The 72,089-nt window shown below is 35.1% G+C and overlaps 2 protein-coding genes and 1 long non-coding RNA gene across 10 annotated transcripts; 2 read left to right on the top strand and 1 right to left on the bottom strand.

The window, feature by feature from the left end:
• Positions 1 to 23,423: 23,423 nt before the first annotated feature.
• On the top strand, positions 23,424 to 24,952 carry LOC138337346 (uncharacterized). The gene is made up of 2 exons (XM_069287255.1): positions 23,424 to 23,539; positions 24,550 to 24,952. Exons 1-2 carry the CDS (start codon positions 23,424 to 23,426, stop codon positions 24,950 to 24,952), a joined length of 519 nt encoding a protein of 172 aa, XP_069143356.1.
• Positions 24,953 to 41,215: 16,263 nt separating this feature from the next.
• On the bottom strand, positions 41,216 to 42,743 carry LOC138337582 (uncharacterized). The gene is made up of 2 exons (XR_011210877.1): positions 42,009 to 42,743; positions 41,216 to 41,612 (listed from the first exon to the last, which is right to left on the bottom strand). It is a non-coding gene; the product is annotated as an uncharacterized lncRNA (long non-coding RNA).
• Positions 42,744 to 46,020: 3,277 nt separating this feature from the next.
• LOC101257187 (CST complex subunit CTC1-like) lies at positions 46,021 to 64,882 on the top strand. 8 transcript variants are annotated; one of them, XR_011210637.1, is made up of 16 exons: positions 46,021 to 47,049; positions 47,150 to 47,268; positions 47,358 to 47,432; positions 47,522 to 47,600; positions 48,070 to 48,132; positions 48,213 to 48,290; positions 48,432 to 48,632; positions 49,574 to 49,678; positions 49,826 to 50,101; positions 50,177 to 50,635; positions 50,737 to 51,300; positions 51,407 to 51,498; positions 61,123 to 61,404; positions 63,222 to 63,342; positions 63,756 to 64,078; positions 64,420 to 64,882. XR_011210637.1 is itself a non-coding variant. In XM_069286756.1 (16 exons), exons 1-16 carry the CDS (start codon positions 46,075 to 46,077, stop codon positions 64,588 to 64,590), a joined length of 3,903 nt encoding a protein of 1,300 aa, XP_069142857.1. In that variant the 5' UTR covers positions 46,021 to 46,074; the 3' UTR covers positions 64,591 to 64,882. The 8 variants fall into 8 exon arrangements, 4 of the variants coding, with proteins under 4 accessions (XP_069142857.1, XP_069142855.1, XP_069142856.1 ...); XR_011210638.1 differs by having other exon boundaries at positions 64,390 to 64,882; XM_069286756.1 differs by having other exon boundaries at positions 50,183 to 50,635; positions 61,123 to 61,330.
• The last annotated feature ends 7,207 nt before the right edge of the window (positions 64,883 to 72,089 follow it).

Genomic DNA, 72,089 nt, shown 5'->3' with positions numbered 1-72,089 from the left:
AAAAACCTCATTTTTGGGGATAGACTTTTGGATATTTTTGAGTTTTATTGATTTTGGGGATTTGATATTACTTTTTCAAAATCAATTATTGGTGTTTGGTGATTTATTCAAGTAAATTTCTGGATTTTGTTCATTATCATCAAAGTGCATGAGTTCATATATTATCAATATGAATTGTGTGATTATAGCATGGGTAACTAAACTCTATATCTAGGGTTGTGGGAACCATGGGTAAATAACAAGGTAAAATCTAGCTAAAATAACAATTCTAGAATAGTGTCTTGTATGCATTGCTAATTCTTTCATTTAGGAGTCTTTTTAACGGATGACCAACGTTAGAACTCACCTTATTGCTACATGTCGGACCAAGGAGGTAGATAATAGGAAAAGAATTATCAACATAGATTTAGTGTACACTATCTAATAGGCTAGTGTCGGTTGGTACAAAGTTACAACTTAGTCAAATATCGAATATGATGCTTAATATGAGGTAAAGATAAGGTTTAGTAAAGCAACAGACGTATTCGGACCAAGGTGTGGAGTGAGATTATCTAGATGCCGGACCGAGGATTTCGAGATACCTAACTTATCACTTTACATGCAAGATACTATGAAAGGATTGTTATAGCTAGAATTACTGAGTTAGGAGCCTGTGAGGAACACTTACGCCCTAGTTTCTCTCATTACTTGATTAAACTCCAATACTTGAACCTGTCACTTGTTTACTTTTATTTAGATAATTTCTTTTAATAATCAAAACCCCTTTTAGTTATTTGTTTTCGGGAAATAATTGAATAAATAGAAGTAACAATAGAATAAAGTTAAGTCTGAACCATTTTCCTTGTGGGAACGATTCCAACCTCACTGATTGGGTTCTTTACATGATGCGAACTCGTTTACTTCTTTTCGAGAAGTAAATTTGAGCATATCAAATTTTGGCGCCACTGCTGGAGAAACGCTTTTAGATTAACTTTAAGCTTATTACCGAAGTTTAGTGAACAATTTCCTAATTTTACTTTTTGTTTTTATTTTTGTCTCCTGTAGGCCTAACTTCCTTACATGCCAAACAAATGGAGTAGAGCAATACCTGTTATTGAACCTGATTCCGAAGTAGAGCTTTCTTCAAGAAGAATGAATCAGAATTTCGGCATCCAAGGTGATGAGGTCGACCCGTAAATGACACCATTGGTCAATGCTCGTGACCCTATATTACCTGATATTCGTGGGGAAGGTGAAATACGGAGACAACCTCACCTTCCACTCCCTCAAGAGTAATATAGGGGCGATGAAAAAATCATAGACTCTGATGGGTCACTCGTCTTGCGCCCTTTAACACACGGCCACACTTTTGTGGTAACTAGTAGTATGATGCAAATGCTCACTGCCAGAGGTTTGTTTTCAGGGCTACCTTCTGAGGATCCACATGCCCACATCGCTAAGGTAAGGGTAGTGTGCAAAAATTGTGTAGGGAGGCCCGATTTGAGTATGGATGTAATCGGGCTAAGAGTTTTTCCTCTCTCACTAATGGGAGAGGCTGCTATCTGGTTTACTGAGCTCCCCTACAACTCAATCTTCACTTAGAATCAACTGAGGGGTGCTTTTTTAGCACGCTACTACCCGGTGTCTAAGAAACTAAACCACAAATATAGAGCAAAAAACTTTGTGGCACTACCGGGAGAGTCAGTTAGAAGTTCTTGCGATAGGTTCAGTTCATTTTTGCGAAGTGTTCCAAATTACAGCATATATAATGAGTCTCTGAAAAAGTATTTCTATCGGGGACAAGATGATAATAACAAACTGGTGTTGGATACAATAGCGGATGGTTCTTATGGGGAGTGTCCTTATGCGGAGGTTGCTAAAAAGTTAGAGAAAATCTCCCAAAACAATAAAGTTTGGAGTAGTAGGAAGTCATATACTGGGAGAAACACCTTCGCAGTCCAATCCTCACACAACTCAGTCGCGGATGATCTTTGTGAGGATATGGCTCAAATGAGAACTGAGCTTAGGTTGGTGCTGAAACATTTTGTTGGGGGTGCGGAAAAGGTAAATGCGGTGAACTACTTGTCTAAACCACCACCACTAAATGATGAATATTACTATGAGGAGGACTTCTATGCAGTGAATGATCAGACGGGGGGTTTCCGACTGAATGACCAAGGCTCCAATCAGGAGAATTGGCACCAAGGTAAAGGAAACCAAGGTCAAAACTATGGTAATTATAACCGTGAGTTCATTATGCCCGAGATGGGAATCACAACCGTGACAACAACTTCAACCAGGGTAACTATGGTAACAGAAATTGTTTAAGGGATAATTGGAGAAATATGGGGTTCTCCATAATATAGCCACTCCTTACCATCCTCAAACTAGTGGGAAAGTTGAGGTGTCAAATAGACAGATTAAGCAGATTTTGTCGAAAACGGTGAAAGCTAGTAGAACGTATTGATCAAGGAGACTTGATCATGCTCTTTGAGCCTACCGGACAGCATACAAGACTCCCATAGGTATGTCTCCATACCAACTTGTATATGGGAAGGCTTTTCACTTACAGGTCGAATTAGAGCATAAAGCCATGTGGGCAATGAAGAAGTTGAAAATGGATTAAAATGAGGCTGCAGAACAGAGGTTAAATGCGTTGAATGAGCTCAATGAATTTCTCCTAAAAGCTTATGAAAGCTCAGCCCTCTACAAAGAAAAGATGAATAAGTACCATGACCAAAAGATTGAGAAACGCAATTTTATGGTTGGGGATTTGGTGCTTTTATTCAATTCTAGGTTGCGCTTGTTTCCGGTCAAACTCAAGTACAAATGGAATGGCCCTTACTTGATCACCCAACTATTCCTCACGAAGCGGTTGAGTTGGAAAACAAGGAGGGTGAGCGGTTTAAGGTGAATGGACAACGAATCAAAATCTATCTGTGCATTGCTGAAACAACGATTGAAGTTATCGAGGCATACAATCTTAATGAAGTCTGAGTAATCAAGTTTCCTCCGTCGTGCTGCGACATTAAATCAAGCGCTGATTGGGAGGCAAACCAATATGTATTCTCTAAGCCAACTATAGATTTTTTATGACTTTCTAGTAATAGTTGCATTTTCGTTGCTTTTTCTCTTTTTTTGTTAGAAGTGTTGGCTAGAGCGTAGTTTAGGGTCCGTGTTCATAAAAAGTGTCCAAAAAATACAAAAATAAAGCTTCATGGGTGTTAAATTTGGAGGTAGCACATCACTAGAAAATTGGACTGCAGAACTCATAGACGGACCCATCGAAGGACCGTCACGCTTGCGACAAAACATCACGCTTGCGACGGACCATCGCAAGCATCCGTTGTTCCTAGGTAAGTTTTTCCATTTTTTCTAAATTAGGGCACCCATGACGGACCCCATGACAAATCTTCACACCTGTGACAAACCATCGATGGGGACTCATCACATCAATACCCGTAAACCCAACCCGACCCGACCAACGAATATTAAATGTTTTTAAACCTTAAATTCCCACCTCTTCATTCTAACTGTTTCTTTTCCTCACTTCCCCCATTTACAACTCTTCTACTCCCTAAGACTCTCTTCCTCTCCCCAAAACATCAGCTTCCCCATCCCTTCCCAAATTCCCCTAATCTTCCCTCTTCCAATCTACCAGCTTCTTCAAGTAATCTGCCGGCCGAAGTCAACTTTTCTTCTGCTGATTACAAGAGTTGTGTGCCTTACATTATTTTCATCTTCAGGCATGTGCTTCTGATCTCTAAATCATCTACATTTCTTTCTTGTTTTCCCATTATAAATGCTTGATTCTGAATGTTAGATCTTCAAAATTTGACCCTTATTGCATGCTACAAACTCACCCCGTTAATCCTACATGCCTTAAGACCCTTCACATAGTAAAAAGAATGGGGGTTTTGTGTTAACTAAATCAAATGGGGGTGTATGTTTCTGATAATTGTTTCTAACCTAGGTTGATGGTCCTCTAAATTAGAATGCTAAAACTCGAGAAATTATAGCCTTAGGATTGGTAGTATGTTGGGTTCTTGGGTTAGAAATTATGGGTTGATATGTATTCTTTCGATTAGAATTTTAGGGGACGATTGAGGCATCCCCATTTTTGTCACTAAAGGACAGAACGAAACCCCCTCGACGGACCATCGTGGAGTCCATCCCACCGATTCCCATTTAATTTCTTTAAGTGTCCAATGACAGACCTCTACGGCAGACTTCCATTCCCTCGATGGTCCATCTTGCATAACTGTCATGGTTGTAAAAGACCCTAGTCCTAAGGGTGTCAAAATCTTTTCTAAGTGTCCAACGATGGACCTCTACGATGGACCGTCGTGCTCTCGACTGTCTGTCCTGCAAAACTTTCATGGTTGTCAGAGATCCAATTCCTAAGGGTCTCAAAATCTATTCTAAGTGTCCAACGATATACCTCTATGACGGACCATCGTGCTCTCGACTGTCCATCCTGCACACCCGTCATAATTATTAGAGACCTCTCCTGATGTGGTGACCGATATGTTGAAAGTTCTCTCTATTGATGTATATGATTTACTTGATCCCGATGCTACCTTGTCATTCGTTACTCCTTTAGTAGCTAAAAATTTTGATGTTTTCCTGATATTTTGAATAAACCTTTTATGGTGTCTACCCTTGTGGGTGAGTCGGTTGTCGCTAAGAGAGTATATTGAAATTGTCCTATAATGATGCCCAAAAAAGTTACTCATGTTGAATTAGTAGAACTTGGATATGGTTGATTTTTATGTCATTTTGAGGATGGATTGGTTTCATGCTTGTATTTCTTCCATAGAATGTTGAACAAGGGTGGTGAAGTTTAACTTTCGTGATAAACTTGTCTTAGAACGAAAGGGGGGAAATTCTATTCCTAGAGGTCATATCATCTCTTGTCTAAAGGCATGTTAAATGATCTCTAAAGGGTGTTTATACCATATACTAAGACACAAAGATTTAAACTCTGAAATTCCTCCCATTGAGTCGGTCCCCGTAGTAAGGGAATTTCTAGAGGTCTTCCCTAATGATTTTCTCGGTATTCCTCCCAAACAGGAAATTGATTTTGGTATGGACTTATTACCGGATATAGATCCCTTTAATTCATCCTTATTGGATGGATCCAGCTTAATTGAAAGAGTTGAAGGCTTAACTCAAAGATTTAGTAGACAAGGGTTTCATTTGGCCTAGTATTTGTCCATGGGGTGCTTCGTTATTGTTTATGAACAAGAAGGATGGGTCTCTTAGATAGTTTATTGATTACGTCAACTCAACAAAGTCACAGTCAAAAACAAGTATCGTCTCCCTCAAATTCATGATTTATTTGATCAACTCAAAGGTGCGAGTCACTTTTCAAAGATCGACTTGAGATTGGGATATCACCAACTTAGGGTGAGAGGTGAAGATATTTCCAAGATGGATTTTCACACTAGGTATGGTCATTATAAGTTCCTAGTCATGTCATTTGGATTCATTAATGCCCTAGAGGCGTTTATGGATTTCATTGATAGGGTGTTCCGAAATTATCTCGATGCATTCATGATTGTCTTTATTGATGATATATTGGTGTATTCGAAGAGTGAGCGTGATCATATGAGGCATTTGAGGGTTGTTTTGCAAATTCTTAAGGAGCATCAACTCTTGGTCAAATATAGCAAGTGTGAGTTTTGTTTGATGTCGGTAGCGTCTCTTGGTCAAATTATCTCTAGTGAGGGTGTAGAGGTTGATCCAAGGAAGATCAAAGCGGTGAAAAATTCTCCTACACCTTTGGCTCCTACAGATATTAGAAGTTTCTTAGGCCTAGCCAGTTATTATAGAAGGTTTATCAACATATTTGCATCCATTGATTCCCCTTTGACAACCTTAACTCAAAAGAAGGTGAAATTTGAGTGGTCGGAAGCATGTGAGAGAAGCTTCCAAGTGTTGAAGGATACGCTTACCTCTGCTTCGGTTTTGATTTTACTGAGGGTACTAAGGGATTCGTTGTTTATTACGATGTATCTCGAGTTTGGTTGGGGTGTGTTCGTATGCAATATGACAAAGTTATAGCCTATGCTTCTAGGCAACTCAAGACTCATGAGAAGAATTATCCGACTCATGACCTTGAGTAGCAGCCGTGGTATTTTCCTTGAAAATATGGAGGCACTATATCTATAGGGTTCATCTTGATGTTTATATAGACCATAAAAGTCTTTAATACATATTCACTCAAAATGAGTTGAATCTCCAAAAAAGGAGATGGTTAGAGTTGTTCAAAGACTACGACATGAGTGTTCTCTATCACCCCGACAAGGCTAATGTGGTAGTGGACGCTCTAAGTTACTTTTTCATGGGAATTTTGTCCCATGTGGAAGAAGCCAAGAAAAATCTAGTGAGGGATGTTCATAGGTTGGCTCGTTTAGGGGTTCGAATAGAAGATTCTCCTAATCGTGGTGTTGTGGTACATCATAACTCTAAGGAACACCTTGATCCATTATTGATGGATTTATTTGAAAGAACTGTACAAGATGAATGAGTCATTCCCCCATGCGGGGGATGGTGTTCTTAGGTACCAAGGGAAATTGTGTGTGCCCAATGTCGATAATTTGAGAAATTAGATTCTTGAGGAATCTTATGGAGCCCGTTACTCAATTCATTTGGGTTATACTAAGATGTATCATGATCTTAGAGAATTTTTTTGGTGGGATGGCTTAAAAAGGGACATTGCGGAATTCATTGCAAAGTGTCCATTTGCCAACAAGTGAAAAACGAGCACCAAAAGTTGGGTGGATTACTACAGGAAATCCAAGTTCTTACTTTGAAGTGGGAAGATGTTAAAATGGATTTCATAGTTGGATTTCCTCGAACTAGAAGGAAATATAATTCTATATGGGTGGTCATATATAGATTGATGAAGTCCGCTCATTTTATTCCCGTTAAGTCCACTTATTTGCCAGAAGATTATGCCAGAATCTATATTGACAAGATAGTGAGTCATCACGGGGTTCCTTTGTCCATCATATTGGATAGAGGTCCTCAATTCAAATCTAGGTTTTGGAGGTCATTTCAAATAGGTTTGGGTACTCAAGTGAAGTTAAGCACCGCTTTTCATCCCCAAACAGATGGTCAAGCGGAGCGTACAATTCAAACTATTGAAGATATGCTTAAAGTTTGTATTATTGCACTTGACTTTGGTGGAGTTCTCATATAATAATAGTTACCATTCAACTATATATATTGCTCATTTTGAAGCCTTGTATGGTAGGAGGTGTAGATCTCAAATTGGATGGTTTGAAGTGGGCGAGTCATCGCTTTTTGGTCCCAACTTGATCTATAAGACCCTAGAGAAAGATCCTAACATAAGGAACCATTTGGAAACAACGTATAGTCGGCAAAAGTCTTATACCGATCATAGGAGAAGAGACCTTGAATTTTGAATATGGTGATAAGGTGTATTTGAAACTTTCACTCATTAAAGGAGTGGTGATATTTGGAAAGAAGGGGAATTTAAGACCTCTTTATGTGGGTTCTTATGAAATTTTGTAAAGGGTTGGCAAAATTGCATAAGAGTTGAAACTCCCTAGTGAACTATCTTCGGTTCAAACAGTTTTCCATGTATCCATGCTTAAGAAGTGCATTGGTAACCCTGAGCCCACCCTTCCTATTGAAGGTATTAGAGTGAAAGAACCTCTTCTATGAGGAGGATACGGTGGAAATCCTTGATCGCCAAGTGAAAAGGTTGAAGATCAAAGAGGTGGCCTCTGTAAAAGTGTTATGGAGAAACCACCTAGTTGAGGAAGAAACATGGGAGGCCGAGGCCAACATGAAGTCCCGTTATCCTCTTCTCTTTGCTAATTAAGGTTAGTTATTCCTATTAGTAATCAAAATAATGAATAAATTGAATTTTTTCTTGTTTTTGAGTACGTGCATATTTTGGTAAAGTTAAGTGTCAAACTGTGTTATCATAAAAGAGGTTTTTTGTGTTAATTTGCACTTAAGTGAAATATATGTTTTGTCTTCTTGAGATTTTTGGTCTTTTGATGTTGTCTTGATAGGAATAGCATGGTGAATATTTAACGTCATTTTGAGCTCATGTTGATGTTGAGAAGGTAATTCCTCATAATGTATTATGTAAAGTTGAGCTTTTATGTGTGGTGACTTGAGTTGCTATGTGTAATGTTGTTGATATGTGTTGACTGGAGTTGTCAATTACTCCTATGACATATTACTCACAATATGCATGTTTTTGGTTGGGCTGCTAGTCTTGAGTCTATCCCTTTCTTCCAAAAGATTTTAGTGACATTCGGGGATGAATAATCCTAAGGGGGGGATAATGTAACACTGAAAGTCTATGACCTTAACTAGAGAATCACATGTTGATATAAGGTTATTAACACTGTCAAAAGGCCTAAAATAATGTTAATAAACCATTTAGGAAGTTTTGGAGTCAAGACATCAAGAAACGTTCATGACGTCCGGAAGCTAGTCTAATTTAACTAGTGAAATGTCCTTAGGTCTTGGGAAGGTTTAGAGGTGATGTATAAGGTCTAAAACTTGTAAAATGACTTTAAATAGGTAAAACCTAGTATATATAGTGAAACCTTCCAGGTATGACCCCCCAAGGGTCGCCCTAGGGGTCCACGAAAGGACCCCAAACTTGGCTTGGCAAGCTTCCAAGGCAGTGCAAAATTACACATAGGAGAGACAAGTCCGCGACGCGGACTTGGATGGACCTTGTCCAAATTTTAAGCGTGCACCGCGGTCAAGTCATGGACTCCATTTTCTCAAAAATAATTTAGAAAATCTTGCGGGAGCAGCACCTCTTCGCGGGCTTATTCCCCGACGAAAATCTGAAAAATGGAATTCAAGTTTGACTTCATTAAAGGGTCAACTTAAGTGCGGGTTCTTTAGGGTATTTCATGGGAGGTCTATATATTGATTTTAAATCAGTTTTCCTCACATTTTACTCACTCAAATAAAATCCCCGAATCAAAAGCCAAAAGCTCTCACCTCTCTCTATTTCTCTCTCTGCTCAACCTCCATCAAAGGAAGAACAAAGCTTGAAGAAGAGAACCAATTTCTCTAGGATTTCACTTGAATTTTGTGGATTAATATTCGTAAGGTATGGTTTTTAACTCTTGGGATTCCTTTCCCAAGAGTTCCTTTGAAAGTTAATTTCTAAATCACCCAATTCCATGGGGTTTTTCATTTCTAATGAGTTTCCTTCTAAACTACAAATTAATGATAAATTGTGATTTCCTATGACTAATTAAGTATAGAATATTGTTGAACTAATGTTAATTGATGCAATTTCAGGTAGATCATGTCATATTCCCCAAATCATGGATCTTGATTGTAAATTAATGGGAATTGAAGTATGAATTGATCATTAGACTTGTTTTATCTATTCTAATTCTTGTATGGATTGACTAGGGTAAGATATGATTGGGATTGGATCAAATTCTTTATAAATTCATGATGAAACCTATTTCCCCCAACCCTAGGTTATCAGTTGATGTTAATTGGATAGTGATGATGCAATTGACCTAGTTTTTGTGTTAATTACTATTGATTGATGTTACTACACCTATTGTTGGATGTAATTGGTTGGTTGATGGTAATACCATGATGATTTTTATTGAAGGAGATTGAGTAAGCCTTTATGATCCTAACCTTTACTTCAATTATGATGGCTTGTGATTGATGATGTAGTTCAATTGAAGCATAAATTGATTAGCCTAAGTAGGTGTTGGTATGATATTACATTTAAATGTCTCGAATATGTAATTTAGATATTATTTTTAATATGAAATGATATAATGTTGGTTATGAAGTACATATGTGCCTTACTATGACATGATGATGATGTTATGCTAATCTCACATTTGAGGGTTGCCATGAAAAGATATTCTCATGCAATTCCTAATGAGATAATGACAATAACTATACAAGGGATTAGACCCTATGAACTAAATTAAGCTATGATGATTAATAAATGCTTAAGGATATTTCAAAACGGACTCTAGCTTAGCACCGAGTGAACTTGTAGGTGAGGGGTGGCGCCTTTCCAAGGAGGGAAGGTAGGGTTCACCATGGTTCTCATGGGGTGGATAACCTCATAGTCAAAAAAGTTCATAGAGTGAAGTTTCCATAACATCCCCCAAGCTCCATAAACTATGTTTCCACCATAGGAATACTAGCTAGTAGATCCACCTTGATGCAATGTTCATGTTTGGTACTACTTTGGTCGGTAGACCACCTTCCATCGGTATAAGGTTTTACAACACTGGATTCCACACTTAGATCTTGTGGTCTATGTCGGTAAAGGAAAGTGTTCACAAAAGTAAAATGAACTAATGAAATAAACACTAACTAGGGTGACTTAAGAGATTTGACTTAGCCTAGGTAGGGGTATGGGACTCTACCTATGCCTTGCACTAGCTTGCCTTGAGGGAAGCCTTAGGAAGTTGTTCTTATGTTTTTATGCTCTTATAAAGTGACTACTATGTCTATGTTGACTTTTCATGTTGTTGATTCTATGTGATGTTAGTTTCACTTATGATGATGGTGTTTGTATATATTGCTAAAGCATGAGGATAGTTACTCTTGATTCTATGGTATGTGAAGTTAGGCATTGCTTCTAGTCCTTTGCTTGGTTTACTTGATTGAATAGTGTTATGGGCCTTTACTTGGTCATCTCACTTGTAGGCTAAATGATGGGTTATGGGTAAAGGTCTTGATTATATTATGATGTTATGATTTATTATATATGTTGACTTGACTATACTTGATGATGTTGGCCTTGTGTTGTCTATGCCCTTGACTTAAGAGTTATGTGTTCATTGATTTATATGGGTTCTTGTATGTACATGAGGCTTTTCAAAGTAAATTATCATGCTTGAAAAAGTGTCCTCTTTAGCATGATTTCAATTGTTTTATGTGCATATACTCATACTTTGTACAAGTGTGTACTAGCCCATGTTTTATGTTCACTACAAAATGTTCACTACAAAATGTAGGGTCCGGCCGTTGAGCTTATAGAAGGCCTTGAAGAATACTTGGATATTCCCAAGTGTTCGGTAGGTCCTCACATTCCGAGGATGATGAAACTATCAAACTATTGATGTTGTTCTAGTTAGAAGACTTCTAGTTCTTTCCTTTTCATTTGGAGACGACTGATATATAAGCCTATATGAGTCTGTTTGTTGTAATAAAGTATGGGTTAAGCCCAAATTGTTGTATTTGTTTTAGATAGTTCTAATATGAGACATATTATAGACTTCCTATGAGACTATGTTCCTATACTATGTATGTGAAATAAAAGTAGAAGCCTATGTAGTGCTTCGTATTGCGAGGACTCTAAGTAAACTCCCTAAATATATATTGTGTGTATGCGAGAGGTATATGTAAACCTCAATGTAAAAGTGAATAAAAAGTTCTAAGTTTTCCTCATTTTTAACCTATGAATGTAATAATGTAAGCTACAAGGCTAGTCTTAGTCCTTGATGAGGACGACGACGCTGATAACGTCTAGGGAGTGCTCCTCGGATGTGAAAAATCCCACTTTGGAAAGATCTTCAAAAGAGGGAAGTGAATTGGGCACCTCTATCTGAAATAATCGACAAGGGTCCCCATGTGACCTCACGATCTCTTTAACATACAATTTAGCATACTCCTCCGCCGAGTAAGAATCTTTTACGGGAAGGAAGTGTGCTGACTTGGCAAACCTATCCATTATGACCCAAATGGATTCATCTTGTCGACGTTTGGGATGCAAATCTACCACAAAATCCATGTTGACATCTTCCCACTTCCAAGTGGGGATGTCAATATCTTGGGTTAGACCTCCCGGCCCTTGATGCTGAACTTTGACTTGTTGGCAATTTGAGCACCTAGCAACAAAATTAGCTATTGCTCTTTTCATTCCATTCCACGAAGAAATATCACGCAAGTCATGATACATCTTGGTGGCTCCCGGATTGATGGAGTATCAGGAGCCATGATTCTCTCCCTTCAACCATCCACATCCGGTACATATAACCTTCCTTCATACCTAAGTACCCAATCCTCCCCTTCGGAGAAAGATTCATTATTTTTCTTAAGGAACGATTCTTTCAATTCCATCAATAGAGGATCAAGATGTTGCTTCGACTTCATATCAACCACTAGAGATGACACAGAGTTATGACGGACCATGAAACCACACTTTGAAGATTCTTCTAGTCGGACACTCAACTGGGCCAACCTATGAACCTCATTCACTAATTCTTTCTTCTCATCAACCACATGAGCCACACTATCCATGGACACTCAGCTTAGTATATTCGCAACCACATTAGCTTTTCGGGGATGGTAAAGGACACTCATGTCATAATTATTCAAAAGTTCTAACTATCTTTTTGGCATAGATTCACGTCTTTTTAAGTGAATACATATTGTTGGATAATTTTTCTCATGTGTCTTGAGTTTCCTAGAGGCATACGTTATCACTTTGCCATGTTGCATGTGCACATATCCTAGTCCCACTCGTCACGCATCACAATAAATCACAAAACCTTATTGTACCTTTCAGCAAGTCAATAACGAAGCGTAGGTGAGTCTATCTTTCAATGATTGAAAGCTCTTTTCACAAGATTCCGACCATTCAAACTTGGACTTCTTTTGGTTAACGCCATCAATAGAGATGTGATAGATGAAAATCCCTCAACAAACCTCCTATAGTAGCCGACTAACCCTAGAAAACTTTGGATTTTGGTAGGACTCAAAGGTCTTAGACAACCTTTGACCACTTTCGTCTTCCTTGGATCAACCTCTACCCCTTCACTAGAGACAATGTGACCAAGGAATGCAACTCATCTCAACCAAAATTCACACTTACTAAACTTAGAAAAAAATTGGGTATCCTTGAGAACTTGCAAAACTATCCTCAAATGGCTCATATGATCATTCTCACTCCTAGAGTATATCAAAATATCATCGATGAAGACAATCACAAACAAATCAAGATACTTTTTAAAAACTCGATTCATAAGGTCCATGAAAGTCTTTGGGGCATTGGTCAGACCAAAGGGCATAATTAGGAATTCAAAGTGATCATATATTGTTCGGAATGCCATTTTCAGACTATCAACCTCCCTCAATCTAAGTTGGTGACAATCCGAACTCAAGTCAATCTTTGAAAAGTAACTCACTCCTTGGAGTTAATCAAATCAATCATCAATCCTAAGGAGTGGAAACTTTTTCTTTAAGCTGATTTTGTTCAATTGAGAATAGTTGATACACATTCTCAAAGACCCATCCTTCTTCTTCAAAAATAATGCCAGGGTAACCCATGGAGATATGCTTGTTTAAATAAAATCCTTATCTATAAAATCCTTATGTTTTGTTAAATAAAAAAAATAGAGGCAAAGCAAGCATGCAACCAAACCATTCCCAATATGACATAAAAATCTAGCATATCAAGTTCTATCAAGTCAACTAATGTAACTCTATTGGGCAAGGAAATAGAACAACCTTTTTAGACTCTTTTAGCCACCACGAAATCACCCATCAGGGTAGAAACCGAAATGGGTTCATCTAACATATCGAGTAGCCTATCAAAGTTCATGGCTACAAAAGTGGTCAAAAAAAAGAACATAGCACCGGGATCGAACAATGCATATACATTAAAGGAAATTGATTGTAACGTACAGGTAACCACATTCAGAGAGCTCTATTGATCACCTCGAGATTGGACAGCAGAAAAGTGATTTCTTTTAGGGGAATCCGAATTTGGGCACTAGCTTGTGCTTGAGAACTTTCCTTCCTTGAGCCTTCATCATAGGGCAATCTCTCTTCATGTGACCACACTTGCCACAACAATAGCAAATACCCATGCCAATTAGGATCTTACCATCATGTTTTCTACCACATTTTGAACAAAGAGGCTTCTCAATATGAGAAACACCACCTTTCCTCTCTTGGGGCTTGGGAGTATACACCTTACTCTTGTTGACCCTTGGAGCATTAGAAGGGCCTTGATTGGAAAATATTTTCTAGAAAATTGGTTTCTCTTGAACCTCAAATCTAGTCTTAGAAGAATTCCCACCTTTGGTTCTTACCTTTCTCAACTCCCTACAAACTTGCTTAAGCTTTTGCTCCTCAAATTGTTCAGCATGAACCATGAAACAAAAGATGTCCATGCTAGGAATCAACATAGCTGACCTAACGTGACGAAACCCATGTGAGAGGCTAGACTTACTAAAAGTGAGACCTCCATCTCACTTACATGCCTTTTCGGTACTAAGCATCTATTCCCTTTAGCAATCATCTTATTTCATAATACAAGCTCACATTGGTCCCTTATAGACCCCTATGTAAACATCTTATCATATTAGCTCATAGGTCATCACAAGTGAGAACAATCTTTTCACTTTAGACACCATTTCACAAGTGAGTAAACCTTTCACTTAACACTTTATTATAGTAATGACAAACTACTATCAATCATATAATAATCGTATCATAACATGCATACATAAATCACGTCTAATTCAATGTCTTAGGGTTAAAGATGAGGAATACTAAGCATCAATATCATTGTTGACACCCAATTTTAACCCTCCCCAATATAAACTAATATAAACTAATTGTCAAGCTTCCTAATTCCAAAACGATTTAAAATAATCAGTCTTTATAATGTTCATAATATTTTGCAAAATTATTTTAAAAAAATTTTACTTTTATATAATTGTTTAGTAATATATATATATATATATATATATATATATATGTATATATATATATATATATATTATTTCTATTGTTATTTGTGTGATTAGCTTGTCTTGATTATTTGAAATCGTTCTCAAAAATTTTTATTTCATTCTTAAAAATATTTTTACTATTTATTTTAATTATATAGTAGTGTACCATTTTGGATTAGTCGTTTTACAGTTAACTCATTTATTTTATCTCGTTAAAATTAAGAAGCTTGCTAGTCAATTATATATATTTGTCTTTATCGTTTTGTCCAACTCGTCATTTGAAGTCCATTGGGTCAATAAATCGATAAGATTTTATTTCTCATTTGGGTTTTCCCAGCCTTTTCCAATCATTCCAGCTCACTCCAAAAAAGACCCAATTACCACAACACCCATTTACCTTCAACAATGTAAAATTAGCCCATCCAATCCCAAATATACAGCCCAACGGTTTTTGTTATTTTTCACAAAAAATTGAAGTCCTAGCCTACCCATAAAATACAACCCAATTCATATCCCCAAACCCAACCCAAAATCCCTCTGCCTTCATCCTCCCAGCGCGCAGGAGGAGAATCCCAAAAGAATTAATGGAAGTAGCGTGTGATCGATACGAGGAGGCAAGAGCAAGTATAACGGAAAGAAATGAGAGGCAGGCTGGTACACTACATCTTTTGTTTTTTCCCAACGTCGCTCTCAACTCTCATTAGCAGACAGCACGCATTTAGTCCTTGGTGTCGTGAGATCGAGACATGTCGACTCCAAGGAGGATGGGGATTCATCCAGCCGTTTGTTCCCCTTTCCCTTTTTGGAACAATCTGAAAGCTTCAGATAGAGGTGTTCTTCTAAAATGGTGAAAGTTGGGAGGATTTCAAATTGAAGATCGTCCTTTTGTTCACCCTTGTTTTTCTCTCCTAAAAAGTTTTACGGAATTTGGAGAAGACAAAGAAGAACGCTACATTTATAGACTAGAAATAAGTTCTCAAAGTCATAAATAGGAGGAAGAAAACTTCGGGTTTCGTTTGATTTTCACTTTGTTCGTCCGCCTTCTCGAAGTCGCATTGTAGTAGAAGTGAAGTCGCTGCCCTCCTCTTGTCGTTCCAGGTTCATTGCACGGAAAGAGGTAAATTCTTTCTTGGTTTTATTTATTCCCGTTTTCTAGTGTGATGTTCCATCTATGTCGCATCACATCTTATCATGTTTACGTTGCATTTTAGTTGCACCTGTGTTCTCCTGATGTGTTAACTCTGCTCAGATTTTCCATAGGCTAGAACTTGGTTGACATTCCATTTAGAAAACAATATTTTGCCATTCTATATGAATAATGTGTATATAAGTTCTGTTTGGAGCTATTTGCGAGCATGTCCTGTCTTTTCTAGTTTAGTCATGATTTGCTTCTCTTGTGTTGTATCTTCTTGTCTTTATCGTTTATCAAGGGTAAGAAAGTTTCTTTTTTAGTCACTCGTCGCACATATCTCTTGCCTACGATATTTTGTCGAGTTTGAACAAGATAATCATCCTAATGGCTCAGTTTCTATTTGTTGGAAAGATTAAGATTATGTTCGTATATTTTGTGTTATAATTTGCTCCATCTCGCCTTTTATGAACAGGTGGTTTTCGTTTTAGCTCCCCTGTAGCTTTTATATTCTCAAAGATTTCTTTCCTATTATGTATGAATTTTTAGTTTGATTATCAGTATTCAATTATTAGAGAGAACATTTTACCATTCTTTCTCACATGTTGTCTAAATAGAAAGATTAAGGCATGGAATAGGCTGCTGTCTGGAATGTTGAGCAATCAAATTATAGTTATTTTTACTTGAATCTCGAAATGCGATGTGTTTTAGCATAGATGGTGCGTTTAGTTTGTCAAACATAAAAATATTACCTCTTAAAATGACTTGGTTGTTTGCTGTCTTTAAAGTTAGGCCCTTTGGCATAATGTTGTTATTACCATTAAATTCCATTTACATAGTTGGTTCGATAATTGTATGTATTTGACAACAGTTAAGCATTTCCTTTCCCACCTTTTGGGTTTCCATTGTTTAATGTTGTCTGTTGGTCATATTTCCCTATGATATGATTTACTTTTGTTGCCCTGTTAATTTGCTCTTATTTGTTTGTTCAAGCATCCATGCATGTCACTCTTTGGTAGGAAAAATAGTGATTGTTATCTATTACTATTCGTTAAGCTCGCTTGTTTTTGTCTACCTTAAGAATTACTAGTCATTTAGTCTTAATAGTTAAAGTTGACTGCATCTTGCTTTCAAGTTTTTCTGAAATAGTTCTTGTATGCGTTAAAATATGCCTCACTCCCTCTATTTGATGCGGATACTAATTCTCTCCCTTTGTCATTTTGTTGTATGAACCCTTTCGTGTTCATAATAAATTCTTTTTGTTGCATTCCCACATTCGAGCCATAAAGGCTCGAGTCTCTTTCGTATTTAAGTCAGCCGGACTGCTGATGTACGTACAGAAGGACCACAACAGGGGCTGTAAAATTTATTTTACATATTTTGAGGAGACTCTATACTAGTTGTATATACACTATATACCCTAATATACATTCAAAGTATGATACGTAGGTCCAAAAATAAATACAGATGCTTGAGAGGATGAATCGGGGTGTATGAGTCGAATACGCAGTCCTATATACAAGAAAAGGACCAAATACAGTCCCATATACAGGGTGTATACACAGATATATATTTGATGTATATTTTGCCATTTGAAAATGAAAAGAGGCCCAAAGGCTTAAAGGGACGGCCCAGGATCAGAATATGGATTAAACAGCCCCAAATTCAGGTCTTGGGCAATTTTTAGAACAGGTCTATGAATTTGGGTCATAGGCCCAAATTTGATATCTCTTTCCGTGCCTTTTTTTATATTTATTGTAGTGACTAACAAGTTATCTCTTTCGCTTAGCTTTTTATCTTATTAGTCCTATTAATCACTTTAAGTCACCCTTTTAAAAAATATCGTTCTTTTCACTAAAGTGATTAATTATAAAAATAATTTTTAAGTAAACAAATAATAAATAAACTTTATTTGTTAAAAGTTGGAAAAGTCAAGTCAAAGTTAGTCAAATCGCTGGTCAACCGTGAGTTAGCGGGCATTCCGAGGGCCTAATACCTTCTCAAAATGTACATTTGAACTTTGAACCCTTTTCAACTGATTTTTATCTGTTTTAAATCTTTTGAAAAATAATTTTAAGTTTTCTTAATCAAGTGGCGACTCTATTAATTTGGAAAATTGACTTCTCTTGAATCATAAGATTAATTGATTTTTTGATAGTTAGTCATGTTTTTTACTATTATATAATTTCGTAAAACAGAAATGACGACTCCGCTGGGGATTAATTGAGTTCTAACCAAAATGATGTGACTATTTGGACTAATTGTTATTATTGAATTGTTTATATGTGATTAATTTATTTAATGTATAAACTGGCATTGCGTATCATGGCATATTTCTGATATATATTGTATAGTACATTGAAGGATTTTTGCCGAACCGCATCCAGACTTTTTTATAATCACCTTTTTTAGGAATTAGCGACAATTTATTGGTTCGTTATGCGTCCAATGGTTATCGCGAGTTCCAACGGTCTTTTCAAAATCCAATCCTAGTCAACTATCATAGATCCGAGCAAAAATCTCAAATTTAGGAGCATTTGAACTAGGACGACCCAACACCCAAGGTGTGTGGGACCATTAGAAGTCCACCTTTTGTCTACTTGGCCCAAATTGCCAAAAATAGACAATCATGCTTATGTGATAATTGAAGGATGTTTATGTGCTTTTAAATTGATTTGTTGTCTACCGGGGTGGGGGTTACCTAATCTTTGTCGGCTATTTTTATAGGATGAATTCGACACACGAGCCTTTGAAAACACAAATGGTTACTGTCCCCAATCCTTTCCTCAAAGTATGGTGGTGGTTCATGAACAATGACGATAAAATAATCATTCAGAAACACATAGGTTACCTCACGTCACTGCTAGAGATGAATGATTCGCCTTGCCTAATTGGAACAATGGTGATATTCTCCTTGCCTAATTGCAACAAAAGGAAACGACATATAGATTCAGATATCCTAAATCCTATAATATGGGATTTCGCTAAGATTAGAGAAAACTGTCATTGGTTATAACCGAGTGGATGGACAAGATCCCCAGCCCAAATATACCTTTCAGAAAACTATATTGTCAGTTCGGGCATGCAAGGTCTTATGAGAAATATAAGGACGAGTTCATTTGAAAATCAAAATGGAAAGAGACGCGTCCCCTCGCATTTGCAATATGTTTACTCGGAACGATGGTTTTCCCACAAGGGACAAAATACATTATTCATCCTAACGTGTTTATGGTCACTCACACCATCTTCTATGAAGTGGATTATAAATCATCAAAAGTACTACACTTTGGCGCCTATGATTTTGACCGACATCATAGGGATTTAGACAAATGTCAGAGAGGAGAACGCTTCTTTCAAGGGTATTATCTTATAATACAATGGTGGATGTTGTGACATTTGATCAAGACTCATAATCCAAAAGAACCAGATCCCCTAAAGTGGTCAGATGAGCTACATGGTCATGATTGTTGGTTGTACCACAATCGTTGCAATAAGATTGGAGGAGAAAATTTTTGGTATCCGAGGCTTCGAGGGCTGAGAGAAGAAGATGTACAGTGGTCAATAGGCAGTTTGGTGGTAACTAAAAATATGGTGGTTCGAACAGAAAAGTCCCTTACTTGGTATTTGCTGGGTTAAGAGGGACTAGACCATATGCTCCCGGTCGAGTCCTAAGGCAACTATGAGGAAAAACAAGAGCTGCCCTAGATGGCAGATATGAAGAAAATTGAAACTGACCACGAGAATGGACGAGTTGCATTTGCTGAAGACTTACGTAGGATGTGGAGATCTCAAAGTGTTGGGTGAACCTGTACCAAATAGGTTTCATCGAGAATGTTCTAAGGAGTACAAAGAATGGTTGAAAAATAATCTCCCTGTAACTATTGAGCCTGGTCCAAACGTTCCCCACATTATTGCAGATGTTGGAGCCAAACATCGTCTGACTTAACCGACTTCAAGAGAAGTTTGATAAGAATGAATTAGAGAATCAACGTCGCCACTCAGAAGACGCCAAAGTCATAGATCAGTTGAAACAAGGACTACGAAGAGTCAGATAGTGCATGACAAAGTTAGATGATAGCATGGAACAACAGATTCAGTCGATAGAGGGGTTCAGACATCCAGAATTGTCCAGAAGATATATACAAACAAGTCCCTGTTACAAAATGTCCGACCAAAATTTCCAAGCCTCAAGTTTCTCACTCAAAAGTCATCTCCTATACCACAAATCCTAAAACATTCATCTACCATCTCAAGAAAGGCAAAAATCACTGCTATGGACAGAGGTAAGAACATCCAGATGGAACTCGCTGGAGAAGAACTATAAAAAAGATCGAACAGATCACTCAGGAAATTCAAGAAATTCTAGAGAAGAATGCAGCCGAAAGACTATTCTATTGTCAAGAATTCGATAAAAACTCCTGCCTAGATTTCTATATGGGCCCTGCTGATGAGTTCTAAATTGCACAGGTAGGCGTTGATGAAGGATCTCGATGATACGTATGTACCCGCTGGCACAAGCATCGATAACGTGGCCGCTATGATCTACCAGGTTATTCGAGGGCATCGAATCATCTTTTGTGACAATAAGCTGCTTTTTGAAGGAAAGTCCAGCAACAAGGCACTGTATATCACTGTCGTCTGTCGCGAAAAGGTTATCATTCACGTCTTAGTAGATGATGGGTCTGGTCTGAACATCTGCCCGTTGTCGATGCAAAGGCAATTGAAGTTTGACTTGGGAAAACTTGAGCAGAATCAAGTCATTGTGAGAGCCTTCGATGGGGTTCAGAGATATACCTTGGGAGACGTAAATCTGGTTATCCAATTGGGCCCTGCTGAGTTTAACGTACAGTTTAAAGTCCTAGATATTGACAACAATATAACCTTCTTCTGAGAAGGCCTTTTATTCACATTGCTGGAGTTGTGCCCTCTACTCTTCATCATATGATTAAACTCCTTTGGAAGAACGAAGAGCTAGTCATTCATGGCGAAGTTAGTCATTCTTGCAGACAGGCTTCGATTATCGATGAAGTGTCTCGAGGTACTGATTTCTACATGATGAAGCTGGTAAATGCCACCGGTGAAGACTTGGGCCCACAACCTTTCATGCATTTTATGTATAAGATGATTGCTACTGTAATGTTGCAAAATGGATTTGAACCAGGTTTCGGATTGGGGAGGGATTCACAAGGAATTGTTGAGCCCATTCAATTTCATGTCAAAGGATCAAGGTATGGATAAGGGTACGTCCCCACAGATGATGATGAGAATACAAAGAAGAAGAAGGATCAAGCATTGTCCAATCTAATCCCTCATCTATATCAATCCTTTCTAGGCCGTGAGTATGTCGAGCAGGAGGACCTGGGGGAAGGAATCTGTGGCCTTTTTGAAAAGATTGATGCTATCATCGAAGAAGAAGTCAAACTAACAGTGTTCCGCGACGTTGAGCCAGGAGAGATATTGCAGAACTAGACCTTCACGCCCATCCTGATCCCCCAAACTCCTTGGTAGAAGGGCATCATTTTATAACTATTTAAATTGGTGGTAGTCTGGAAGAGGCCCGGGACCCATGACGAAAGTTTGCATCATTTTTCCAATTTGAATGAAATCATCTTTTATTTAAAAATTTGTTTTTTTAATCATCTATTTTACTTTACTTTCCTAACATTGTCTATTTATGGTTTCAATAATATAAGTTCAACCTGCCAATGTCATGTCATGTCATGTCACGAGCTGAACGAACAAAATGAGGAAGGTGATGACGAGGTCAATGAATACGAAGAGAGAATTGAGGCAATAGAATATGTTGCTGAAGAATTTCTACAGTTTGAAAACCAGCATTGGCCGAATTTAAAGGAAATTGAAGTTGTAAATCTGGGAGACCAAGAGTGATTCAAAGAAGTCAAGATTAGCGTTCACTTGAATGAAACTCAAAGAAAAGGCCTAATTCATTTACTTACCGAGTACATTGACGTGTTCGTCTAGAAAGTCAGTGACATGCTAGGGTTGAGTACCAATGTGGTGTCTGACAAATTGCCGATTAATCCAGGGTTTAGTCCGGAAAACCAAAAAAATTGGAAATTCAAGCCTAAGTTGAGTTTAAAGATTAAAGAAGAGATCACCAAGCAGATAGAGTCTCCATTGGTGGAAGTGACGCAATGCAATACCCGACTTGGTTGGCCAATGTTGTTCTGGTCGCCAAAAAAGACGGGAAGATCAGGATTTGTGTCGACTACAGAGATCTCACAAAGCTATCCCTAAGGATAATTTTCCATTGCCAAATATTCATATTCTGATTGATAACAGTGCTAAAACTGAAATGCAGTCATTTGTGGATTGTTATGCAAGTTATCATCAGATTCTGATGGACGAAGAAGACACAAAAAATAAAGCTTTTATTACACCTTGGGGTGTATATCAATACAGAGTGATTCCATTTGGCCTCAAGAATGCTAGTGCTACCTATATGAGGGCTATGACGTCCATATTTCATGACATGATTCATAAGGAGATTGAGGTGTATGTGGATAATGTCATAATCAAGTCCTGCGAGAGTTCAGACCACTTGACACATTTGAAGAAGTTCTTTGATTGTCTGCGTCGATATAACTTGAAGTTGAATCCCGCTAAATGTGCTTTTGGAGTACCAGCCAGTAAGTTGCTGGAATTTATAGTCAGCAAAAGAGGTATTGAGCTTGATCCTTCCAAGATTAAGGCGATCCAAGAGTGACCTATGCCGAAGACTAAGAAGGAGGTGATGAGTTTCTTGGAAAGGTTGAACTACATCAGTCGATTCATAGCTCAATCAATTGTGGTGTGTGAGCCTAAATTCAAGTTGTTGAAGAAAGACGCTACGACAAAGTGGACTAAAGAGTGTCAGACTGCTTTTGATGCTATTAAGAACTATTTGTCCAGCCCACCTGTGTTGGTTCCTACACGAGAAGGGAGTCCTTTGTTGCTGTATTTGTCCGTCTCAGATAGTGCATTTGGATGCGTACTCGATCAACACGACGAGACAGAAAAGAAGGAAAGAGTTATCTATTACATAAACAAAAAGTTTACTCCACACGAGTCTCGTTATACTCTGTTGGAGAGAATGTGTTGTGCTTTGACTTGGCTTGCCCAGAAGTTGAGGCATTATTTGTCTTCTTATACTACATACCTCATTTCTAGAATGGCCTTGTTGAAGTATATTTTCCAGAAGGCGATGCCAACCGGAAAGTTAGCTAAATGCCCAATGTTGTTGAGCAAATTTAATATTGTGTATGTGAATCAGAAGGGGATAAAGGCACAGGCCTTGGCTGATCATCTTGCTGAAAATTCCGTAGACGAAGAATATGAGCCGCTCAAGACTTAGATTCACGATGAAGAAGTGTCATTTGTGGGTGAAGATATTTCTGAAGCATATGCATCTTGGAGACTATTCTTTGATAGAGCGGCAAATTATCAAGATAAAGGTATTGGAGCAAGCAGTCTTAGTGTCAGAATCTAGTCAGCACTATCCCATGGCGGCTAAGATCTGATTTAATTGTACGAACAACCTTGCTAAATACGAAGCTTGTATTCTTGGTTTGAAAATGTCCATCAACATGAATGTCTACAAGTTGTTTGTTATTGGAGATTCAGATCTTTTGATTCATCAAGTTCAAGGAGAATGGGCTGTGAAGAACCCAAAGATTATACCTTACATACAGTATGTGTAGAAGTTGTGCAAAAGATTTCATAAGATCGAGTTCAGACATACTCCTAGAATATAGAATAAATTATTTGATGCTCTTGCCACCATCCCTTTGATGATTAAACATCCGGATATAGATTATATTGATCTGCTGGATATAGAGTTGAAAGAACATCTAGTACATTCTTCCCATGTTGAAGCAGAACCAGACGGTTTGCCTTAGTATTTTGATATAAAGAAGTATTTGGAGTCTAGAACTTATCACGAAGATTCTACGTCGTATGCCTCTCAATTTCTATCTAAGTGGAGAAGTGCTTTATAGGAGTACTTCATATTTGGGTCTTCTAAGATGTGTTGATGCTGCGAAGATCATTGAAAAGATACATGTTGGAGTTTGCGGCACGCATATGAATGGGCTCACTATGGAAAGAAAGATCTTTCGAGCCGGTTATTTCTGGATGACTATGGAGAATGGTTGTTGCAAGTTTGTGCAAAAATGTCATAAATGTCAAGTGCGCGGTGATTTGATTCGAGTGCCGCCTCATGAGCATATGAACTTAATGCTATGAGTTCACCTTGGACATTTGTAACTTGGGGTATGGATGTCATCGATCTGATAGATCCCAGCCGCTTCTAATTTGGTTGCCATTGATTATTTCACCAAGTGGGTGGAAGTAGCTTCTTACAAGTCAGTAACCAAGAAAGTTGTAGCTGATTTTGTTCGCAACAATTTGATATGTAGATTCGGAGTACTAGAATCGATCATTATTGATAATGGTGCAAATTTTAATAGACACTTGATGAGAGATATAGTAAGCAATTTAAGATCACACACCAGAACTCAACCGCTAATCGCCCTTAAATGAACGGAGCTGTAGAAGCCGCCAATAAGAATATGAATAAGATTCTGAGAAAAATGATTAAAATCATCGAGGTTGGCATGAGATCTTGCCATATGCTTTATTGGATTATCGGACGACTGTTAGAATGTCGATTGGAGCTACTCCATGATTGCTAGTGTATAGGAAAGAAGAAGCCATACCTGCTGAAGTCGAAATATCGTCATTGAGAATCATCCAAGAAGCTGAGTTAAGTGATGTTGAATGGGTCAGCAAGCAGATTAATCAACTTGCGTTGATTGATGAGAAGAGAATGGTTGCAATTTTTCATGGTCAGTTGTATCGACAGAGAATGATTTGCGCTTTCCACAAGAGAGTACGAGCTAGAACTTTTGAAATCAGTCAATTAGTAGTTAAGCGCATTTGTCCTCATCAAGATGAGTACAAAGGAAAATTTTCACCAAACTGGAAAGGACCTTACATGGTTTGTAAAGTATTATCTGGAGGTGATTTGGTGCTGTCAGAGATGGATGGCGTCGCGTGGCTGAAACCAATCAACTCAGATGCTGTCAAGAGATATTATGTGTAATGTTTTAGTTTGTGTTCCTGTCATTTACTTGCAATTGTTCTATTTTGCTTGTATTGTTTGGTTTAAATCTTATCACTCTGTAATGAACTACGTCTGACCTGAATTCTCAAGAATGTATACATAGGCGCGGCGTATGTCGGCCTCGATCAACCCATATATCCCTTTTAATATTTTTTTGTATTTGAACTACGCTCGACCTGAATTCGCAAGAATGAGATACGTAGGCGCCTATGTTGGCCTCGGTCGGTTTCTTTTTACATTTTTTATTGTTGTTAACCTTGAAGGGAACTACGTTTGACCTGATTCCTATCTCAACGGGATACGTAGGTGCCACAAGGGTTTGGTCATATCTCCCCTAAGATTTCTATTCCTCTTCAAAATAGAGACTAGAACAGAATTTTTGAGAGGGACTCGAAAATTCTCGAGAAGAAGATTCTTCCTCAGCAAGTCAAGACTGAAGATATTTTAAGATTTGCAACAGGGACAGAATTTTTGAGAAAATCTCAAATTTCTGCGATCTACTCAGTTACAGTGGAAAGATAAGCAAGACAATAACTAGGACAGTTATTTTGAGGACGGCCTCAAAATTTAAGCATGGGTTTATCTACAGGTCTGGGGTGACTCTGAAAACTCCCCAACGAATAACCAGATAGTACTCCAAGCATTAGACTCAAAGAAGTTTTTTAATCTTAATATGACATGACTTGGTAGTGACTTTTTTCAGATACTATATCTCAAAAATTTATTTCTCTTAAATTTTCCCTTTCATGTATCATTTGTTTTGGCATCAAAAATTTTGTCTTATCTATCTAGAGTCGAGAGACCGAGAAATCAACCAGAGATAGCATGACAAGGAGCAGGCAACTAAAGAAATCGACACAGATTAGTTTCTTTTAGAACTAACTATATTTCTATTGACGTAAGTTTATAGCTTTGCTTTGATATCGGCAAATTCCTCCGTTCGATAAATATGGAGAAGTCAAGGGAGGAGAAAGCTCTCCCCAAAATTTAACCATGTTCCTATAAATGCAGGAATTATTTTATATTGCTTACACCGGAGACTTGGGAATATGAATGGTTTATTTCAGTCAATTCCAACAACATGAAGTCTATAGAGAACGTCAAGTAAGATTTGAAGGGGAATCAAGCGAAGATCTCAACATAGAACTTACGATTTCCATAAAGGAAGTCATCTGCATCATAATGTCAGATATGATGTTACTACTACCCGGAGGGATCATTTATTTTATTGTCGATCAAGGCAATACATTACCTAGAGGGGTCATTTATTTTATTGTCGATCAAGACAATACATTACTCGGAGGGCTCATTTATTTTATTGTTGATCTAGACAATGCACTACCCGGAGGGGTCATTTATTTTATTGTTGATCAAAAAGATACATTAGTTGGAAAATAGTTTAATCGTTATTTTAATTTGAGATGATATGATCATAAAGAAGGCACCCAGAAGATCACTATGTTGCTTGATTGAAGCACTATCTTCATTTGGTACCAAGGATGACATCAAGAGTTAATATTCATGTATCGCGAGTAAATATTCATGTATTGCAAAAGATCATGCATCGCGAGTCAATATTCATGCATCGCGGAAGATCATGCATCACGAGTCAATCTTCATGCATTGTGGAAGATCATGCATCGTAAGTCAATATTCAAGCATCGCGAAAGACCATGCATCGCGAGTCAATATTTATCCTTCTCGAATCAATATTTATGCATCACGAGAAGATATTAATGCCTCGCCGAGAGCTATGCATCACAGGAATATTTCATGCCTCGCAGAAAGTTATGCATCACGAGAAGATTTCATACATCGCAAAAATTATGCATCGCGAGAAGATTTCATACCTCACAGAAATTATGCATCGCTAGAAGATATTCATGCCTCGCAGAAATTTATGCATCGTGGGAAGATATTCACACCCCACAAGAAATCATGCACTGCCAGAGAAGGAATCGTGCATCTCCAAGGAAATATTTACCCCTCAACATCAACTGCATCATTATTTGGCAAGAGTAAATGCCAAGAGAATCATCGAAAGCAACTAAGAAAATATCGGTATTGCATCAGCTTTATTTATTTTGACATCCAATGAAAAGTACATTGAAGATTATATGGCAAACACAAGACATAAGCTTTATTTGCTTTACATCAAACCAATCAAGTTGACGTCAAATGTCGAGGAGAACAATTAAGTGTCGACATGGTAAAAGACATTGTCTCTCATCTTAATTGCATTTTTATGCTGACGAGTTTTACCTCAGTCTTTGTCGAGAGCATTCGAAAGGATGAATTCTACGAAACATACCACAGGTGCAGACGACATCAAAAAGGATGCATCACAACGTGGAACTTTTTCTTAGCAGCGAACTGGGACATAGTCCACAGGAGTGTCAAACTCTTAGGAGGCTAGAAGAAGAGTGACTTCCACCACAATCAAACCACACCCCTATCAGAAGGCATGTTGATTTTTCTTTAGGTCTGTCAGTTTCAGCCTCGCATCCGGAAATTTTGGTATATGTCAGAAGCAAGTAGTCAATCTGAGTAACAATGCACCAAGAGCTTTAGAAATTATGTCCGTGTAAATTATTATCTATGGATGTGAAGAGCTCCACCTTCATGGCTAAGAGGTTGCACGCCTTTTTTTCATACTTGATTTAATTTGTCACTCGTCCAGAGACAAAGGTTATCTAGCATAATAGATTTTCTTTTCAACCGATTGAGTCGAACTACAGGCAACCTGATTCTTAAGATTATAGGCATGTAGGCGGGTTCAATGTTGAAAACTCGACTGTATTCTAAAATTCTCTCTCGAATCTTATTCTTGAGCATTTTGGCACCTTCATAATTTGGTATTGAGATGGCTTTTGATTTCTTTTAAAATCCTGCATTAAATCAAGCGTATCGAACTACAAGTGTCTTGAATTCTCATATAGCCCGAGATATGTAGGAAACCCATTTTTCGAGGTTCAGCCATAATTCCTAAAGTTTGTACCAAATTTTGTTGGAAAGATGAATTTGTGGTCGGTCAAAGTTTGATTGGTCAATTTCATTTTCCTCGAATTTCTTGCATCAATCCAAGTAAAATGAGGGACAGTTGTTGACACCCAATTTTAACCCTCCCCAATATGAACTAATTGACGAGCTTCTTAATTCCAAAATGATTTAAAATAATCAGTCTTTACAGGTTCATAATATTTTGCAAAATTATTTTAAACAATTTTACTTTTATATATTTTATTAGTAATATATATATATATATATATATATATATATATATATATATATATATATATATATACACACACACACACTATTACTATTGCTATGTGTGTGATTAGCCTATCTTGATTACTAGAAATCATTCTCAAAAGATTTTATTTCATTCTTAAAAATATTTTTACTATTTATTTTAATTATATAGTAGTTTACCATTTTGGATTAGTCGTTTTACAGTTAACTCGTTTATTTCATCCCTTTTAAAATTAAGAAGCTTGCTAGTCAATTATATATATTCGTCTTTATCATTTTGTTCAACTCGTCATTTGAAGTCCATTGGGTCCATATATCAGTAAAATTTTATTTCTCATTTGGGTTTTCCCAGCCTTTTCCAATCATTCCAACTCACCAATGACTTGTTAAAAGATCCAAGTCTTCCTTGCAAGTTGGCCAAGAACTCTTCAAAGACCTGCAACTAAAATATTTGGAGAAAAGGAATGAAATATGGATTAGTACGTCACACGTACTAAGTATAGCTTCTATGCACAAAAATCATCAATGCATGAGAAAAGGACATTTTAATCAAAATCATGTTATCTATAAATTTAACTCAACATGCACATATAGTAAGCATAGTAGTCCACTTAACATAATATCAAGCCAACATGTATATCACCTAAGCAGTACTTGTGCAATGCCAAAGATAGAATCTCATAACGCTATCCAAAGCTAAGTATCACATTAAGCAACCTTCTTCAAACTTACAACATATTCTCATAATTTATCATGACATGCTTAATACATCATTACTACTCATAGCTTATCAACTAGTCATAATCATAATCATAATAATAATCATAAAAGGATACTACTAGAACCATTCCTTAGGATCCCACATGTGCAATGTGTAAGAGAAGTCTCATACCCTCCCTCACACTATATAGTAGCTTTTAAGACAACCCTAATCACAGTTCACATACTTACTTTTTCATTTACTTTTTACAATAGGGAAAGAATTTCAATAACCGACATGAGACCATGTGAGCTACATGGAATCCAATTATCTACTCCACACCAAAAAGATTAGGTTAACATTGACCTAAGGTATAACCTTTTGTAAGTAGCTATCTAGGTGGATCCACTAAGCTATAGTCTTATGTGGGCACATAGTTAAGGGTCAAGGATATTGTTACTAGGAACCCTAACTTACAAACGTGGGAGTTGTTATCTCATTATAAACACATAACTTGGGAATACGGATTACTAACGTGAGGAAACCCATGTGGGAGTCCAAATTTACTAAAAGTGAGACCTCCATCTCATTTACATGCCTTTTCGGTGCTAAGCATCTATTCCCTTTAGCACTCATCTTATTTCATAATACAAGTTCACATTGGTCCCTTCTAGACCCCTATGTAAATATTTTATCATATTAGGTAATAGGTCATCACAAGTGAGAACAATCCTTTCACTTTAGAGACCATTTCACAAGTGAGTAAACCTTTCACTTAACACTTTATTATAGTAATAAGAAATTACTTTCAAGCATATAATAATCGTATCATAACATGCATACATAAATCATGACTAATTCAATGTCTTAGGGTTAAGGATGAGGAATATTGAGCATCAACATCACTGTTGGCACCCAATTTTAACCCTCCCCAATATAAACTAATTGACGAGCTTCTTAGTTCCAAAATGATTTAAACTAATCTGTCTTTGTAAGGTTCTTAGTATTTTGCCAAATTATTTTAAAACAATTTTATTTTATATAATTGTTTAGTAATATATATATGTGTGTGTGTATATATATATATACACACACACACACACACATAGTATTACTATTTTTATCTGTGTGATTAGATTATCTTGATTATTCGAAATCGTTCTCAAAAGATTTTATTTTATTCTTAAAAATATTTTTACTATTTATTTAAATTATATAGTAGTTTACCATTTTGGATTAGTCGTTTTACAGTTAACTCATTTATTTTATCCTGTTAAAATTAAGAAGCTTGCTAGTCAATTATATATATTCATCTTTATCATTTTTTCCAACTCGTCATTTGAAGTCCATTGGGTCAATAAATCGGTAAGATTTTATTTCTCATTTGGGTTTTCCCAGCCTTTTCCAATCATTGCAGATCACTCCAAAAGACCCAATTAGCTCAACACCCTTTTACCTTCATCAATGTAAAATCAGCCCATCCAATGCCAAATATACAACCTAAACTTTTTTGTTATTTTTCAGAAAAAAAACAAAGTCCTGGCCTACCCATAAAATCCAACCCAATTCTTATCCCCAGACCCGACCAAAAATCCTTGTGCCTTCATGCTCCCCACGCGCAGGAGGAGAAACCCAGAAGCAACAATCTCCAACGAGCAACGAAGAATTAATGCAAGTAGCGCGTGATTGATACCACGCGGCGAGAGCAAGCGTAACGGAAAGAAATGAGAGGTAGGCTCGTAGACTACATCTTTTGTTTTTTGCCAATGTCTCTCTCAACTCACATTAGCAGACAGCACGCGATTTCATCCTTGTTGTCGTGAGATTGAGACGTTGATGCCAAGGAGGATGGGGATTCATCCAGCCGTTTGTTCCCTTCGAAACAATCTGAAAGCTTCAGATAAAGGTGTTCTTCCAAAATGGTGAAAGTTGGGAGGATTTCAAATTGAAGATCGTCCTTTTGTTCACCCTTCTTTTTCCCCCAAAAAATCAACCCTAATCTCCTCTATAAAGCTTGTCTTTTTATTTCCTTAAGGTAGGAGATTTTTTAGGAAAAAAAATGATTTTGAAAGAAAAACATTGAAAAGTTAGACGGAATTTGAAGAAAACACAGCAGAACGCTACATTCATAGACTAGAAACAAGTCTTCAAAGTCATAAACAGGAGGAAGAAAACTTCGGGTCTCGTTGATTTTCACTTTGTTCGTCCACCTTGTCAAAGCTCATTGTAGTGGAAGTGAAGTCGCTACCCTCCTCTCGTCGTTCCTCGTTCGTTGCATGGAAAGACGTAAATCCTCTCCTGGTTTTATTTATTCCTGTTTTCTAGTATGATGTTCCGTCTATGTCGCATCACATGTTATCATGTTTACGTTGCATTTTGGTTGCACCTGTGTTCTCCTGATGTGTTAACTCTACTCGGATTTTCCATAGGCTAGAACTTGGTTGACGTTCCTTTTAGAAATCAATATTTCGCCATTCTATATGAATAATGTGTATATAAGTTCTGTTTGGATCTATTTGCGAGCATGTCCGGTCTTGTCTAGTTTAGTCATGATTTGCTTCTCTTGTGTTGTATCTTCTTGTCTTTATCATTTATCAAGGGTAAGAAAGTTTCTTTTTAAGTCATTCTTCATCGTACATATCTCTTGCCTACGATATTTTGCAAGTTTGGACAATATAATAATCCTAATGGATAAGTTTCTATTTGTCGGAAAGATTGAGATTATGTTCATATATTTTGTGTTATTATTTGCTCCATCTCGCCTTTTAAGAACTGGTGGTTTTCGTTTTAGCTCCCCTGTAGCTTTTATATTCTCAAAGATTTCTTTCCTGTTATGTATGAATTTGTAGTTTGATTATCAGTATTCACTATAAGAGAGCACATTTTACCATTCTTTCTCATATATTTTCTAAATAGGGAGATTAAGGCATGTAATAGGCTGCTGTTCGGAATGTTGAGCAATCCAATTATAGTTTTTTTTACTTGAATCTCGAAATGCGATGTGTTTTAGCATAGCTGGTGCGTTTAGTTTGTCGAACATGAAAATATTACCTGTTTAAATGACTTGGTTGTTTGTTGTCTTTTAAAGTTAGGCCCTTTGGCATAATGTTAATACCATTAAATTCCATTTACATAGTTGGTTCGATCGTTGTATGTATTTGACAACAGTTAAGCATTTTCTTTCCCACCTTTTGAGTTTCCATTGTTTAATGTTGTCCGTTGGTCATATTTCCCTAGGATATGATTTACTTTTGTTGCCCTGTTAATTTGCTCTTATTTGTCTGTTCAAGCATCCATGCATGTCACTCTTTGGTAGGAAAAATAGTGATTGTTAACTATTACTATTCGTTAAGCTCGCTTGTTTTTGTCTACCTTAAGAATTACTCGTCATTTAGTTTCAATAGTTAAAGTTAACTGCATCTTGCTTTCAAGTTTTTCTCAAATAGTTCTTGTATGCGTTAAAATATGCCTCACTCTCTCTATTTGATGTGGATACTAATTCTCTCCCTTTGTCGTTTTGTTGTATGAACCCTTTCGAGTCCATAATGGATTCTTTTCGTTGCATTTCCACATTCGAGCCATAATGTCTCGAGTCTCATTCGTATTTAAGTCAGCCGAACAGCTGGTATGCGGAGCAGAAGGACCACAACAAGGGCTGTAAAATTTATTTTACAAATTTTGAGGAGGTTGTATACCAGTTGTATACACACTATATACACTGATATACATTCCAAAGTATGATACGAAGGTCCCATATACAGGGTGTATACATAGATATACATTTGATGTATATTTTGCCATTTGAAAATGAAAAGAGGCCCAAAGGCTTAAAGAAACGGCCCAATATTAGAAAATCGATTAAATGTGCCCAAATTCAGGTCTTGGGCAATTTTTAGAACAGGTATATGAATTTGGGTCATAGGCCCAAATTTGATATCTCTTTCCCTACCTTTTTTTTACATTTATTGTAGTTACTAACATGTTATTTGGCTTTGATTGATTTGATTAATTCCCATGATTGCCATTTCTCTTTACATATATACATATATTTATATTTTAAATATCTATTTAATACCAGTCGCTTAGCTTTTTATCTTATTAGTCCCATAAATCATTTTAAGTCGCCCTTTTAAAAAATCTCTTTCTTTTCACTAAATTAATTAATTAGAAAAATAATTTTTAAGTAAAAAAACGATAAAAATAAACTTTATTTGTTAAAAGTTGGAAAATTCAAGTCAAAGTCATTTTAGTCAAATCGTTGGTCAACCGCGAGTTAGCGGGCATTTCGAGGGCCTAATACCTTCTTGGAATGTACATTTGAACTTCGAACCCTTTCAACTGATTTTTATCTGTTTTAAATCTTTTGAAAAATAATTTTAAGTTTTCTTGATTTTTACAAAAATCAAGTGGTGACTTTGTTAATTCAGAAAAAATGATTTCTCTTGAATCATAAGATTAATTAATTTTTTGGTACTTAGTCATGTTTTTTACTAATATATAATTTCGTAAAACAATCACAACCACACATTAGACATAGAAGCATTACTATCTAAGTAACTCATAATTCACAATTGAATCCAAGAAGAACCAATCAACATACCTTTTTGTCCTTTTCAACAATATTCATACTTCCATTACCAAGAATACATAACCAATTGTATAAACAAGGTGAATTCAAGAAGCAATTACATAATTAACAACAATGTAGTCAATCTACATGTTCATAATTTTCACAACTCACCATATCAATTCAAGGTTTTCATCAACTTGGGGAAAAGACATGGGTCTAGGGAAAACTCATCATAAATCTGATTAACCATCAATACTTACTTAGACATCAATAAATCATCATAATTCTACCCAATTGATTCACAATTTAGTTTTTCAAAGAAGACCCATGTGAGAAGAAAACCCCTAGTTTCGGGGGATTTAGAAATCATCTTTTGGAGGGACCTCTTGGAGAAAAGAATCTCAAGAGTGAAAGAAATAATACCTTAAAGATGAATAGCCACGAAATTTAAGAAGAGCCTTGGAGGATTTGGTCTTCTTCTTCAACCTTCAAAGTTTCTTCAATAGAGGTTGGGTACAGAGAGAATGTAGAGAAATGGGAGAGCTTTTGGATTTTGATTTGGGAATTTGGTTTGAGTGGGGAAATTGTGAGGAAAAACTAAATGAAAATCAACATATAACCCTCCCATAAAATACCCAAAAGACCCCTCAATTAAGTTGACCTTTTAATGAAGTCAAACTCGAATTCAAATTTCATATATTTCATTGAAAAACAAGTCCACGTCAGGGAGCTGTTCCTGCTTAATTTCCAAATTGATTTTTGAACCAAATGATTCCGCGACGATTCCGCATTGCAGACCAAATTTTTAGCCTTGGGTGTGCCAAATCCGCGACGCGGACTGTCCCTTCACGAGCAAATATTTCTGCCTTTTGGCAGCTTCGGCCAAACGTGGGGTCTATTGGTGGACCCCTAAGGTGATTCTAAGGGGTTCATACCTAGACGTTTCAACCCTATATATCTCATTTTACCTATTTAAAGTATTTTTACAAGTTTTAGACTTCATATGACACTCCCAAACCTTCACAAGACCTATGGACGTCTACTAGTTCAACTTGCACTAGTATCCGGACGTCAAGGTCGTTTCTTAGTGTTTGGTTCTAGTGCATCCTAATTAGGTTTAACACTGTTATTTTAGGTCTAAAACATAATTATTCAACATATGTGTCTCTAGTATAGGTCATGGAAATTAGGGGGTGTTACAATAACTCACTCAAGTGAACCTTAGAATCACCGTTAGTAGGAGGATCTCATGTTTGTGTGTTTTGATCTGTTCTTGATGCTATCTTCTGAAATTTTATTTATATGTGAAGTTGGTTTGATATGTGGTTCTCTATATTATGATTTGAAGTTTTACTCAGAAGAGCATATTTGATACAAATGTTTGTTTATCATGATTTTATGTATTATGTCAAACTTAGTACATGCAATGTACTAAATCCATAAATTTTGTTTATATGCAAAGTTGTAGGTGGAAGGTGAGAGGAATCTTGAAGCAAAGTTTGGAAACTAGGACTCTTTCAAGAAAAGATGGGGTATGTCCTCACTTGATTTCAGGACATTACTATATTTAGATTTCTTTTATTAAAAGTATTTTAATATACTAAGTTTTCTATATTTGATGTATGGGCCATGTCCAAAGAATTCTTGAGTCTAAGATTGGCGTATGCTGAAACTTAGTATTTCTATCAATTTATATGAAAGATGTTTTAACATATTATTCGTGTGAAAATTTTTAATTACGCATTACTTTTCATACATGTATGCAATGAATGAGTTCTAAGGGCTTGTACAAGACCTCTGAGAGGTCAAGTACGCTGTGTGACGATTCGAGATTGACCTAACTTCTAGGGTGTACTCACGGTCGTGACGAACTTGGTATTAGAGCATAATGTTATGAAGTAGTCTTATGAATCAAAGAGTCTCAAAAAGCCATGTATAGTAGAGTCTTGTTCATTGGTGTGAGTCGCGGCACATCAATGAACGAGAGGCTATAGAACGATATAGTTTCCCTTCTTTCTACTCTTGTGTCGTGCCATAAATCTTAACTCTATATGATCTATATCTTATTTTCCCTTGTCCGGTGGTGTTCTAGAGGGATTACTTGGGAGGGATGATGTTAGTCTTTTGGAATTGAATTTCGTTGATTCCTTGAATTGTTCATTTCATGAAGTTATGATTATGTTGTAAAATGAGTTTATATGGTTTTGTATTGCATATTTACATGCATCCCTCATAAATTGCTTAAGAGTTGCATTTTTGAAAATTTGAGCATGTTTCACTGTAAGGCTTAGCATTTCACTATGAAGTTTTTGCAAAAATGACTAAGTTGTTCTTTTATTGAAAATGGTTTTAATGTGTATAGTATTGATGTATAGTATCAACGTAATGTGTGGAGAAGGAGTTCCTCCTATATTAAATGAAGAATGTGAGTCTTATTGCATAATGACTTGTAGATTAGTTTCTATATTATTGTTGTGTTTTGAGTTTCTTAAATATGTGAAATTGGTGTTCCTCCTAAATGGTATATTGTATATTGTGTGGTACCATGTGCTGCTAGTCTTGAGTTTCTTCTCTCTTGAAAGTGCCTAAAATGAAGCAAGTGACATTCGAGGATGAATGTTGTCCAAGTGGGGGAAAATGTAACACCTCTAAAATGAACTAGGTGAAACTGGAGCCTAACACGTGTCTCATGAGGTTCTAAAGTCCTTAAATGGTTTATAATGATTTTATAGGCAGTGTCTAAAGTTTGGTGATGTTTGGAAGTCAAACGTACATGAAGTTTGAAACTTTCGCGTTGAAATGTGTTTGTGTTCCTTAGTATGTTTCGTCATGTTTTACGTGTTCATTTTGGATAAAATTAATGTGAGAGGTCCTTAACAAGTGTACGAGCATATTTTTCATGGAAACATCTAGGAAAAACTCCCCAAGGACCAACCAAAGGGTCCTTGAGGAAGACCCAACTTGGGAGAAAAATTATCATAAACAATCTCACCTACGGAAGGTAATCAAACGCCCAGTAGGTCAGTCGACACCCGTAGGTGGAGGGCGTAAGTGGGGACTTAGTCTAGGTAGCTTAAGCTCCCACTTTTGAGTCTCTGACCCAATCGATGGTTGACAGGACAGCCCGTCGATGGGTCGACGCCTCATAGGTGTGGTCGTCGTTTCGAGACCAGCAGTTTTCTGCAAGGTCTCGTCCAACCCAATAGTGATTTAGGAATTTTACCTAGCTATCCTAAAATTAGTTGGACGGTTTATTAAGGGTGTTTTGGGTATTTTAATTAGTTTTATAAGTCTAGAACCCCTAATTCAAGTCATTATTCAAATATCAAAACCCTAAAACCCAAGAAAGAACTCTTTAGAACTTCATTGAAGCTAGAAGGGAGATTGGAGCTTGAAGCTTGGTTTATCCATCAAATCTTCTAAATTTTGTAGTTTAGAATCAATTAAGGTATGGTTTTCATGTTTAATCTTCTTTCTTCAAGAAGCCAAACTTCAAAATGGCTTTTCTAGGCTTTCTAAAAAAATGAACTTCTAACTTGAATTCTAGCCATGGGTTCTGCATAAAACATTTTGGATCAATGTATTATGATTGAATTAATCATAGGTTGATGATTCTAAGTTAAAAAAACTCTATGAACCCATGCAAATCATGAACTCCTTATTTTGACTATACTATGGGTGATTTGACCATGACTCTATGCTATTGAATTCTTGTATAGTTTACTTTGGGATATTGAATTATGAAAAAATCATGTTAAAATTATGTGCAGGCTGTCCTAAATTGATGAATTCATATTGTATTATCTTGAATCATTGTATATTGTAATTATTTGGTTGAATTGGTGACTATGGCTATTGGTAAGAGCCTTGGTACATTGGTGTTGTTAAATTTGGATTGGTAGTATATTGAACTAACCCTTATTACATTGTGTAGTATAGGTGTTTCAATTATGATGATTTGTATAGTCCATTTATGGTAGCGGTGTTTATGTGCTATACTTGTGAATAATGTGGCCTCGTCGACAGTACTTTATAAATTGTGAAACAATGTAACCTCGTCGGCATTACTTTATGAACTATGTTATTATCATGTATAACTTGGCTATGTGATCATTGTGAAGGTCTATATGAGTTATGTGTATCCATGAAGTCATGTATGTGTTCTCCTAAGTGAACATAGGCGATCATGATAGGCTATAGTGATGCCTTGTGTGTGTAGACTTGATGTTGAAGTGTGAATCTCCTTAGTTTACTATATGCACCTTATGATGAGTTATGTTGATGACTATGTAGAAGTGTGTAGGGTAACTTGCAAATCTACTAAGTTATCTCTATGTGCTTCTTGAATGATATGCTATATGTGATAATGGAAAGTATATGTCTTGTTTAGGGAGACTTGTGTGCCTTACTTGATACATGAAGAATATGAATATGAATCCTTGACTTAGTAGGCTAAAGCACCTTTGTCATGAATGTATATATATGAATGGAATATGATCTTGAATATAGTAAAGAAGGTCATTTATGTGGAACCTTTTAGAAAGAAGGTTATGATATCCTTGAAGTTGAAAGTCGTAATGGTATCCTTCTTGTGTGAATGGTGGACTTAGGGTTGGTTGGCTGGAACAGCATGAAATCATCCTTAGGAAAGTCATTGAGCTATCTTCTTTAGCATTGTAGGCAGCCCTAGGGGACCCTCTTTGGTAAGGTGTATTATGATTTGATTATGAACAAGATATGGAACCTCTTTATATGATCCTTTATTGAATTACTCTATGAGAACAAAGGCTAGAACCGAGTGAGTATCCTTGGGGCGTAACTCTAGTTAAGAAGGAGGCTAGAGTACAAGAAAACCTTGATATTCCTTAACCATGTGCCTACATGGGATGTCTCCTAGTTCTACCATTGGCAAGTAAACACCCTTTATCAGAGTAGGATTGACTCCGGATTCCATGCCTACCTAGTATGGTCTATGTCGATTATTCCCTATTCTCATCGTGTGAGATACATGCTAGTGTTGGATAAGTACTGTGAAGTTTAGGTAGTAGAATGGGGCCTATCTAGACATTGCATGATTAGGCTTTCAAGATGTTAATGTGTGAGTTCCCTAGGTATTCTCCAAGACCATTATGTGAAAGTCTTTATGTGTTGAATGTCTCTTATATGGTCTAATGAACATAATGACTTAAGTAAATGTATGTTAATGAAAAGGCATGTATATAGAGTAGCTTTGAGGATTGATTACGTAGACTTGGAGAGGGTGTATGGGTGTTCTCTTTTTGTCTTACTTAGGCGAGTCTTAGAGTAATTATAGGTAGGGATAGTTTAATTAATGAAATGGGAATAATTTTATCTTTTATAGTCTAAAGGATCTCTTTGGTGTGTGTGAAAGGATTGTATGGGCGGTTCCTTCATAACTCATTCAAGTGAACCTTAGAATCACCTTTGGTAGGAGGGTCTCATGTTTATGTGTTTTGATGTGTTCTTGATGTTATCTTGTGCTATGTGATTTATATGTGAAGTTAGTGTGATATCTGGTTCTCTATATTATGATATAAAGTTTTACTCAAAAAGAGCATATTTGATACAAATATCCATTATCATGATTTTATGCATTATGTCATACTTAGTACATGCAATGTACAAATTCCATGCATTTTTTCTATATCTAATGTTATAGGTGGAAGGTGAGAGACATGTTGAAGCAAAGCTTGGAAACTAGGACTCTTTCAAGCAAATTTGGGGTATGTCCTCACTTGATTCGAGGACATTACTATCTTTAGATTTCATTCATTAAAAGTATTGTAATAGACTAAGTTTTCTATATTTGATCTATGAGTCGTGTCCCAAGTATTCTTGAGTCTAAGATTCGCGTATGTTGACACTTAGTATTTCTATCGTTTTATACGAAAGTTGTTTTGAGATATTATTCGTGTAAAAAGTTTTAATTCCACAATATTTTTCATACATGTATGCAATGAATGATGTCTAAAGTCTTGTACAAGACCTTCGCGAGGTGAAGTACGTCGTGTGACAATTCAAGAATGCCCTAATTTCTAGAGTGTACTCACGGGTCATGACAATAGATTTTTAGAATTATAATCATCAAATTAACATCAATTCAATCATAAATCATTGATTCAAAACGTTTTATGCAAGAACCCATGGCTAGAATTCAATTTAGAAATTCATGCTTTGAGAAAGTCTTAGAAAAGCCTTTTGACGTTTGGTTCCTTGAAGAAAGAGAGTTCAAGGATGAATAACCATATCCTAATGAAGACAATCCAAGAAAATGATGAAAATTTTACGGAGAAATCAAGCTTCAATGGAGTTCTAGAGGTTTCTTCTTTGGGGTTTTGGGTTTTGATTTTGACAACTGGAATCATCTTAAGGTTCAAGACTTCTAAATCCACTTAAAATACCCAAAATACCCTTAATAAACCGCCCAAATAAATTTTAGAACACCATGTGAAATACCCATGATACCTTTCCTTTGGCCGAGACCCTGCAGAAAACTGCAGGTCTACAATCGACGGCCACATATACGCCCTGTAGACCCACCAACGAACCTTCCTTCTGGTCCGTGGTTTAGTTCAGAGGCTAAAAAATTGGGAGCTTAAGCTCCCTAGTCTAAGTTTCAACCTACACCCCAATCGATGGGGCGTCAATGGACCTACGATCTGTTGATTAGCCTCGTTGGTTGGGACTGATTTGGAAGTCTTGAACCCAAGATTGGGTCTTCCTCAAGGACCCTTAGGTTGGTCCTTGGGGAATTTCTCCCGTACTTTCCAACCCAAATACACTCGTATAGATGTTAGGAACCTATCACATCAATTTTAACCAAAACGAACACGTAGAACATGCCAAGACACACTAGAACACACAAGCACGTCTCAAGGATATCTTTCGAACTTCTCGGACGTTCTTCGACGTTTGACCTCTAAACTCAACCAAACTTTAGAAACTGCCTTAAAACACTATTATAAGCCATTTTAGGACTTTAAATCTCATGAAACATGTGTTAGGATCTAGTTTCACCTAGTTAAGTTTTAGGGGCGTTACAATTTTTGTGTCAGTTATTTCAATTGTAACTATAATATTTCTTTTGACATAAGACGTATTTGTATCTGCAACCACAAAATCAACTATTTCTTAAAAAATGACAACAACCAAACACAACAACATATAACGCCTCATATAATCCCAAATATGATTTAATACTAAACATGAACCAACCAACAAACCACAAAATTCTTCCTAAATCCTAACCAACCAACTACAAATTGAAACTTTTTGAAACCACATAATATTTCAAAAGGAATAACAACCAACCAAACCAACCAGCTTACAAGAAAATAAGTGATTAACCATTAAAAAATATTATTTTAAATTTTACCTTAGAAGATATCAATGATAAATTTGGAGTGAGGGCAACGACGATGTGCTGAAACTACTATTGTAGAAAATATTGCAATAAATTATACCAATGTTGTAGAAAATATCGAACAACTGAATTTGTGAAGGATGATATGGAGAAACAAGAGAGATGAGAGGAAATAAAGAAACAAAATGAAAATTAGTAGTGGTATATCGATATTTAGAATGATTCCATTACAATTTGTGCCAAGGTAGTTCAACGGGTATACTCAACCCTTTGATTATGTCAACAATTTTTATCCTCGTTTTTCAAGAAAAACACTAGCATTGTCAATGTATATTTTGAAAAATAATAGTAGTGGTATATTGATATTTAGGATGATTTTGTTACTTCTGTCACACCCCCTAGGTGAGGCAGACAAGTACCATATGAACACATGCTTTACAAGTGACCTATGATGAAAAATTAAACACGATGCAGATAGAGTTACTGATGAGAAGCTTCATATACAACACATGTTGACTAGCTGAACCAATATAAGTGATAAGTGAAAGTATGATTACAAGTGATAGCTTTACAATGTCTACAAAGCCTCTACTGGAATCCATGACGGTACCACTATGAAAATACGCATAGTAAAGACTAGGCAAAGCCATGAATCAACCTGGAGCTCACCCACAGCCGTTAAGTATAATGTGCTTTCTATTAGGGAGATCTACTAGTTGAGTACTTGTACCTGCAGCATGAAATCCAGCGTCCCAATATGTCAATATGAACAAATGTACTGAATATGTGAGGCATAATAAAACCATAAGTGAAATGAGAGCTCAAGAAAAACCAAATATCAATTGATAAGGATTAAAGACCATCTTTGTTTATACTTGTGGAATTGTGTATGTTACATTCTTTAATTTTCCGTGCATTATAATATTTAGACATATGATACAAATGACCAGGTGATCAGTGGTAAGAGAGGATGACCTTTGAGATTGTTGTTTGATGTTCATAACTCTTTTGAGATTGTTCTTTGGATAATCATAATGCTTTTGAGATTGTAGTTTTGGTGATCAAAATCATTATTGAGATTTGGAACTATGGACCAGTACTAAAAGACATACAAATATGGACTTACGATAATGACAATGACGTGGGAAGCAAATGTGACACCAATGTAATACTTAGGAGCTTCGATGACTCAGTAAGCATTTTGACATCTCAAATTGAAGCACATATCAAGTGAAGACATTTAACTTTCAGCCAAGAGATTTGAACTTTATATGATAGCGAAATACTCACTAACTAATGTCAAAGACAAGGTATACATGAATGTGGAACCAAGGAAGAATGTGGACAGATTCAACTTAAATACGGATACATATTCCAAGTAAGTAAATATAAAATGTACAATAAAGCAAGTGGACATCTTATGAGGTTATATTATAGTCTAACACAAGGGGAGTAATAACCAATAAAGGGAACACATGAATATGTGATATAGGTAGGTCGGTAGGTAGGTCGGTCGGTAGGTAGGTAGTTAGGTAGGTAGTTAGGTAGGTCGGTAGGTAGGTAGTTAGGTAGGTAGTTAGTTAGGTAGATAGGTAGCTAAGTAAGTAGGTCGGTAGGTAGGTAGGTAGGTAGGTAGGTAGGTAGATAGCTAGGTAGATAGCTAGATGGATAGCTAGATGGATAGCTAGATGGATGGATGGATGGATAGATGGATGGATGGATGGATAGATAGATAGATGGATAGATGGATAGATGGATAGATAGATAGATAGATAGATGGATGGATGGATAGATAGATGGATGGATGGATGGATAGATGGATGGATGGATAGATGGATGGATCGATAGATAGATAAATCGATAGATAGATAGATCGATAGATAGATAGATAGATAGATAGATCGATAGATCGATAGATCGATAGATCGATAGATCGATAGATAGATAGATAGATAGATAGATAGATAGATAGATAGATAGATATTTAAGTCGAACACAACCTTCAGTTCAGAAAAAGAGAGAGACGATGCCAGATGAGGAGGAAGATAATGAGGAGAACATTTGTTTATAGTAAGATTTTCTAAGGAAGAAGAAGAAGGGAAGAACAATGGAGAGAAGAAGAAGAGAAAATTCTATCTTCTTTTACTTTTTTTAAAAAAATGGTTTGAATAGAATTAAAATAGTTGAAAAATATATTGTTTTTATAAAAGATTAGAAAGTATTAATCTTTTGGCAGATTAAATTAATTACATTTTAAAGTGGGTTAGACCTTTTCTTGATCAAAGTGTCACCAAAACAAAACAAAACACTCATTTTATTCAATTTTCTCAAGACACTCTGGTTGAATACTCTCCCAATATTATTATTATTATTTAATAGAAGAGCCAAGCTGAGGACGACTAAGGGTAAATATGTCAATTCATAAAAAATTTAGAATGTTTGTTTCTGTATGATGATATCAAGAAAGTGATAATAGATTTGTAATGACCAAACAATCAAATATATTTTCCTAAATGTCATTTTTATCTTATCCTAAGATGTGACATTTAATATGGACCCACATTTTCAATCACACTTTTTTCTTAAATTTTTTGAATATAGACTAATAATTAGTCTATTTTAACGAGATATTACACTTCTTATAGATTTATTTTCTATATAGTATAAAATTTTGTTTTTACAACATACTCATGATTTTATAGGTCTAAATGTAATTCGAAATTAATGATTTGTTAAGACCTACAATATTAATTTATGTGATGTTTTTCTAAAAAAAAAATTATATTAATATATTATAACTAATATGGTTAATTGACTTGATAAACTTATTTTAACTAATCTTTCTCTATATTATAAAGTAAAAAACTACTTACTATGAGGGCATATAAAAATCTTCATACCAATTTTTCATAAAACATCAAATTTGTAAATTTTCATAATAAAATAAATTACATATTAAAATAATTAAATAAATTTATAGTGTGAAATTTCTTTGTACTAATATGTATATGACATAAACATATTTAAATCGGAAAAGGGCTTAAAACCCTCAAAGTATTGAAAATGATACAAAATTACCCTTCATCCATTTATTGGCTCCAAAATACCCTTCACACCCACCTATTGGGTTCAAAATACCCTTGTCATCCACCTTTTGGTTCAAAACTAGCAACTTATTTAACGATTTTATATTTAAACTATTTAAATATTTTTTAAAATACGTGGCGCTCAACTATTTGTCATAATTTAACTTATTAGTATAATTTATAAATCAATCCACTACCCACCCATTGCTAATTAAACCCCTCTAAATTAATAAACCCGTCACATTATTAATGCAAGCTACTGCCAATTGAGTGTTTTTAAAAATTTGAGGCGAAAATAGCTATAGAAATAAATTATCATACATTCAAGTGGCTAAATAAAAATCACCGATAAACTTAAAAGTCTGACTATGTTCATCTTAATTATTCTTACGTCTCAATTACGTGATGTTACTGCATAGGTAACTTTTTTTTCAAAATAATATATTAAAGGTTTTAAAACAAATCATAAATATTTATAAAATTATATTTCAAAAAAGTGCATGAATTAATTCGAGATGCATTACTTCTTTACCTTTAATCATAAATTTCTAATTCAATTTTGAAAGAAAGTGTCCTCCTAAATAAGTGGCTCGACCTAAATTTAATTGGGACTTCGATTCAGACTCGAATAATTTTGGATGTCATTTTCAGGATTCTATAATTTTATTGTGTTTTAGTAGTGTTTATGATGATTTTGATATTATAATTGAATTATTAATTGGGTGAGGTTTAGTTAGTAATGAATGAGTAGTGGGTTGGTTTATAAATTATATTAATAAATTAAAATTATAACCAATAGTTGAACGCCAAGTATTTTAAAAAATATTTAAAGAGTTTAATTTTAAAACAATTAAAAAAGTAGTCAATTTTGAACCCAGAGGTGGATGACAAGGGTATTTTAGAGTCAATATGTGGATGAAAAGAGCACTTTGAAGCCAATAGGTGGATGAAGGGTAATTTTGTACCATTTTCAATACTTCTAGAGTATTTTAGGCCCTTTTCCGTATTTAAATATATAATTTGTACTCCATTTTTCATAAATAAAAATTTTCAACTATAAATAGATTATCTCTTATAATTTTTATGTTGTTTCATTATAACAATTAACATATGATATATCTCTAACGAATGACAATTAACACCTTCATGTAATAGTGAGTTGTACTTTTTAATTTTGATTTTTACTTCTTACAATCTTATATTATGATAAATTAGTATCATTCGTCGAGAGTAAGGAGCATATTAAATATTAGATTATGAATGCTTTACAACTTAAAAATAAATGTTTTCTCAATTGATATCAATACTTTATTTCAAAATTAAGGTACTTTATTACCTTATTTTTATTACAATTTTGATATTATCGACTGAATATTGATAAAAAAATACTATAAAATAATTGTGAAGAAACTTTAGTATTTTCATTTTAAATTTTGTTAAAAGGTAAAATAGTTAAAAAAAAAAACTTAAATTTCATAAATATAAAATTGATCTAAAGTTTGTACTCACTCCATTTTGATTTATGTAATGTTTATTTGACTTATCATGAAGTATTTTTTTTTAAAAAAATCACTTTTAAAATTCGTGGTTTAAAACAAACCATAGAAAAAATTCATAGATTCATAAGTAGAAATGCGGAAACATCGATCGTGATACTATTCAGAAAACTTGCAGACACATATCTTGTAGATGAATTCGAGAAAGGGAGAAATGTATTCGAGAGGGAATATAGGTGTATCTGAAAGGAGAGAGATGTATCCAAGAGAGAGTAAAGATGAATTCAAGAGGGGATAAAGATATATCCGAGAAAGGATAGAGATGTATCCGAGATGAGATAGTGATGTATACAGAGGATAGAAATGTAGCTGAGAGGGAATTTTTGTAATTTTTTTCAATGGTAGAAAATTTAAGAAACTATAATAAAATAATATATGAATTTAGGTAAACTTTTAAATTAAAATTAAAAAGATAATTGATTATATTAAGCGTATAAACGAGCCTTCAATTATCTAGTATATATATACCCGGAATTGTTGTTGATTTATATATTAATATTATTTTATATATATAAGGGAAAACAAAATGTGAACGAAAGCAAATGAAAAGATGGGGGAAGGAAGCGCGAAATCCCTAACAATCGCGGAGCTAGTCCGTGAATGTCGTCCTCGCACCGGCGCATGGTCACTCATTTCCAGTCCTTGTCCGAGAATTCCATCACCCCAGTTTTTACCCTCCCTCACCACTCCCACACTGTGTTCCCACAAAATACTCAAATCCCTTAACTACCCAACTCTTCTTACTGGAATCCTTTTTCTACCTCCTCATGGAGATGGACACGATTCACCTCTCAACTGCAATTGTTTTCGTTTCTCTGATGGCTATGACACTATTTGTTGTGACATTCTTGGGTTTAATCCCTCTATGATTAACAAAAAGGTTCAAATTTTAGGTTGGAATTTCATACCCTTCAACTGTAATGCTAATGCTAATGCTAATGGTGGTGGATTCTTAGAAATTATTCGCTGGGCTTTTCTTGATTCTACTTCTGCATCTTCGGATACTTTTTCTATACTTTCGGTAGTTCCATGCAGAGTTGGCTCCACAGCTGATACTACTGAGAATCTTCGGGGGTTCCTCGTTAATATTTTAGTTTGTGGCTGTAAATTGTGTAATTCTAAATATAATATAAGATTCGATATGCGGAATTCAAATGATCATTGTTATAACAAACTTGAGATTGTATACTTTTGTGGCTCTGCTTCTTCTTGGCATCCAGTTCTTTCAAGACTGATAAAGAGAAATGTTTCAATATCGGGATTGAAGAAGAGACTTGTATTTGTGGGAAAAAAAGTGTCTCAATTGATGTATGTAGTTGTGGATAATTCTTTGATGCATATTCCTAAGTTGCCCCTCCCCCTTAGGGAGACTGATGTGAGAGGAAAAGGAGAACTTGTTAGTTATACAGGAACTGTGACAGGAATTTACATGAGGGGTATGATTGTTGAGTTGGATAATGAACTGTTGCTATTGTTAACTGATCAGCATCTTTCCGTTCCACATAGTGTGAGAGTTGGCGCAATGGTATGTTTTCTAAAATGGTAAAATGTAATTTTTACTTTGATAAGAAAATTAAAGATTTTTGTCATTTGTTTAGTCTCTTAATGGGTACCTTTTTGTTCAGGTATCAGTGAAAAACGTTCATGTTGTAAATCCAAAATTTTCATGGACAAAGACACTTATACTCGGCTCTTGTGTTAAAACTAGCATTTCTGTGGAATGTTTCTCCTTGCTGGAGGCCGGGTTAAGTCTCCTAAGAACTCCTCGTAAATGATTCCACCGTACCTGCGTATTAATTTTATTCACCTGTTCAATATTTGTGGGGCTCACAGGTGTTATACAGTGACCTGCTGTGAGAGTCTTCTTGCGAAGTTCATTGACTCCTTGGTGTTTGTTGCCCGGCTATGGTAGTAAAGCAAGAGTAACAATCATCAAAATGATTTTGTGTCTGTTTTAATATTATCATTGATATGATGGTCTTTTCATTTGCTTTCAGGGTATTACTTGTCATCATCTGTTTAAGGAGAAAGTTCTCTGGGATCTTATCTGAGAAAGAGATCTTGGGATCAACAAATGTAAGTTGCTTGCCTTACCAGAGATATACATTAGAACTTATAGCCTATTTGGCCAAGCTTTTGGAGGCCAAAAGTGCTTAGTTTAGAAGGGTTAGGTGTTTGACCAAGCATTTGGGAGAAATATGCGTTTCTGGATAGTATTAGAAGCTGTTTTGCAATATGTAAAAAAAAAAAGTAGCTTTTCCTTAGAAAGTACTTTTTTGAAAAGCACTTTTGAGAAATATGCACTCAGAAGCTCTTTGAAAAGCTTGGCCGAACACTAGTTGCTGCTTGAAAGTGTTTTTGGAATTTATTGGCCAAACACAGTCTGCTTTTTGGAAACAGTACTTTTTTATGTTAAAATAAGCTGATTTTTGAAGCTTGGCCAAACAAGCTATTAGTCTCTGTATTATCTTAATATCTTTTCTTTGTGCCCAGTGTCATACAAAACTGTTTTTAGCTGATGTGCGCAATTGCAAGGTGTTGCCAGAGGAAAGGATTGGCTCAGACATATGCAACTTCATATTTACCCCCTTCAGTCTTCCAAATTCGGGCAAGTGTGTTATCATTGGGTGAGCATATAAATTGAGTCTTCGTACTGTACTCATTTGTTAATATTTTTTTGTTTGGCAGCATGGGGTGTTCATGGAATTTGTCAAGCATGATAGATGTGCGTGTGGCAGGGAAAGAAGTTCTGTTTCTTTGAAGTTGGTAAGTTCGCAGATTTTATGAAATTTTCATTATCTGAAGGTCTTCCTTTCTGGGGTTTGGGGTTGGAGACACTGCTTTAATTTTCTAGAAATCAAAACAAAGCTACATAAAATATAATAATCATTGTTCAATCAATTTCAGGTTGCACCTATCGCTAATTTAATTAATTCTTGGGAGGGCACGTGGATGAAAATGATTTGCCATCAGGACACTGATTTTGGTATCATGGGTACTCAAAAGGAGAGCAACTCCATATCTTGTGATGGCAGACAGTATGTGCTGTCTATAAGGAAAGCCATTCACAGTGAAGACATAGGTGTTTCTTTGCTTGGAATCTTAAAGGTCTGAATTTTTTATTTGTACTTCCTTTTTTGTGTTTTCAATGATATATTTGCCAGAACTTAGGAGCCTATTATGACATTATGTGGTAGGTAGATTTCCTAACTATTGCCTATTGGTGACCTCTTAATTTATGACCATAGTAAAAGAAAAGTAGTTTTATTGGATTAATCTGTATAAATTGAAACCTCATTTACTAGCATCATTCTTTGTACACAGAAGAGGCTACAAGAAGTTTAACATGATTGTAGCTTCCTACTTTTTTAACTGATGATAATCAAACAAGGAAAGGAAATAAAAAGGATATCGATTAAGATTCAAGCTAACAAGGGGCTAAAACCCTCACATACCAATTGAGTTCAACAACCTAAATTAAACCCAAGCAAGGAAAATCAAAGGAAACTAAGAACCACAAATGGGTAACCCTTCGATTAATCAAACCAAAAGAAGCTAAATATCAATTCTAAGAGTTAACCACTGATCACCCACTAATTCCTTTAGGGAATTACACTAAGCACTAAAGCTAGCAACTAGAATTCGAGAGTATTCAACTTCAACTTCAAACATTCAACATACTAAGTCTTCCAAATGACAAATGACTACTATTACACTAAGGAAATAAAGAAGTCACTTTCTTTACAATTTTACGCATAATGAGATAAGGGCCTCGTTTGGTTGTCTTTCTTTTGTTAGTTCTTGAATTTATGAGATGGCCATTTGAACACATGACCTCTTTTTTCTCTTCACTTTGATGAACCTTCAACACAGTATATGTCTTTATTTGGTGTCCATAAGCTCCTCTAAAGCTCTATGATGTATGCTGTCCATGCCGTTATCATCAATTTTGGGTATTTGATATCTAAACTCTAAAGTATCTTTATTTCCGACTTCATATTTCTTATAAACTTACCAAATATTATCATCATAATTTTTCATTCAGCCAGGTCTCACAATCGTCTGGAAGGATGTTGCTTGTTGATGCAACTGGAAGCATTGATGTTATCATACCAGATCTTCCATCAAGTTTGAATATCAATAACATATATGAGGTTTCATGCAACATTAATCTTCTTTCATTTGGTGCTTCTCATTTCCTGATCATTTGTGGCCCAACACTATAAATGCTATGTGGTAGAAATTGTTTCATCCACTATTTATTTTCATTTTTCTTTCCCACAAATTAATTTCTCTCTCAGGTCAGAAATTTTTTGGCAATTATGGAAGACATACCCATGAAGTTGGGTCATGTGGATTTACTCCAAAATGAACCTTTCACGTGTAGAAGTATTTTTGTGAATGCTCCACTTGTGAGAGAGATGAACAGGCCACTGCTTTTGTACTACAACCTGAGGAACCTAAATCCTGTACATCATTTTACTACCTCTGCACATTCACAAGTTGACTTTCCGAAAGTTGGACGTGGAAAGTATCATCTACTTCAGTTGATGCACAAATTCCCTATTCTGCAAAAGGTATGTGTCTTGCAAAAAATAGTGCTCGTCTTACTAGTTTGAGACAACAAAAATAATCAGTCTGTTATATGTTAGCATCAGTTTCAAGGAAGTCAACATGCTTCAAATACATCAAGCACATTTGCTGAGGCCTTAATTTTGCCTTGGGATTTACTTATTGCTGGCAACAACATAGATACCTGTATTGAAGAGCCTTTGATAGACCAATTGAAGCAACCAATGAAATTTTTTAATAGAATGGAAATTGGAAAGCTCATTGCATGCAAAAGACAAAAGCCTGATCAACTGTCTAATGACGCTTTGACATCTGCATTCAATGATACTGGAAATGAACCGAGTTACAGCTCCAGCCACCCTGCTTACGCATGCTGTCCAGAGGAGATCCCGTGTCTTGTGACGGGAAACTGTGTTAATTATCCTTTCCTTGGTATGTTGCACCACACAAACACCAGAACAGATATGGGGTCTTGCTCCAAACCACAAGTGAGAAGGGCATTGCTGGAATTTAAGTCTGAAGCTTTATCTGTTTATGAGGTATGCCATCTCATTCCTATTTGTTCTGATGTCTGGCATATTTATGACATACAATTTAAGTTAAACAACATAAACACAACTTTTGTTCATTGATGTTGCAGAGGTTAAAAATTGGTGGTCATTACCTTATAAACCATCAGAAAGAAGATATGTTTGGTACTGATGCAATAGTTGTGAATTCGGGAACCTACATTTGGAGCATTTCTTTTTCATCTGCTAATGTTCACCAAAATTTTGATGTATCCTGCTTGCTTCAACAGTCCGGTTCCTTTTTAAGTCACAATAATGATCTTCCAGAAGGCTATCATCAGTTTCAAATTCCAAACTCTTTGCCTAATGGAAGCAATGATATCTCTTCAGATGTCAACTTATATATGCCATCTGATGTCACAAACTTATTTAATGTTAACTTGGTGTTGTTGGAGAACTGTTCTCTCGAGCCTCTTATTCCATTTGGAGAAATGACCAACATCTGCCCCTCTGATCATAATTTGCCAGAGGGAAACCTAACATCTATTCATGGGCAAATCAAGGCTGTTCATTGTTCAGATGGAAAATCATATGCCGCACATTTGAGGTGCGAGAGCATTTGTGGTGTTTGTCCGTCACTATTCTTAGAAGGAACTATCAGTATATGTGTCCACGTTTTAATGGACCATAAGATGGTATCTTCTTTTTACTTTTCATCTTCTGAACTTATTATGTTATGATTTTGCCTCTTTCTTGTTAGAAAACATTTTCGTTACCTTAAGACGGTTATTGATTGGCTAGGTCATGATTTTTGGCTCTGCAAATAAACCCGTTTACCCTGCTGGATTTGGACGAGGCGTCACTGCATCATTTCACAGGGTACTTGCCCTCAGGTATGCAATTTCAGTATATTTTAGCAATTTCAGTATATTTTAGCAGCTCTTAAAGCTCAACGGGTCACCTCCTGCACTTCTGCCTTTTAACATGTGGATACATTTTAGGTGAAAACTGGAAGAAATATTGGGGAAGAATATTATTATAGACACTGCAATACAATTCCTTACCAAATAGGAGACTGGAAACTTTTTTGTGTAGGATTTAGTATATCTATTATATTCTAACATTCCTCCTCAAGCTGGTGCATACAAATTATATGTACTTAGTTTGTTACAAATGTAATTAATATGAGGACCGATGAGGGACTTGGTGAAGATATCAGCAAGTTGATCATTTGACTTCACAAATTTAGTAACAATTCTCCTAAGAGTATCTTTTCTCTTACAAAGTGATAATCAGTCTCAATGTGTTTAGTCCTCTCATGAAACACAAAATTTGATGCGATATGAAGGGCAGCTTGATTATCTTACACAAGTTCCATATGACCGGTTTCTCCAAACTTCATTTCTCCAAGCAATTGTTTGATCCAAACTAGCTTGCAAGTTGCTACAACCATTGCTCGATATTCTGCTTCTGCACTAGATCGAGCAACCACACTTTGTTTCTTACTCTTCCATGACACCAAATTTCCTCCTACTAAAACACAATATTCGGATGTGGAACGTCTATCACAGGGTGATCTTTCCCAATCAACGTCTGTATAACTTGTGATATGCTCATGGCCTTGATCCTCAAAGAGTAGTGTTTTACAAGGAGCTGACTTTATATATCGCAGAATTTGAAAAATTGCATCCCTATCACAAGAAGTCATAAATCGACTTACGACACTCACAGCAAAAGAGATGTCTGGTCTAGTCACCGTAAGATAATTAAACTTTCCACCCAACCGTATATACCTTTCAGGATTACTAAGTTGTTCCCCTGTCCTGGGGAGTTTTAACATCCGGATCCATAAGTGTCAATAGGTTTACATCATTCCCGTCTCCTCAAGAATGTCTAAAGCATACCTGCGTTGAGAAATAACAATACATGATCTAGACTAAGCAACATCAATACCTAGGAAATACTTTAGTCTGCCGAGGTCTTTTTGTTTGGAAATGCTAAAAGCGATACTGCTTCAAATTAGCGATACCGACTTGATCATTGTCGGTGATAATGATATCATCAACACAAACCACCAAGTAAATACACATATTTGGTGAGGAACGTCGATAGAACACAAAGTGATCAGCTCCATTGCCAGCCATGCCAAACTCCTGAATTACTGTGCTGAACTTTCTGAACCAAGATCGAGGGGACAATTTCAAACCATAATGTGACCGACGCAATCGACATACGAGGCTTCTAGACTCCCCTGAGCAACAAAACCAAGTGGTTGCTCCATATATACTTCTTCCTCAAGATCACCATGCAGAAAGACATTTTTAATGTCAAACTGATGAAGAGGCCGACGACGAATGACAACCATAGATAGAAAAAGATGAACTGATGCTATTTTGGCCACATGAGTAGAAGTGTCACTATAATCTAGCCCAAATAAATGAGTATACCCTTTGGTTGGCAACAAGGCAAGCCTTAAGCTGACCGACTTGACCATCTGGACCAATTTTGACTGCATAAACCCAACAAGAACCAATAGTAGACTTACCTGAAGGAAAAGAGACACAAAGCTCTCAAAGTACCACTCAAATGTAAAGTAGTCATCTCATCAATCATAGCCTGCCTCTATCCAGAATGAGAAAGAGCTTCTCCATTAGTCTTAGGGATGGAAATAGAGGACAAAAGATTATACAAAGGCATAATGAGGTGAAGATAAACGATGATAACTCAAGAAAGTATAATGTGGGAGCAGAGGGTTCGACGCATGACATAAATCATTTGAGACTATTGTTGGACGTGGACGCCAGTGATAAGTTAGGATTGGTGGCACTGCAACTGGAAATGGAGAGTAACCGTAGGTCCCTTGAAAGTCGGTACAAGGAGGCAAGACTTCAGACACATCTGGATGATCAGAAAACGTGTAGTAAGGTTGATTCAAAGAAGGTTACATCGGCAGACATAAGATATTGGCGGAGATCATGTGAATAGCAACGATACCCTTTTTGAACTCGAGGTTAACCAAGAAAGACACATTTAAGAGCACGAGAGGCTATTTATCTTTTCATTGGGCTAAGTTATGAACAAAGCATGTGCTCCCAAATACACGAGGAGGGATAGAATAGAGATGTGACTGAGGATACAATATGGAATGTGATTTTGAATAGAAGACGCAGGCACTATATTAATTTAATAACAAGATGAAAGGACTGCATCGCCCCCAAAACGAAGCAAAACAAGTGATTCAATGAGGAGAGTACGAGCAGTCTCAATGAGATGCCTATTCTTTCTTTCTGCTACACCATTTTGTTGAGGAGTGTATGGACAAGATGATTGATGAATAATTCCTTTGTGAGACGAACTTTTGAAATTGAGATGATAAGTATTCTTAAGGCATTATCACTACAAAAGTATGAATAGAAACACCAAACTGATTTTGTATTTTAGCAAATAGGCTTTTGAATATAGAAAATAACATCATTTATTAAGAAAACCCAAGTACATCTCGAATAATCATCAATGAAGCTAACAATACAACGAAATCCTAAGGTGGAACTGATTCTACTAGGAGCCCAATTATCAAAATGAACTAATGAAAAAATAGACTCTGAACGACCCTCAATACCAGGTGAAAATGTGGCACGACTGTGTTTCCCAAGTTGACAGGACTCGCAATCTAATTTGGATAAACTAGGCACCATCACGTTTGTGATTGAGGTCCGGAGGATTTGTAATGGAGCATGTTGTGAAGGAATTTAAAGAGGTAAGATACTTAAAGGCCTTGTGATTCATGTCCTGTGCCAATCGTCTGTCCCGTACGACGGTCCTGCATGAGAAAAAATCATCAGAAAAGGTTATGCTACAAATGTAGGGCGTGTCAAACGACTAACAGATGCTAGATTAAAAGGAGAACCAGGGACATAAAGAAAAGAGTATAAAGTGACAAAAGACAGAGGTGTGGCTTTCCCAACCCCTTTTGGTTTTGTTTGTATCCCATTGACCAAATTATCAGCTAAAGTAATAGCATGAAGAGATTGAATAAACAATATCCAACAAAAGTGATTTGTTACCATAAATATGATCAGAATCGCCCGAGTCCATAATCCATGATCCATGAGTATTAGACTATGACACACAAGCAAATTAATTTCTCGCAACAACATCATGTTGAACAACCGAAGCTACTTGTGGAGACGTTTGCTTACTTGCTCGATATTGAAGAAACTCATTATACTCTAATTGAGCAATATGAGCATTATGGGATGGTCGGTCAAGCGGAGCAACAAATGATTCGTGTGGAGATGTCTTCTTACTTGCACGATTACGAAGGAACTCATTATATTCCTTTAGAACAGGATCATAATTGGGTGGTGGACCATGCAAATTAAGACATAGCATACCACATATGCCCTCATAAAGCCAAAGAGGCTATCTATGTCCCACTCAAGCAAATCCCCATGCCAGACAGGCTTCCTAGTAGGCATGATGTTTTCTATCATTACAAAAGGATAAAGCGAGTCACGAGTGTGTCCAGACTTGTGACAATAACTACACTTGCATTGAGGTTTTCCAAGATGACCTCCTCGTCGAGTCTCCATAGATGGATATGCTCGTTTTTCTATGGTTTGAGATGCGAGAGCAGATGAATCAATGTTCGGTGATGAAACTACTTTGTGGCTAGGAGGCGTGACAAGTGGAAGTAGACAAGAGGATAATTCATCAATGTTAGGAATTGTAGGAATAACTAAAATCTGATCATACGCTGAATCATGGTCAGTAGGAAGTCTAGCAACCGTAAGAACTAGAAACAATGTTTGTCTATGCACTTGTTGTTTTTGCACGTCCGTGGTGATTGGCATCAATGTTTCATATTCCTCCATGACTGCCATACTTGTCCCAAGTAGGTGGACATATCTGATTCTTTTCCCTTTAAGTTGATCATACGCGATATCACATCATAGAATCGAGATATGTCATTAGTGTATACAGCACGAGCCTTTTCCCAAACTGAATAACATGTTTGGAATGGATGAAACTTGGGCATCAACTTGAAATCAATAAATTGCCATAGGACACTACATAGTTGTGCATCAATGATATGAATATTTAGGGAAGAATCAATTCAAAGGGCGATATATAAATCCACTTGTTAAAGGGAGGCTGAAACCTTAGAATTCATTAGAAGCTATTTTAGTTAATAGAACTCCTAGTGGTTTCTTTCCATCCCAAAGGGGACTGAGACAAGGTGACCCCTATCACCCTTTTTATTCATCTTAGCCATGGAAGGTTTGAGTAACCTAATTCACACAACAAAGATGAAGAGTTGGATAAGGGGCTTTAAGGTAAACAACAGTGCACAAAATGGCTTAGAGATTACCCATCTGCAATATGCAGATGATACTCTCATTTTTTGTGAAGCTATGACGGGGCAAATGTTGATCCTAGGAGTAATATTCATCATCTTTGAAGCAATCTCTGATTTTCATATCAACTGGGGGAAGAGTTCCATTTATCCCATAAATGAAGTGGCTCGGGTGGAGAGTCTGGCAAGGGTTTCGGGTGGTAGAGTAGGGGAACTACTAACAATATGCCTAAGTATGCTGTTGGGGGGAAAGAGCAAATCAATAGGGATCTGGAAGCTAACCAATTGGAAAAACCAATATCTATCTAGGGGAGGTAGATTAACCATGGCTAATAGTGTGCTAGATGCAATACCTGCTTATATGATGTCTGTGTTCCCAGACAAGGTCATACAGAGGATAGATGCTTTGAGAAGAAATATTTTTTGGCAGGGAAATGAAGACAAGAAATTTCATCTAGTCAAGTGGGAAGAGGTCATAAAAAAACAAGAAAGAGTGGGGACTGGGGATTAGGAACATGAAGAAACAAAACAAAAGCCTAACGTTGAAATGGCTTTAGAAGTTTATGACAGGAGAGAATATGCTATGGAGAGAGGTGATTAGGGCAAAATATGAAATGGAGAATAGGTGGATGACAGATTAAGTACACCATATGAATGTGGTATCTGGAGATCAATAAGAAATCTTTGGCCTCTGTTTCGTTCTAGAATCAGATTCCAGGTGGGTAATGGAATGAAGGTGTCATTTTGGGAGGACAGATGGATAGCCCAAAGAACCCTGAAAAAATTATTCTCAGACTTATATCCACTGAGCTTGCAACACAATGCAACTATGGCTGAAATGTGGATAGGACAGGGGTGGAACTTACATCTTCGGAGGAATTTAAATGATTGGGGGATGGGGAATACAGTGGCTTTCCATGATACAATGGCACAATTTAGTAATCTGACTAGGGAAGAAGACAAGGTTGTGTGGAGGATCAGCAAATGATAGATAGGACCTCTGGTCATGGTATGGAAACCTAAAATCCCATACAAGGTAAACTGCTTCACATGGTTACTAACAAAGGAAGCAGTGCTGACACAAGAAAATATAAAGAAGAGGAAGCTCCAACTATGCTCAAGATGCTATTTGTGTGAGGAACAGGCAAAGACAGTCAATCATCTCTTTCTGCATTGCAAATGGACATATCAATTATGGAGAATATTTAGCAGCCTTAGGAAGATCACTTGGGTGAAACCAAGAAACATAGCACAACTCCTAAATTGCTGGATCAATATAGGCAATACTACAATTAAGGAGGAGAGATGGAGGATTGTCCCAGTATATGGTGGGCAATGTGGAAAGAAAGGAACCAAAGATGTTTTGAGGGCAAGAAGAACAATTTGCAGAATTTTAAGATGAATTGTATAACTCTTTATTGTTTTTGGTGTAAACAGAAAGTTTTAGTACATGCAGAAAAACTTTTTGATGTTATAGAGTATTTGTGACAAAAAGCACAAATAGAGTCGATCTAGTTTGTAATACTTTTGGAGGGGGCTACTTTGATGTAGTATACCTGTGGATGAATAGGAAAAAACGTTATCATTCTCAAAAAAAAAAAAAGAAGAAGAGAGAATTGTGATCTCTTGATTTTTTTGAGTTATTACTTGCTAATTTATTCATCAAAAGCCCCTTCAAATAGTTGTCTTATTACATCAATAGGAAATCTAAGTCTTATGAAAGTAAGAGACCTAAATCCTATACCAAACTAATAGTTATAACTTAACGTAATCCTTATTAAACTATGAAATATAAACCCTATTCTAGAATAATAAATAATGTTACTAAAGAAATAATTAAATACTTAAATTACTGACTTCCAACGCATCCCTAACATTACCCCCTCTTACGTTGGAAGAGCTTGTCCTTAAGCTCAATTATCCAATTCCAGCCCTATCTTGAAGTTGACATTGATAAATTTCACTACTATAAATTTGCTGAAGCTTGACTGTTTCGCCCATCAAGTTGCCATTTTTATGAGGTCCAAATCGCTCAAGAAATTGTTCACAACGATGTGCTCAAATTAATGGGTTGTTGATACCATTAAAGTAGGAAAATTCATCTTTGCATAACTTGGTATATTGAATTGGAATTACCACTAGTTTGTTGATTTACCAATTGTCTGGGCATTACTTGATTCTCCCCATGGACTACTGGTTTTGTAGAGCCAATTCCCAGGCTAGAAAATTGATCTTGAATAACTTGGACAATTCTTTCATAGAGACGTCGTTCCGTAGCTGCAAGTTTAGAGTCCATTAGTGTTTCTGTAATCACACGTTCTTTTTGAAACCTGGAATTGATCAAAAGCCCTTATAAATAGGAGTCTTATTACATTAATAGAAAATCTAATTCTGATGAAAGTAGGAGACCTAAATCCTATTCGAAAGTAATAACTATAACTTAACCTAATTCTTATAAAACTATGAAATGTAAACCCTATTCTAGAATAATGAATAAGCTACTAAATAAATAATTGAATACTTAAATTAACTTTCAACACATCAACATCATTACCCCCTTCTTACGTAAAAATAGCTTGTCCTCAAGCTCGAATTTAAATGCAATCATCCGGAACTTCTGGAATATTGTCTGCTGAATCATCCAATCCCAGTCTAAAAAGTCGTTTGCACTGGTGACCGACCTGAATATATTTCGTCATAGTTATAGCATAATTTTAGTTCTTCTCTCTGCCATTTCTGCACGAGTTAATTGCTTGACCAAAGGGTTCTGGTTGCGGGTCTTGGTATTAAATGAATCGACTGAACTCGTAGCAAATTTTGCCAAGTTTACTGTGCTGCCAAGACTTATCTGGGACTGCTGCCCTTTTTGCAGTTGTTGTTTTTGCTCTAAAGCCCTGGCTGGCTACACTCATAGCCGTTGATAAGTTAGGTGGTTTTAGCAATTGGACGTCCAATTTGATTGAATCATCCAACCCTGCCATAAATATTGCCACGTGCAAGTGTTTTGGAATAAGCTCATCACCCCTAGCCAACTTTTCTTGAAACCGACGTTGATAAATTTCAATTCTACTATTTTGTCGAAGCGTGAGCAATTCACCAACTGGGTTGTTGCTTTCAGGAGGTCCAAATCGTTGGAAACATTGTTTTTGGAAGTCTTCCAAGCTCATTGGCCCCATTGCTCGTAAGCTAATAATGCCATAATTGTGCTTCTCCCAACATGTGAAATCCAGCCACTCTAATCTTTTCTGCATCTGCTGTATGTTGATTTTCAAAAAACTGCTCACAACGATATACCCAAATTAGTGGGTCGTTGGTTCCATCATAATTAGGAAAATCCACCCTTGTATAGCTTGGTATTGTCAAATTGGAATTACCACTAGTTTGACGATTATGAACAGTTGGTTGAATAGGTCACTGTGTATTGTCTCTAGGAGTCGAATTTGTTGATTTCTCAATTGTCAGGGCATTACTTGATTCTACCCCATGGACTACTGGTTTTGTAGAGCCAATTCCCAGGCTAGAAATTTGTTCTTGAATGACTTGAACAATTCTTTCACCGAGACGTTGTTCCATAGCTGCAAGTTTAGAGTCCATTAGTGTTCTATAATCGCACGTTCTTCTTGAAACCTGGAATTGATCTCATCGCGAAATTTGGAACTGATCTCATTGCTCATCTTGTTAGGCTCTGATACCAAATTGGTAGGATTCTTAGAGAGAGATCGAGTCACAGGACCATGAAGTGGAAAATCTAAATCAATTGACTTCGACTTTCCCTTGCCTTTGTTCGAATTACTAGATTGACCTATTTTTGTATTAACTTCAGCTCATTAAAGGGAGCCTGAAACCTTAGAGTTTAATGGAAGAGAGAACTCCGATCTCTTACGTTTTACTTAAATATGACTTAATAATTTATTCATCAAAAGCCCCTTTAAATAGGAGACTTATTACATTAATAGAAAATCTAATTCTTATGAAAGTAGAAGACCTAAATCCTATCTCAATCTAATAACTATAACTTAACCTAATCGTTATAAAACTATGAAATATAAATCTTATTCTAGAATAATAAATAAGCTACTAAATAAATAATTAAATACTTAAATTAACTTCCAACGCATCCACAACATAATGATAATAATAATAAAAAACTTTAATGAGCAGCCAAAAAAACTTTTTTTTTGTCAAAATCTAGAAAAAATAGGTTCTTGCTGGAAAAGTAGATCTGATCGCCAAATATTGGTCGGAATCGGGAAAAATTATATGGTCAGCCTCGGAATGAAGAGGCGACCCAGATAGAAAAAACAATTATCGAGAAACTGGCCGGAACAGGTGTCACGCGCCTACGCATGGATTTAACAATTCACCGGAGAAATTCTTCCGGCGGCGCGTGTGGCACTGGTTTCCGGCGGGGATGACTGGGTTTTGGTCGCCCTGAAGTTCCGCATCTAGTGGTGGTGTTAATTTTTATAAATAGTGACGGAAAATATTAATTACCCGGACAGCCTAGGTTACCGGAAAAAACTGCACAGTGCAATTTTTTTTTTTCTGACAATTGCTCTGAGACCATGTGAGAAATATTAGAGAAGAATATTATTGAATTGTTGTTTTAATTATTACATAGAGAACGCTATTTATAGACATTACAATACAATTCCCGACCTAAGAGGAGATTATAAACTATTCCTATTCTGTGTAGGATTGTGTATACCTATTCTATTCTAGCAAAAACTATGAAGTATTTTGTAGATTATAGTTACAATTTTCTCTTGCAATTGCTAGGTGCTATTATTGCTTTTCACTAAATTAGCTTTGTCATGTGAGTGCATATTTGACACATGAAAGGAAGATTAATATCTAGAGAAGATTCTGAAACATTTTAATATTTCTGACCTATAAGTTTCTACATATCCTGCATTATCAAGTATTATATGCTCCATTAACAGATTTTTCTATGTTTGACAAAATATACAGTAAAAACAACATAAATAATCACTAGTCCTTTTTTACGGCACTGTTTGACAAAGATTGCTTCTTTTGATACTACAGTGCACATTATGCATGCCTGGAGCCATGACATTATTGGTGCATTAATAATATATGAATATTCTTTTTTTAACATGGAGTAGCATTTATGCTATTTACCTAGCAGTTCTTTTTCCAGTGCGCAGGACAACTTTATGTTGATACCTACATCCTTCATTGTTATCAACCCATCAAGTTTGATAAATGATGACAGTGTTGATGCACACACCTACAAATCTGCTGCTTTGGACTTGGATGGTGGTTCTCCATTCTATGCTAATACTGCATCTCTGATTGCTGATACAGTAAGCTGTTTAGAGACTCAACAAGTGGAGTTCCATTGCAGGGTAACCACAGTTCTTATGCAGATATTAGCTGGGTTAAAATATGGCGTTTCTGATCTTGTTGCAAAAGAAAACATGTAACCTCTAGAACAACTTATTCACTACCCTAACAACTTTCAAATTCTTCTCTTCTAGTCACTTCTTTAAATTCCTGCTAGGAAATCAATATTTGTTTTGGCCCTAAATATATTATGGAACCAGTTTATATCTAGAATAAAAGACACTTTTAACTTGGCCTCCACTGACAATTGAACACCCCAACTTTCATGTGACCATCAAGGTACTTCAATCTGAAACAGTTGTGTCTCGCGAACACCTTAACTTTGGAAATGCACATCTAGTCACTTTTAAGGTGGTGAATTCTCAAAGTTGGAATGTTATGGAGCCAACTTAAACCAAGTAAAGGTGTCTAAATGTGCATTTTCACAGTTGGGGTGTTCATGCCAGTTGAGCCAAAGTTAAGGTGTCTTATCTATTTTATCATGCCTATTTTGAAAAGTTAAATAAACCTTCCAACACTTTTGCATAGTCTGCTCCATATTCAATTGGACATTCTGAATAAGAACCATTGTTTCTTCTTTTGTTTTATTTCATGTAATATCATTTGAGTTTGAGATTGAGTTTAAGGTCTGTGCACAGTCAGTATACAATGCTTTTTATGCTATCAGTAAATGAAAAGATAAACATGGTAGTTTTATAAAATTTGGATCTAGGTAAAACAAAAGACCTGTAGGGTCCTAGTTGTACTCTATTCAAATCAGTTCTTTCTTTTTTGACAGATATCACATTGATTTCCCTTTCTAACATAAATCAAATTCTAATGTCTGCCATATTTTTCGGAATTTATTCATCATAATAAGTCTAAAAATCAAACAATGAAGGACTGGAATTTAAGGTCGAGTAACTCTTCAACATCTCAAATACTGTGAACTTTATCGTCAACAGCTTAACCATTGTTGACCTTCGATCTGGAGAATCTTCAACTTGAAGGGTTTATTGTATGATGTTTAAGATGATTTTCAATGTTATTTTTTACTTGAGAAGCATTTGAACCCTTAGATATCACATAGAACATTGGCATCAAAATCTTATATTGCATTAGGTATTTTTATCACATGAAGAAGATCAGAGGAATATGGGATTAGAAGGACAATCAAAGAAAGAGACCATGGAGGGAGGGTTTGGAGGAGAGATGGAGGGTTTATATTAATTTTAGAAAAAGGAAAAAGAAGTATGGAAAGAAAGGGCAAACCTGCAATATCAATTAGCAGGTAAATTTACCTGATACTGTAAAATTTTTGTCCACTGACAGTGCACAACTTGAACCCTTTGGGAATACCAACCAAATGGAAAAGAAAACGCAACAATTCTGAATCAAAAAAAGAGAATGGAAATGGTAATGAACAAGACACATACCTAATATTGCATATTGAAAGCTTCCACATGTGCTTCATCTTCTCTATTCCTTGTTTTGTTGATTTCTTCCTGTGGCCAACAATCTTAGATTTTCTTGGGTTAAGTAGTCTCTTTAGGTTGACACTTTTAAATGCTGATAGAAAGAGAAGAAGCTGTTATCTTCTTTACTAACTGTAGTATACATTGTTATAAAATAGAAAGTAATTGACTGAGTGCTTGCTATTTTAAAAAGTGTGTTTGATCCTGAGACCTGGGTGTTCGACATAATTGAAAAGCTTTTAAAGGCCTTCCTATAAGGGTGACAGAAGTGCTCGTCTGAGGCGAAATTAGTTGACAATACACGAGGTCACAGGATGACAGGAATGAATACTCAAAAGATTAGGGACATCCATAGTATTTTGTCTAAACATTTTCTAGGCACTTGTTGTACTTCTCTTCTCATAGGACATCCTTTTTTTTTTGGCTCATTTAATATCAGGTTGTGGCTATTTATGTTCTCGTCCTGGAGGACAACACAAAAAACAAAGACCTTCTGTCAAGAACTGAGTCTAAACCTAATTCATTTGCGATTGACATTCCACTTGCTGGTTTTATCCTTGGTATGTTTCTGAATTTAAATGTTTCAGAGCGTTTGATATATTAAAGAGCTCTACTTTATTTTAACGTGCCATTTTCTAATTCTTCCTTCACTTTTACAGTCATGTGGAATTTATCTTTAAATTTATAGAACAACCAAGTTCTTTTTAGATATTTTTTAAGAAGACTACCAGGTGTTTATATTTAGAATTTTTATGCAGTGATTGCCTCAACTTGTGTGGGACTGAGGCATAGTTGTAATCATCATAGATTTGTACTGTTGTCCTTTTTCCCCCATAGTAAATGAGGTTTCTTTTGCTACTGGGAAAAGCTCACTTGAAGCAGTTAGTTAGATCTTGTCCTAATCTCTGAAAAGTTCCCTGTTCAGCTCTCAAGCTATGCTAGTGGTCCATGATTATTCTCTATGCTTGTACAGATGACGGTTCATCATCATGCTGTTGCTGGGCTAGTTGGGAGAGGGCAGCAGTTTTTCTGGGGTTATATGATGAAGAACTTAGGGGTGAAGCCTATGCTGAAACATGCAAGAAGTCAAGGAAGACCAGGAAAAAGCAAGCATGTAGCAGTTTAAGGAGTATAATGAAGCGGCATGGCACGGTCACAGTGAGAAACCATGCCTCCACGTTTGATTCAACATGTCAAGATCTTGTTTTTTCGTCCCAGTCTGAGAAGATAATAAGTAGTTTGGATCGAGATTTCTTTCAGTCCCTCATCCTCAAAGCTTGCTGCAACACCCTTGTGGTAAGTTTCATTTGCACTAAGCAGTCGCATATATTATGACATCTCATCTTATTGTATGGAATTATACTAGTATGAATATATGCCTATAGATACTAATACATTCCTATGGAATGTATGTATCTATGTATGTATGTATGTGTGTAATGTGTCTTTTATACATATACATGTATGCAGATGTATATATACATTGTACCATGGTGCTCTTGACTTAACTTTCATCTATTGTCTTTTGCTTTTGTCAACCTGTCAGCCAATTCCTGTAATCTCGCAAGCTACTATGTACTGGGTCTGATCTTATTCTCATTTTGAAGGGTAAATTTAAGATGTGCTTTTTGTGGCAGACGGTTGTTGGCAGTTTGATGAATTCAGACGCTATCAGGCAGCTGGAGACTCATTTGACTGAGCTGGATATGGTAATGCTTCCCATGCAGAATATATGGGTTTCGGAAGTTGGTCACATGGACAGCCTTGCTCAGGCTAAAAAGATCCTTCAAAGAATTGTTGAAAGCTGAAATTGTTATGTACACGTACGTGTCCATGGATTTTCTTCTTAACCATACACATATATTGATGTCATTTCACAAAAAAATATTCTGTTCAAACTCAGTTTCGACCATAATGATGTTTTGATTGTCAGATGATGTGTTCGATTTGCAGTCTCCTTTTTGTTCACATCATCTTGTAATAATGGTCAAGTGCTGGGAGTTTTCGTGTTCTTTGTACTTGTATGTAGAGGGGTTCCAATGTAGAATATCCATCTCGGCAGACGTTTTTGCTCTCAATCATAGATAGTGGATTCATCAATATTTTTCCTCTAGTCATTGCCATCAATTAGGTGTTCGATCTCATAAATCAGGATGGCAGGGAATTTGGATGATTCATTTTAATGTCTATGCAATGTTCCGCATCTATATTTTAATTTTAACAATGGGAAAAATACCTTTTTTTTAGTAGGTGAAAGTCCTCATTATTTTTAGGGATAAGGATAAAAAATTCACTCAGCCATGTAGAAGGAACAAAAATGTCATTTGTTTATTGTTTGGTTTCAAAATGGCCATACTTTTATTAATATGGGTCAAAAATGTCCTTTTTCGAATAAGTATTTTTTGGATTAATTACTTAAAGTGAATTTCTTTTAAAAAATAATTACTTATTTTAATATACTCTTTAATTATTATCATTTGTAGCAATATATAGCAATTTTATATATTTCATGATTTGTCTTTCTCTCTCGCCTCATTCTCCCTTTTCTTTCGTGCCTTTTTTATTTTACTTTTATCTCTCTTTCACGCTCTTTCTCCCTTTTGTTCTTTCTCTTCTTTTTTTCTTTCTTTTCTCCGTTGCTTTTTTTTTTCCTCTTGTTTTTCTGTTTCTGTTTCTCTTGCTTTTTTTTGTTTCTCTCTGTTTTCTTTCATAGAGTACTTAATGATTCTTAGACTAAAAGCATTGTATAAAAAGTAATTAATTAGGCAAGTAATCTAATTATAACAAATGAATAAACTTCATAAGTTACAAAATGAATTAAACTTACATTATAAATGAATTTCACAAATATTAAAGTTGAATTAGAATAGAATTAAATATGAATGCAAAATGTAGCAAACGAAAGACATTCTATGATCTCTAAACTGAATGAATTTATATCAACAATGAATTTTATAAGTAATTCAATCATAACAAATCAATCAATAAATTGGAAAATAAATTAAAATTGTATTACACAAGTATTAAACAAATGAATAAATTTAAATTTTCTTTAAAATTGTATTACATGATATTAAAGTCGAATTAGAAGAGAAAATTAAGAATGAATGATAACATAACTAACAAAAGAAAAGACACCAATCTATAAATCGAATTAAACTTGTATTATTCATGAATAAAACATGTATTATATGTGTCTTATAATTATTTTGGGTTTATATCACTAAGAAAGTAAGTGATGTTTGTAATATGTATTAAAAATGTATTCTGTATATATTATAAGTGTGTACCTAAATTATTTTTGTTGATATCATCTAAAGGGAGTGAAATTGCAATATGTATTATAAATGTAGGATGTATTGGCCATGATTTTAATATAATTTTAATATAATTATAAAGCATATCTAATACAACTTTAATACAAACCCAATATAGTTTCACGCAGCATTTCTCCTTAAATCAATTCTAAACTTAGCCAAACCTTTTTAAAATTGAGATATAAACTCCAAAAGATATTTTCAATTATTTGTAGGAACAAGCTATCCAAACTAATTGCAAAGTAAATAGCAAACAAGTAAACTAATCATAACAAATGAAGAAACATAATAAACTGTTAATTGAGTTAAACTTGATTTTAAAATGTATTATACACATATTAAAGTTGAATAAGAAGCGAATCAAACATGAATGCAAATTGTAGCAAACTAAAGAGTATTATATGATTTGTAAACAAAATAAAACTTATATCAATAATGAAATAATCAAGTAATTCAATCGTAGCAAATAAACCAATAAACTCCAAAATGAATTAACTTGTATTAAAATTGAATTAAACAAATATCAAAGTTGAATTAGAAGAGAGAATTAAACATGAATAAAATTTAACTAATGAAAGACTAGCCAATGATCTACAGAGTGAATTAAACTTATATTAATAATGACTTAAACAAGTTATCCAATAGTAACAAATAATAAACTACAAAATGAATTAAATTTGCATTAAAAATGGTATACATAATATTAAAGTTGAATTTGAAGAGAAAATTAAAAATAAATGAAAAATATAACTAACAAAAGACAAGACAATAATCTCTATACTTAATTAAACTTTTATTATTCATGAATAAAACATGTATTATATGTGTCTTATAAATTATTTTGGTTTGTATCAATAAGAACATGAGGTATGTTTGCATATGCATTAAAAATGTAGTGTGCATGTACTATAAATGTATTATTAAGTATTTTACCTAAATCATTTGGTTGGTATCGATAATAAGAGAGTAAAGTTTGCAATATATATTATAAATGTACTGTTCATGATTTAATGTAATTTTAATACATTTATAAAACATATCTAATTCAACTTTAATACAATTGTGATACAGTTTCATAAACTTTACCATTTTCGAGTTTCAATCTTATATTTGTCCTATAATCAATTATAAACTTAACCAAACCTTCTTAAAATTGATATATAAACTTCAAAACTGCATTTTCAATTATTTGTAGGATCAATCTATCCAAACTAATCACGGAAGCGTAAATAGAGAGTATTTAGAAAGATAAGAGATGTAAGGATGAAGGTGTGTTTTATTTATGAGGAAAGCTCCTCTATTTATACACATAAATTACACCGTCATACTATTTACTTTACATAATTGACCGACAAACTTTTTACATGATTGGCCGACAAACTATTTACTTTACGACTTTTGTACATTTGGTTTTTTTCAGCCGACGCAAGATGACAAAAATAAAAAGACTCTTACTTTATACGTATGGCTATTATTCAGCCAAACTATAATAACTTCTTTTTTTTTTATCTTTATTCTAAATCAACTGTAGGTATCACATTGTCTTCTCCGTTGCATTTGGAGCATTTGTGGTCTGGATATTTGTTGCTGATAAGTTTGCAATACCTTACTAATAATTCTTCTGAAATAAATCCTTTCTTCAAAGCTCTCGTAGATGGTTGTTCTTCTGGTTGTAACAATGACAAAATCCATCTTTGAACTTCGTCCATATCTGATTTTCTTAGTTCTTTGGAGTTTGCATATATCATTACCTGATCTCTTGCATAATAGCTCCAAATAGCATTGCCATTTAAATAATTGTTTGCTAGCTCTTTTATAATCGTAGCTATACCAATTATTCTTTTATTTGCATAAAAATTAGGTATTTCTACTTTTGGTATCTCATTTTGTTTTTCTATCTCTTCTGGAATAATCATATCTTTTGTTAATCCTATTTTTACCACCTGTATTGGTGATTTTATCTCTTCGTATAATATCTCTGCTGGTGCTGTATAACATTTTATATAGAATAAATTTCCTTTGGTAATTCTTTTATATGTCGGAAATGCTCTATGTAATTCTGGTATTCCGACTATCTCTTCTCCGGTATATGTGTATACTGTATTTAGTAGTCCGTAGTTATAACATGTTTTTACTAGGTTGGGGTTGGTCTTAGGTTGTGCAATAAGTTTGTTATATCCTTGTAGTTTCTGGGTTATATAATCTTCTTCGGGATTTTTTGTTTGTGTAGATCTTGGGTTTAGGTTTAGGTATGTTTGGATTTTGTATATGTTTTCAATGTAAGATTGGGTAATATAGTTATATCTTTTTTTGTCGTTTTGTAGGCTTACTGCATAGGTTGATGTTTGTGGTTCTGCTGGTATCTGCATTTGTGGTTTTTGGGTAAATGGTTTTGCAAATAACTGGTTTAAGTTTGTGTTTTTTGGTTTTTCACTAGTTCTTTTACCTGTACCTGCAGCTGTATATGAACAAACATTGTTATGGGTTTTCCGGAGTTTCCCAACTTCTCCTTCTAGCTCTGGCTGTTTTTCGTCTGCCGAATGACGTAGCTCCGCATGTTTATAGTCATGCTGCTGACTTGTAGATTCTACATTTTCTTCTAGCTTTTGAATTCTCAAGCCCATACTATCCACTTTTGTACAAAGTGTAGTTAGGGTTTTGAGTATGTTTTCCATAAGATTATCTTGCTGTGTAACTCTGTCTTGATAAGTAGTCTGCAATCATATTTTTGTCAGTTTTTATTACCTCAATCGTAAATGTAAAATTTAATATATTCAATACCAATCTCCTTATTTCCTTTGTTGTTGCTGAATCATCTAACTTTTTCGTTATCCACCATTTTACTTGTGTGTTATCTGTTCTTACAATAAATTTATTGTAAACAATATATGGCTCAAATGCTAACAAACATTTATATAATGCGAATAATTCTTTTCTATTTATTTCCCATTTTATTTGTGCTTCTGTATAAGATCCTGAATAATATCTACAATGGTGTTCTATTTTTTCTTTTTCATATTTGTATTTTAAAACTCCTCCGTAGCTATGATCACTCGAATATGTTTCAACAATGTAAGTAAATGTTTTATTTTCATCAGGAAAATATAGTTTTGGTAATTTTTTTACATAGATTCTTAATAATTTTTATATGTTTTTTTATCTTTATTATCAAAATGACATTCTACATCTTTTTTAAGTTTTTTATGTAATAGTTTTAAATGTTCTGCTAATTTTGGTATATATTCTCTTACCTGGTTTACTAATCCTAGAAAGGATTGTAATTTCTTTTTTGTATCTATATTTTCATCAATATTAATTATTTTTTGTACTATATGTGTTTGTATTTTTATTCCATTTTATCTATTTGTATTCCTAGAAATTCTATTTGTGATTTCATAATTTCTGCTTTTCTTTTACTCAAACTTATACCTGTATTTTTTACTATATGTATAAATTTTTCTAATAATCTTATATGTTCATCTTGTGTTCTAGAATATAACAATATGTCATCTATATATAAGATACAGTTTTCTAGTTGGTTAAAACAGTTATCCATAAAATGTTGGAATCTACCTGGTGCATTTTTATATCCAAAAGGTAAAACATTCCATTCATAGAAACCTTGCGGTACTGTGAATGCTGTTAATTGTTTGGATTCTTCTTCTAGTTTTAGGTGGTAAAATCCTGATTTGCAGTCAAATTTGCTAAAATAATTATATCCTTGTATTTGTCTTATTTTTAGTATTTTGTTTGGTATAAGATAATTGTATGTTTTAGTTTTAGCATTTAGATTACGATAATCTATGACCATTCTACTTTTACCTCTTTTTTGTTCACTGTGTTTTATTACTATAAATGCTGGACTTGTATGTTTACTATTGCTTTTTTGTATGTAATTATTTTCTAACAATTCATTTATATGTATTTTAAATTCTTCTAGATCATCAAAGTTATATTTTAATGGTTTCTGTGTTATTATACTATTTTCATCTATTAATTCAATTTTTACTTTTGTCTTATGTTTTTCCCATCCTTGTAATGGATCTTCACTATATAATTGTTCTAGTTGTTCATTAATTAATTTGACTTTGTCTATAGCAAATATAATAATTTCTAATTGCGTTATTTGTTTATTATTTATATTTTCCATTTCTTGGTTTATCTTTTCACTTCCTTTTATCCATTCCATAGGTTTTCGTTGTTTACTATTTACTCTTTTTGCTCCTATCTTATTTCCGCATGGTGTAGTAAGCCACCAATGTGTTTTTGTTATTATGTGTGGATAATATCTATCTAGAAATGGCATTCCTAATAACATATCTTTTGTAGTAAATTCAAAATTATACATTTCTTCTATTGTTAGTATTTTATCCCATATTTGTATTTTTATATTTTTTGCTTTGTATTTAATCATACTTCCTTCATTGTTAAATCACGTTACTACCATAGGTGTTTTTAATTTTTCCCATTTATCTTCTGGTAAGCAATTATATTTACATATATTCGCTTCTGCTCCTGTATCTATCATAGGGGTATAATATCTGTTGTGATATCCTTCTACTATAATTTTTGCAAGTATAAATATTTTCATTAATCATTTTGTCCTTTTTATAATTATTTTCTTATTTTGACAAGTTATTATTAATTGTTCATTTTCTATATTGTATGGTTTGACTTTTTCTAACCATTTTATTCCTAATGTAATATTATTATTTCCTTGGTATATTTTAAATTGTATTACTAAGGGTATTCCTCCTATAATTATTTCTTTTTCTGTTGTTTCTTCATTCGTGTTCACTATCTCACTAGGTAGTCCAGGGCATGTATGTCCTGTTCTTATAATTTCTTCTTCTAATACTAACTCTCTTGTTATATAATTTTCTTCTTGTCCTGTATTTATTAATATTTTATATTTTCTTTGGTCTATTATTCCTGTTATGAAATAATGATATGGTGTTATTTCTTCTTTATCTAATAAGCTTTGTGGAATTTCATATTTTCTTTTAGATGTACTCATCCTTGATGAGGTAGCTCTTGTCAATGTATTTGGTACGCTTGAAGTGCTTAATCTTTCTTTTACTATCTCTAAATCTTCTTCTATATCAATTTCTTTATAGTTATAGTCATTATTGTCTACTACAGTAATTATTTTTTCAAAAGGATTTTCTATTTTTATTTTATTAATTTTATTTCTTTCTGTTATTTTATGCTTTGTTGTTAATATATATAAATTTTTACATCTTGCTGTAAATAATTTGCTCCCTGGTGCTAGTTCTATTCCAGACATTTTCCAATATAAAACTAATGATCTATCTATATTTTTATCTGTTAATGATACTGTATAATTAACACTTATTGTAAACTTAAATTTTTGATATATTAAATTTCCTTTTACTGCACTAATTATGCTTTTTTCTATAGGGTGTACAATTCTATCATCTGCTAAATATATTTCTATAGGTGTATCTATTCCTTTTCTAAAGCAGGCTTTTATTAATATTTCTGTTCCTCCTAAATGTACATATTTTATTGGTGTTTTAGCTTTTATGTCTTGTATTTCTTTGTTTATCATTCTTTTATTTATTATAGGTATATATGCTTTTCCTCTTGTGTATTTACAATCTATGATATGTTTTTTTTGACTAACTACATAGTATACTTCTTTTTGTCTTTTAAACCAATTTCTTAAAATAGGTATTTCTAGTACTTTTTCAACACTTAAATCTAATTCTTTTCCTTTTATTTGTTCAAATATCGTATTATCAAATATAATTTTCTGTTCTGATGATTCTTCATCTTGATATTCTTCCTTAGATATTATTTTTATTTCATTTTCAGACATTATATTTCTTCATCTGTTTCGTTATTATCTATGTTAATATTTTCTTCTTCATTCTCAGTTTCTACGTCTGATACTTCATATATACTATCATTTTCACTTAATTCATAATCTATGTACTCTATTTGCATATATTTTTCATTGTCTATAA

This window comes from Solanum lycopersicum, chromosome 7 (assembly GCF_036512215.1).
Source record: "Solanum lycopersicum chromosome 7, SLM_r2.1".
NCBI lineage: Eukaryota > Viridiplantae > Streptophyta > Magnoliopsida > Solanales > Solanaceae > Solanum > Solanum lycopersicum.
The sequence above is the reverse complement of the archived record's forward strand: the minus strand, read 5'-3'. Positions and strand labels throughout refer to the sequence as shown.

Coding starts and splice junctions, on each gene's coding strand:
- LOC101257187 (XM_069286753.1), top strand. CDS start 46,075: ATGGGGGAAGGAAGCGCGAAATCCCTAACAATCGCGGAGCTAGTCCGT. Junction 51,301..51,406: donor TTTTAATGGACCATAAGATG/GTATCTTCTTTT, acceptor TTGATTGGCTAG/GTCATGATTTTTGGCTCTGC. Junction 63,343..63,755: donor ACTTGCTGGTTTTATCCTTG/GTATGTTTCTGA, acceptor ATGCTTGTACAG/ATGACGGTTCATCATCATGC.
- LOC138337346 (XM_069287255.1), top strand. CDS start 23,424: ATGTCCATCAACATGAATGTCTACAAGTTGTTTGTTATTGGAGATTCA. Junction 23,540..24,549: donor AAGATTATACCTTACATACA/GTATGTGTAGAA, acceptor GCTAGTGTATAG/GAAAGAAGAAGCCATACCTG.